The following is a 71,896-nucleotide window of genomic DNA, read 5'->3' on the forward strand; positions in this document are numbered from 1 at the left end:
AGGCTCATCCTAATAATTGATTTAGATTCATGCTCAAGCAGAAACAAAATGGGATCAATCGTCTCGGTGAATGCATTTCCAAAAGCACCAAGGGAACTCTAGGGCCCAGGTGCAGAGCTTTTCTCATCTGAGTCTGGTTTGTTAGCCAGAAGGGAGCAGGGATACCAGCCAGCATTTCACCACCCGCGGGTCAAGCCCTTGAAGTGTCTCCTGCCACTGAGGGCAGAACTTTCCAGCTTCTTTTCACAGGACACAGCTCTGGCCAGGTTGCTGGGCCTTTCTACAGTGCCCAGAACAGGGGATAAGGGGTTTGGCTGGCTCCTTGAGGTTGCATAACAAAGCAAGGGGCTGCCTGCACACCAGTAGTCTCAGGCTCACTGGGAGTTCAAAGTCCCGGAGAGGAAGGCCTCAGTCGTCTGCTGGTTTGTCTGCAGTTTCCAGTTCCTATCCCAGCTTTCTGCCCATTTCCTGCTCAGGGTTGGGGATTTTCAGGCATAAAGGAAAAGTATCTGGGGACAAGTTTTACACAGAGGGTAATCACGCCGGATCAGTGGCCTGGAAAACTCGGAAGGAAAGGCAGTGTCCAGAGAGGGCGCGGGGAAGGGCTGGGTGGAAGGGCGGTGAAGCCCGCGTTACTTTGCCCAAGGCTGCAGACAAGCTCAGAAAACAGCGCGACTGGGAAGACCAGCCAGCGGAGACAACCAGCCGGAGCGCTGGGGGAGGGGAGGCGCTGGGGAGGAGGCTCTGCGGGCCTCCAGGCGTGTGTGTGTGTGTGTGTGTGTGTGTGTGTGTGTGTGTGTGTGTGTGTGTCAGTGCGCGCGCGCGTGTTTGAGATTGACAGTGTGTGTGTGTGTGTGTGTGTGTGTGCGCGCGCGCGCGTCTGGCGCCTGGCCAGGGTGATTTCCCATAAACCACATGCCCTACGAGCCACCCGCTTAAAAGGCTGTGCCGAGCGCTGGCCAGCGAAGCTCGGCCGGGGGAAAGTGAAAGTTTGCCCAGGTCCTCTCGGCGGCGCCGCCGCGCTCTCTGCAGTCAGGCACAGCGGCGCGGGCCTCGGCCTGGGCGCGGACTCTGCAGCAGCCAGCGAGCTAGCGAGAGGTTTAGCGCGGCCGACAAGCCCGGCCGGCACCCAGCTGCCCCTATGACCACGCGGGGCGCCGCTGGGCGCTGCCCTCCCATGGTAAGTAGTGCGCGGCGCGGGCCGGGGCCGGGGCCGGGGCCGGGGCCGGGGCCGGGGGTGGGCGGGGGCGCGGCGGCGGGGTGCCAGGCGCTACCCCTCGGAGCCGACCTCCCCGGCGCACGGCTGCCCAAGGGTTCCCGCCCGCGGCCTCAGGCTCGGCTCCCTAACTGCCTTTGCGCATCGGCTCCCGGAGCACCGACCGGCTGAATCGCAGCCTTGCAGCTGCTCATGGTACTGTGGTGCTTCCCTGGGGAAGGAAAGCAGTTTACCCCATTGCACGGAGGGGAACACTGAGCTGCCCATAGGCAGGAGAGAGGAGTTTGCAGACGCGGGTGGAGGCCTGGTGACAGGCAGGATGCCCTGCCTGTTTCCAGGCAAAAAGTATCTGAGCGCTAAGTGTGGCGCCGCTGTTCCCATGGGCAGCTTTCTCCGGCTAAACACGTGCTTCTAGGCTCTGGTGGGTGGGGAGTGGGCGCTTCTGGTTGGGAAAAGTTCAGGGGTCATCCAGCTTTAGAATGCTAGGGCCTGTGCTGAGCAACCTGCTGGCAGAGCAAAGGAGATAGGCAAGCCATTACTTGTTCCAGCCCACAGGCAGGAGCTGCTGGGGACTTGGGTGGCTGTTTTGGGGAAACCTGGTCCCAGAGCTGCCTGGGGCTAGCTCCAAATCTCTTTTTCGTGCAAAGCCTTGTTCAATGAGTTATGAGATATGGGCTTCACGTAGGGAAGTGGAAGGAGGGTTTGGGGTTGCAGAGTTGTGGACAGAGGCTGCTCAGAGCCATAGAGGGGATACCCTGCCCCAACAGTGGCAGTAGCTGCTGCTGTTCTTAGAAAATCCAAAGTGACACTGTAAATAAACAGCAAGTGGTCGCATAATGTGTTTACTTTTGAGGAGCCCTGAAGGAGAAGGAAAAGAGAAACCCCAGAGTGGATCCACGGGGGTGGACATGCTCAACCAAGAGGCAGGAGATGGGGTTGGGAGGGGAAAGGTTAGGCAAAGAGAAGGGACTGGAGATGAGAGCAGGAGCAAAGAGGTGCAATACGCAGGAGGAAAGAAAAGGGTCCAGGTTTGGATGGGGGTTAGCTGAGAGCCCAGTGACACAAGGCCTCTCCGGAGACCTTGTTGAAGGGAAAGATGGACCATGATGGTGATAGGTGAGGATGCACGGCTGTGCTGTCCCACGTCTCTCTGAGCCTGCTGCAGAAATTCCTTCTCAGGGCTGCTCCCACAGGCAAAGGCTGAGGCTGGTGGGTAGGAGGAAGAAGGAAACCAGGAAAAGCCTCCCCAGCCAGATGCAAGCAAGAGCCTTAACCCTTGGGTTCCTATCTGGGTCCTCCTCTTGCAGCAGCTCTGAAGCCCTGGGTCTGGGGTGGCCCCCTTTGGCCATCTTCAAAGTCAGCCTCCTACATGGTGGCCCACTATTGATGCTTGAAGTGCAGCCCAAACCCAGGCATACCTTGGGTTAAGCATGGCCCTCACCTTGCTGTCAAACATCTGTATCTTAAAACACAGAGAATGGGGTTGTCTTCCTGGGCATCCTCTTCCCCAGAACCCCTTTCCTCCATTCCTTTCACACCTGGGGGTCAGAGCCTCAGCAGTGACTAGCCTGGGGCAAAATCTGGTGTGGCTGCCTGTAATAGGTCCTACGCCTGAGGTGTCTAAAGGCCTGAGCAGCCATTCCCACCCAGGGCTCCCTCCCCAACTGCAGAACCTGAAGTACCCTGCATGATAGTCCATGACTATCCTCCCCTCTTTCACAGTCTCCCTCTCAGGTCAAGCCAATCCCTCACAGGCCTTGTGCTAAATGCATTGGGACCTTCTGTCCAGGTGCCTCCTTCCTCTCCTAGTGCCCCCACCCAGGTGACCCCTTCTGTGCAGGTGGGCACTTCTGGTTGGGAAAAGTTCAGGGGTCATCCAGCTTTAGAATGCTAAGGCCTTCCTCTCCTGTCATTAACTTCTCTCTGACTTTTAAGGCAGCATTAAGGTCCTTTATCCCTGTAGCCACCATAGTAGCTCAGCCAGAGCTGTCTTTGTAAAAACTGGCAGCACTCTGGCTTTTAGATATGAATCAGCATATTGTTGGGAGCTGCTTCATGGACCCCTATGTTTTTTCAATGTGCTACTTATTTGTAGTCATTGTCCCATCATCTGGATTACTGGGACAAAGCCCAGAGCCCAGAAAAGTGCCAGCCCTCATGCCACCCTGCCAGCATTTCCCTGAATTTGGGGCCATCGGCTGCCAGGAGGCTTAGGAACTCTCAGGGAACAACTTCTACCTGGGATGGGGGGAGCCCAAGGGTCCTTCTGCCTCCAGGTGGAGAAGGGAAATCCTAAGATCAGGGACGGGGGGATCTTGGGGAGGAGGAAGAAGGGAGGAGCAAAGAAAGGCAAAAACAGTGTCAGGAGCCAGTGCTATCTGGGACTGGGCAGTTACTGAGTGAGGTCGGTGCTGAAAGAAGGGAGACTTCTCTGCCATGATAAAAGCTGGCTGGCTGGATGCACAGTCTAATGGGACTGATAGGCAGGTGCCAGCCAGGGATGGTGCAGAGCTGGCATTATTGCCTCTGATTAATCAGTTGGGCATCTTTTTGAAACATACCCTCAGGGTTCAGAAGGGTCTCTGGCATGGGATGAGTTCCCAATGAAATTGAACTTGGTCCCCTGGCTCTTCCAGGGGCAGAGTCAGATCTGTGGAGAACCAGGTGTAAGGAAGGGCTAAGCCCCAGGGGAAATGTCTCTGGCTTGCAGTCTGGAAGCTGGTACCTGAACATGAGGGCAGCTTACCATATGCTTGACTTAGTGTTAATGTTACAGAGGTAGAATAATGAGTAGAAGCAGATCTTGCCTTGGAGGGGTTTCCTGTGCTATTAGAATTTAGACTAGTAGACACACCAGCTGTGTCATCATTAGAAGTTTGATGTGTAGCTAGGGTTGTCCTGGACTCATCTGGGAAGGCTTCTCAGACAAGATGGTATTTGGATTGTTTAAAAGGGGAAACAAGATTGTGGCTTGGCTGATAATAAATATGGGCACTATGATTTTGAGGATGCTACATCCTGGAGTATGAATCAGAGCCTGTAGTGTTAGAGATTTGAGACCTTTGATTTCTGTCCACAGTAGGGTGTAGAAGTCTCTGGGGAAGGTGAAAGCTGGAGAGAAATGACATGTTCTCTGTCACAGGCATGGCTATGCCCCTGGCTGCTGCTGGTCTTTCTCCTGGTGAGCAGGAGTATTGCTGAGGAGATGTCGGAGCACTGTAGCCACATGATTGGGGATGGACACCTGCAAGTCCTACAGCACCTAGTGAGTATGTGGCCATGCCTTCTCCTTCTGGGGAAACTGAGGCAGGAGCCAAGGAACAGTCAAAGAAGAGGGACTGCAGGAAATAGGGCTGTCTAGGCCATCCCTCCTCTGCTGATCCTCTCACTGACCTTTCCTAAGGTCAAGACCTTAGGTCTCCAAGCCCTGAAACTCTCCCTGACTACCCTGAAGGCTGACTATGGTGGCAGGCTGCCTGGGTCAGTAATTGCCAGGAACAGGCACTGTGCTCCTAAAAGGACTCGAAAAGGGCTCCTAAAACCTGTTTTGGCTCAGGGAATGAATGCCTCCTTCAGAAGACAGCCCTTTCTGCCGGCTGGTCCAGATGTTATGTCTAGCTCCTGGATTCCCAGATGTGCTGCCAGCCTGTCACCAGGGCCCCAGCCCAAACTGAAGGCGAGGCTCCTGCCTAACTCCAAACCCTCCGCCCTTACTTCCCTGGCTCTTGCCCCTCAGGCTAGAATGACCTGCTCATCTGGGCTATGAAGCAGCCCCTGTCTTGGCCTAATAGGACCAACAGAACTGTCAACAATTCCAAACATGGTCCAGCCAGGCAGTGTCCCTGTATTGTCACAGCCTCTGACCTGCCCAGAAGGGAATTTACCATCCCTCTGGCCAGCCGGGCAGGGTGGGGCACCACTGTCTGAGGCCTAGACAGTGGTTCATAAAAGAGGTTACTGTGCACCCAGGGCTCCAATCCTAGACCCTGTAGGCTGGGCTTTCCATTTCTCTTACCCCTACACCACTTCTTCTGGATGCATAGCCATAGCTATGCAAGGTAAACCAAAGGCTACAGCATTCTTTAAGGCTTAGAACATAAACCCCTACTCTGGGAGTCTAATGGGGGCTTTGAGGGCGTGTAGCCCTGGCCCCTATAGATACTGAATTCCCAGAGCTTGGCAGGCTTTGCTTGAATTTCTGCCATAATAGAGTCCTCGCTACCTCCAAAAAGGTTGTATTCTATACTCTACCATATATTTCTCATATAGTCTTCCTTATAACAAACTGGCATCCACAATTTCATGGAGTGAGAGGTAAAAGGAAAAGACTTTTTGCTCTTTTAAAGCCTGCCTCTAGGCATATGGAAGACACAGCCGTTCCCCCAACTTTGACTCTGTCTTTCCAGGTGTAGCTGGGGTGGGGAGGAGGCAGATTAAATTCAAACTTTGGTCCACCCAGAAACTTTGGAGCATGGACCATGGAGGAGCCCATGTCTTATTCTAATCGGACCAGCAGAATGGTCAACAATTCTGAGACCAGCTTGGCTAAGCTGTAGATACCCTGTAAGCACTGGCTTGCTCTCTCTTACAGATTGACAGTCAGATGGAGACCTCATGCCATATTGCCTTTGAGTTTGCAGATGAGAAACAGTTGGTGAGTGGCAGTCCATGTGTCAACCTGTATACTTCTCCTGTGGACTTGGGCACCTGGGAGCATGAAGGTAGCAGAAATCCTAGAGCTGGACAGGATGAAGGTGTGAAGATCCCTGAGTGCTCAAGCCTGGGGTGCCAGCAGGCAGGGCTGAAGAGTCAGGGCTCAAGTTCTCTGCTCTTCCCTTCTAGCTGGTTCCTAAAAGAGGTTACTGTGTACCCAGCACCTTTCCAAGTTAGGCCTAACAGTAGCACTAGGTGGTCCACGTTCATTGCTTATTATCCACAGAAAGGTTAAGGGAGCATAGCTAGTAAGTGGTTGAAGCCTGATTAGAACTCAGGCACCTTATATCTAGGGCCTAGGAAAAACAGATACCCTTTTCCCAGATTCTGTGCTTTGGAAATCATGTCACCTCCGTTATCCAGACAGCCAGCAACCAGGGAAGCAGGTCAGCCCACCTTCCTAACCCACACCCAGCCAGCCACCAGATGTGGCTGGTTCTGCCTCCCAGCCAGCCTCTCTAGGCTTTGCCCAGCCTCCCCAAGTCAGTCACTGGGACAATTTCAGGAGCCTCTCCTGTCTCTCTGAGTCTGTACCCACCCCGTCCTCCACTAGGGGGAGCTTCGTGAAGCCCCAACCTGCTCCCTTCATTTCCCTCCCCAAAACCCCTCTGGGCCCCATCTCTCTAGGAGAAAGCTCAGGCTGTCTAGTCAGGTGTCTCCATACACAGGTCCATACCTATCCACCTACCCATCCCTCTTCCCTGCTCCTTATTGCCTCTGAGCCCTTGCTGGTGCCGGTCTCCCCTCAGTGAATACCACAGTGCAACCCCCTATGCCATGCCTCTTCATCGGAGTTCGCACATACCAAACCGGCATACACCTCCTTTAAAACTGAAGACCAGGTTGTGGTCCAAAGAATGGCCTCAGTATTTCATTTATTCACTCCTTCACGCACTCAGGGCATTGCTAGAAATCCACTGGACCAGGTGCAAGAAACAGAGTTAGATTAGAGTTTGTATCTACAAAGCAACTGCCATCTTTTCAGGGAGACAAGACACTGAAGATATTCTTTGGACCATGGGATAGTCTTCAGTACCAGTATTTTCTGGAGGATTGGACAGTGCCATAAGGCAAAGGACTTCTGTGAAAGCAAGCTGAATGGAAGGGAGAGAACATACATAGGGGTCTGAAGCCAACCCTCTGTATGCATATCCATCCTGATTAAAGCCTTGTATTCCAAAAATCCAAAGATCTCTCTAATCATAATCTATGTTCCCTTTGCTTTAGTTCAGTCCCCAGAGTGCTAGGTTCCAAGAGAGAATGAAAGACAACTTGAGGGCAGCATTCTCCTTATCACTAATGTGATGCACACCTTCCCCAGGGGTGAGAGGAGAGCAGGCTGCAGTTCTTCACGTACCTGTGGATGGCAGGCATCTAGCACAAGATTTGGCTCCCAGGCCCCACCTGTCAGGCCATGACCTCTTGGTTCCTGCTTTTCAGAAAGACCCTGTGTGCTACCTTAAGAAGGCATTTCTTCTGGTGAAAAACATAATGGAGGACACCATGCGCTTCAGAGATGAAACCCCCAATGCCAAGGCAATTGGCCAGCTCCAGAGACTCTCTGTGAGACTGAAGAGCTGCTTCACCAAGGATTATGAAAAGCAGGATAAGGTAAAAGGGTCCTGGACCTGGAGCACTGAGTAGGGTGATGGGTTGCCACTCTAGGGGCGGTACTAACCCTGCCCACTGCTCAGAGTACATTCACTCACCTCCCCTCATCACTCACTCACTCATTCAATCCATTCATTGATTTACTCTGCAAACCTTTACTTAGGACTTGCAAGACAGGAGGCACAGTGCTGGGCTGTGGTAGTGTCCTCAGAACAAGAAATTCATGGTTCCCATCCTTGCGGAACTTAAGGTCAAATGAGGGTGGGCAGCTGTTAAATGATGGCACACTACAAACCAGCAGAACTGTTTGTTCATTCAGCAGATCATTATTGAGTGCCTATTGTGTACAAGGTGCTGTCCTAGACACCAGGAAACAGCTGTGATCAAAACACAAAAATCCCCACAATCACGGAGATTACATTTGGGGATGGGTGGGACAGTTAATAAAACATACAAATAAAATGTGTGGATGGAGAATAGTGATACCTGCATTAGAAAGAGTAAACCAGGGGAGGGGAGACATGCAAGTGGTGAGAGAGTGAGCCACAGGCCTGGAGGGAGTAACAGGGAACTCTAAGTGAGAATGCAGAGAGACAAAGAAGATTTCCAAGTGAGAAATAGTAACTGTAATTCCAAAGATAAGTAAGAGAAAGCAATAAGGCCGGAAGAACATTCTGGAACAAGGAATGCCACACACAAGCAATGTTATGTAATGCTATGCTCAGCAGGAAGGTACACGTTCAGGTACCCAAAGGTGGTTAATACAGCCAAGGCATGGAGAAGGCAGGAACCAGACCACATGGGCTACCAAAACTGTGATTTTTTTGTCTTCCCTTCGAGGGAAGCCATCATGGACTGGCAAGCAACCTAATCTCACTTATGTTGTAAGAGTGTTCTGGTTGCTGTCTAGAGAATGGACTATAGGGAACAGGAATGGAGGCTGGGAGACCAGCAGCAGGCTCAAGTCTAGGCCAGAGATGGTGGCAGCTTGGATCAGGGTGGTTCAGTGAAGGCAAAAGTGAGCAGATGCATTCCAGTGGGCTGGGGCAGACCCGACTTCATTTATGCAAGAGGAGGTGAGAGGCAGAGGCAAGGGAAAAATCAGACTGGTTTTGTCTTGAGCACCTGGATATTTCAATGATGCCATAATGGCAATGGGCAGGGCAGGCCTGGGGGGAAGAGCTGGGTTCAGTATTGGACACATCAGACCTGAGATGCTTGGGAAATGGCCAGGTGGAGACCCTGAGCAGGCAGCTGGAGGTGTGAGTCCTGAGTGTGACTAGCAATACACAGATATGTGCAGGCGTGGCATGAAGGCTATCTGTGAAGTCACAGAGCTGTATAGTGTTGCTCCTTGTGAGCGGAGAAACAGGCCCAGGAACCCCGGCATTTAAAGGTCAAGCAGAAGAGAGTTGCCTGACAAGGAGTGGCTTGTAAAGGAGACCAGAAGAGCGTTGTGTCTCTGGGTGTCAAGATGAAGGAGGAGCCAGCTTTTCAAATGGTGTGGAGAAGTCAAGCAAGATAAGGGCTGAAAAGCATCTGTTGGATTTGGCAAAACTGTCATCATTGTTATAGGCAGATTGGGGTAAACAGAAAGAGAAGAAGTGGAGACAACACTGTGGAGAAACTTTGTTCTAAAAGGCAGCAGAAGAGATGTGGCTGGAGGGAGAGTGTGGCTGTGGGGAAAAAATTCTTCAGTGAAAGATATTAAACCTGTGGTTTTCCAACATTAAGGTACCCGAGAATCACTGGGCTGCTGGTTTAAAATGTAGAATCCCAGCCGACTCCTAGAGACTCTACTTCACTGGGTTAAGAACCTGTGCCATCCGACTGAAATAGAAGGTTCTTGGGGTCATTTGGGTAGACACCCATTCACCCACAGAACAGCCAGTGAGTGCTGAGGGTAGGCCCAGCAAGGAGGGAGCCCTTCAAACCAGAGGAGCTGGCCCAGTGTGAGTCTGCTGGGAAGATTGCAGGTCAAGGTTCAGAGCTCCCAGGCAGGGAGGACACATCCTCTGCATGAGATAGGTTGGGTGTCAGGGCTTCTGGCTGAAAATCCTTATTTCCCTTGCAAATCATGATGTGAAGTGTGAGGGACACTGGTTTGTAAAGAGAAAGGCAAGCAAGAACCAGCAAGCTCAACTTCCCTCCAGCACCCTGGGGAGAAGCTTGATGGGGTGCTGTTCTGACTTCACAGATGAGGAAATGAGTCCAAACTCAACAGTGTGTTTAGTTGTTGTCACCTAGATGGTGAGTGATGGACTAGGCTGTGTCATCTCATTCACACATTTATCTGGTAAACATTTATTACAAGCCTACTATGTGCAGTCCAGAGGGAGGCAGCGATGCCCTCAAGGACTTTACAGCCTAGGAAAGTCCATAGTTCTTCCCTGTGTTAGCTCAGTTTAAGGAAAAACTTGGTGCTTGGGAGCCATTGGCAAGTAGGCCATAGATGAAGTCGTGGGCATGCATGCCTTAGCATGGTGTGAAATTAGAGGTAGGACCAGGACTGGAATTCCAGGACTGAGGAATTCTAACATTAGAAGTTAGGAGCCTGCAAAGTACAGTGAAGCAGTAGCTGGGGAGGTGGAAGGAAACCCAAGAGTGTGAAGCTTCTCAGCTTCAGTGGGTGTGGGAGCCTGGTCCCAGGGGCAGAAGAGAAGAGAGCCACTTGGCAAACAGGCCTGGGCCATCGTCAGTGCATCCTCCAAGTTGCGCCATTGCCGGCAAAGGACCCACCCCCTGTGGCTGCTCCATTCCATTCTCCGCACCATAACAAGATGATTTTTCTAAAATTCAAGTCTCATTGTTCCACTGCCAACCTCCCCCAAAATCTTTTGGAGTTTCCCTTTGTTCTACAGATAAAATTAAAAGTTTTTGACATGGTCAACAAGGCCCTGCAAGACCAGGCTCTGGCTGAACTCCTTCCAGTTGTGTGGAAGGACTCAGTGGTGGATTCAGTGTCCAATTCAGCCAGGAACCATCTCTCTCTTGTTCATTGCTCCGTACCCAGGTAACGCAACTAAATGCCTGGCACATAAATATGTGTGGATAGATCCATGAATAAATGACATATCTCACAGCCTCAGAATGAATTCTGCTGCAAACTAGAGGCAAGGGGAGGAAGGAGACAAAGGGGGAAAAGGGGATTGATGTGAGAAAGGCCAAGTGAATTTAACAAACAAGATAGTGACACGAAACCAATGGTCATGCTCACCAAAGGGGCCCCTTCTCTCCTTCCAGGCCTGTGTCCGAACTTTCTATGAGACTCCCCTCCAGTTGATGGAAAAGATCAAGAATGTCTTCAATGAAACAAAGAATCTCCTTGAAGAAGACTGGAAGATTTTCACCAAGAACTGCAGTGACAGTTTTGCTAAGTGCTCCATCCCGGGTAAGCACTGAAGGGGCCAGCAAGTGGAAGATGACATATGGGGCTGGGAGGACCTGGCTGCTACATGTGTTTCTGTAGATGTAGAGGTGCTTGTTTCATGTACATATGTGGCTTCATATACCTCGGAGTCTTTTCTGACGTGTGTGCATGCACACCTATGTATATCTGCATGTGGAAGCTGGTGGCTGTGAGGTTAGGGAGTGGAAAGGAGGCCCTCTTTGGGGAAGTGATGTAGGCATGGAGGAATTCCTCCATCCCCGGCTCTGTGGACTGGCTAAACCTATGGGGGTTCCATGGAGAGAGCAGACACTCCATCTGGGAGTCAGGGCCCTTGCTCCGAGAGCCTTGCTGTGAATCACCAGGATACCCTGGCTCCAGAAGTCCCCAGGATGCCTTGGGTGTCCCCTCAAGGGACAAGGCTGGATTTGAAGTCCGAACATCATTCAAACTCTTCTGTTGTTGGCTCAGCTTCATACTTTGTACCCTGTGTGTCCTCATCTCAGCGTCCTGTGCCACGTCCCCTACTGCCTTCAACCTTGCTCCCCGAGACAGGGGCTGAGGCCCTGCAACTGGCCAATGGCCAAGTCCAGTCTCATTGTTTCAATCCCCAAACCGCAAGCTTTGGTCATGTTCCATGCCAGCCTGTTCCTGTTGGTGGCTGTGTCTGTGTGGCTCCTGTCTGAGTATGAAATCAGCATTTTGGGGTGCTTCTGTGTCTGTTAGTTGGGAGGCCATGGCTCAGTCTCTTGGCTGCTGTTCACCTCTGGCTTGGCCTCTAGCCAGCTGGAACCCCAGTACAAGTTGTCCTCTGGTCTTCCTCACCTCGAACCCCAGTCTGTACATCCATGCCCCATTCTTTGCTCTCTGTCCATGATACCTTGCCCTCTATGCCTTCCCTGCTTGAGTCCTGTGTCATGAGCATTTGGTGCAGTCTGTACCCTTCTCTTCAGCCCCAGGGCTGATTTAGGAGATGAGAAACTGCCAGACCCATATCCCCCTCTTGGCCCCTCTGGGAGGGCTGTGCTGGAAGCTGGTGACTCTATCTCCTCCTTGTCTTTCTCTCTCCCCCTCTCTGTGGTTCTTTCAGATGTGGTGACCAAGCCTGATTGCAACTGCCTGTACCCCAAAGCCACCCCTAGCAGTGACCTGGCTTCTGTCTCCCCTCACCAACCCCTCGCCCCCTCCAAGGTTCCTAAGGCTGGCCTGACCTGGGCTGATTCTGAGGGGACAGAGGGCAGGTCCCTCCTGCCTAGTGAGGACCCCCTTCACACAGTGGACCCAGACAATCCAAAGCATCGACCACCCAGGAGCACCTGCCAGAGCCTCGAATCACCAGAGACCCCAAGCCTCAAGGACAGTCCCACTGGAGATTTACCACAACCTCACCCCTCTGCCGGGACCCCCAGCCTTGGGGTGAAGGACATTCTTGACTCTGGACTGGGCACTAACTGGGCCTTAGAAGAGGCCTCTGGAGAGGCCATTGAGGGTCCTGCACCTCAAGGGGCAGAGTTTTCCCCCTCTAGGCCAGAAGGGGGCAGCATCCAGGCACAACTGCCCATACCCAGCAACCTCCTCTCAGCATCTTCTCCACTCCCAATAACAGAGGACCAACAGCCACCCTTGCCTAAGGTAGACCCTGTGAGATCCACCGACCAGCCCAAGCATGACACTCCTGAGAAGACAGACCATTCATCTCTTCTGCCCACAGAGGGCAAGGAGACAGGCTCTACCCAGACCTCGTCAGTCTGGCCCCAAGGCTTCAGCAATCCCGCCATCCTTTCTGCTCAACCACAGGTTCCTGGAAGCCACTCCTGGGGAAATGTGCTGCCTCTTGGGGAGCTGGAGGGCAAGAGGATCACACGGAACCGGAGGAGCCCTGCAGAGCTGGAAGGAGGACGAGCAAGTGAGGGGGCAGCCAAGCCCCCAGCCCCTTTTAACTCCGTTCCTTTGACTGACACAGGCCATGAGAGGCAGCCTGAGAGAACCTTCAACCCCCAGCTCCCTGGGTTCGTCTTCCACCTGCTGGTGCCCAGCATCATCCTGGTCTTGCTGGCCGTTGGCGGCCTCCTATTCTACAGGAGGAGGCGGAGGGTAAGGAGATCCCAGTGAAGACAGGGGCGCAGAGCTCAGGCTGGGTGTGAGTGCAGGTTGCAGGATAACCTGAGCTCCACCTGGGCTCTTCAGATGCTGAGAGGTGGGGTCTGACCTAGCACAGAGGATGGGAAGTAGAAATGAAAGTCTGGTTCAAGAATCAGGAAGGTTCAGGCAGGAAGTCAATGGGAAGGGACCAAGCAAAAAGAAGTGGGAGAGAAGATTCTTGGGCTAACAGCAGGATGACAACCAGGCAGGAGGAAAAACGAGGAGAGCGATGCTGTACGTGGGATCTTCGCAGAGCCTTAGCATGAAGACCCATAGGATGTGACCTGCATGGGAGGGTAGTAGGGGTGTCCTCAGCAAAGAGGCCTTAGGAATTTCCTCCTGCCCTTTGCCTGCTCCTGACTTTTGGGTAACTGGGGGTAGGGTGTCTTGTAACTTACTCATTAATGGCTGGGAATGGGGCCACCATCTCCCTCCCCTCTCCCAACTTCTCAGTGGACCTGCTCTTTTCTGTCCGCAGAGCCATCAAGAATCTCAGACAGTGGATTCCCTCATAAGGCACCCAGAGGGCAGGTGAGAGTTTGGGTAGGGCTGTGGGAGGCATTGGAGGTCTGGCTTGGAATCTTCTTATCTTCTAGACTAGGGTGGGGGAAGTTTCCCCAACTTGCTGTGAGAAAATGGAGCTATGGAACAGAATGGAAGTGGAGAGGGGGAAGGGCCTCTTTTCTTTCCTAGATGCCTGGGGTTTTTCCTGATTTCTTCCTAGAGTTGGGCAATTCTGAGTCTTCTAACTCTGAGAGGGGTGGAGTACGTTCTGTCTGAGGTTGAGGGTGAGCCTATGGGGACCCCTCCCTCCTCTGCTCCTGCTGAAGTCTTATGCTAGTCCTGTGCTCTGCCTGCAGCTCCCTGACCCAGGATATGGACAGACAGGTGGAATTGCCAGTGTAGAGGAAATCCTAAGGTAAAATTCTGATTTTGATCTCTCTCCATCTCTCATCTGTTGCTGAAACCACCAACTCCCGAGGCCCAGACACTTAACTCCCTCCTCTCCATCCTGTTTCCTTTTCCATCTATCCATCCATGAATGCATCACCAAGTCCAGCCAACTCTCTCCCTTTCAGAGCCTCAGGTCTCCCCCCCGCATTCCCTCTACCCATCTGAGGCCAGACAATGCTATCTCTGCAGTGGGTTTCTAGTCTTGCTGTCACCTTCGATCCCAAAGCAGCCAACATTCTCTTCCTCCAGTATGGTTTTTGTAAGATCTTTACCCCCTTAGGGAATTTTCAATAGCTCTGTATGGCCAGCCACTTCCAACCCACCATTGGCTTCCAAGCCCCTCTAGCAGCCACCTTCAGCATGCACCTCATGCCAGACTGTTCCACATTGGCAGTCCTACTCAGCCAAGGTCATTTCTACCTTCCTGCCTTTGGAATCATTCTGGCATAGAATCTGAGTCTTGGGAGGGCTCTCAGAGGTCCTTTGGGCCTTAGACCACCCGAACAGGGCCAGCAGGCCCTGCATCCCCAACATGGAATCAGCCAGCTTCTTGACACATTGTCCAGTCCCTGGCAAGCTCTTTGCCTAGACACAGCTTGTGCCTTCTTCACTTAACACAGAGAAAGGCCTTCCTGTGTGGGGCAAAACTGCCTTTCCTGCCTCTTTGTCACTGCTCCTCCTTCCTCTTCTCATGAAGCCCTCAGACATTTAAAGTCAGCCATCTATGTCCCCTTTAAGAATTCTCTATGCTAAGCATGGCCAGTCCCTCAAATATGCCTTATATGGTATGGTTTCAGACCCCTCACCATCCTGGACACACTTGTTTGTCAATATCCCTCTGAAAATGTGGTACCCAGTCCTGGACCCAGTACTCCAGATGTTGTCTGACCGGCTCAGAGTGCAGTGGGACCGTTTCCTTCCTTGATCTGGACAGTACTCTTCATATGCAGATTAAGATTACATTAGTTTTTAATAACTGCATCATATTGGTGTCATATATTGGGCTTGTGGTCTATGAAAAACCCTAATTTGATTTCTCATGAACCTCTACCCAGCCAACCTTCTCCATCCTGCACTTAACTTTTAAAACTAAGGCACAGGAGTTTATACTTACCCTTGTTCAAACCACTTTGTTGGCTTCTGCCCATCCCCCAGGCTACTGAAAGTGTTTTTGCTCCAAATTCTGTCATCTTTGTAGCCTTTTAGTTGCGTCCCCTGCGTGTTGATGAATGTCTTCTGCTGGCCTTGCCCATGTTATTGATGAAGATGTGGTCTGTTATTCTTCCCCCACCCCAGCCCACCAGGAACCCTTTTGACTGTCTCCCCAAAGCTCTGGTTGCTCCTTTAATTCATACTCCTCTGCTATTTTGTGTCTTGTGAATACTATATTGGTTTGCACATATTTGATTGCTGGGTTTATACATTTAAAGATCTTATTTTATGTGTATATGTACCTTCTGCACTGCTAAGAAGATTGTAAGCCACTTAAGGGCAGGGACTGTCTTCCATTTTTTTTTTTTTTGCACTTCTTTTTCCCATTCCAGGTTCTAGTACAGAGAGAGTCTGTCCATACTTGTTGACTGGCAGACTTCAGGACTGGTTCACTGGCCAGCTTTCTTTAACTGACCAGCTTTCTGGCTGACTAATTAACCAGCTAATTGACTCTGACTGAAGAGCTGGTTGGGTGACTAACAAACTGATTAGCTGGTAACTGCCTCATTGTCTAGTTGTTAATTGGTAAACCGACTGGCTAACGGAATAGCTGGCAGATTGCCTAGCTGATTTGCTGACTGGATATCTGGCTGACTAGCTGGGTGATCCATTCCAGTTTCTAGTCACGACACTTACCATCTTAGGGTCTTCCAATGTGGAAGCCTGTCCTACAGAGACAAGAGATCTGGCAAAGGCTCAAAATTAGATAAATTCATTTGGAAAAACAGCAAACGTATCTGGAATTCTGGAGTCCCTCTCGTCAGTAGGGTAGGAAGAGATGAGTGAGTAGGCCAACTGGGACAATAGCAGAGCTATGAGAAGGACCCTGTTAGGTAAGCAGAGGATGGAAATCCCTGGGGAATTTTGGCTCAGTGCTGTACACCCCCCATCAGGGGAGTTTTCCTCCTCCCCCCACACCGTGGTCTTGGCCCCTGCCCTGAGCCCTCTGCCTTCCATTCTCTTTTCCTTGCCTGACTACTCTCAGGCTTGTTCAGGCTTTCCACTTTCTCCCCTCAAGACTTCTCTTGGAGAGGGAACCAGGGGAAGGGCCACACTGAGGCCCACTTGGCTCACTGGATCCAGTGGGTGGCCTAAGGTGATCCTTGAGTCAGGCACCAGCAAGGTAGACTGCTGCTCTGATGAGGAAAATGAGAGCAGGAAATTCAGAGGCCCCTGTGAGGGACGGCACCTCAGTCCCAGGGAACCTGGAGGTGGGAAAGCAGGCTGGAGCATGCCCTCTTTGTCCTTCTTCCCTCCTGGGCCGTGGCAGGGACTGTGGCCTGGCTGTACCAACATGGCTCATGTCCAAATTATAGCTCCCCCTTCTCTCCCCTCTAGAGCATGGGAATGGGCTGGGAGCCAGAGCTGTGGGTCCCATCTTCCCTCCTTACCCATCACAAGCTTGACCAGTAGGGCCATGGACATGAGGGAGGGAGGCGCTACACAGGGTCCAAAGTCAAACTGTTGGATGGAGTCCAGGGGATTTCTGCTCTGGGAACAAAGTGTTCTAAGGATGCTGGGCAAGGGGACAAGGATGGGGGTGGGGAGAGGGCAGGGCCCTGACTCTCTTGCATGAGGCAAGAGGCAAGTCTCTTGGCCCATCTGGGTGGCTGAGTGGCTCAGGGGTTAACATGCCTGCAGCAGGGGCAAGTTTCCTTGTGGATCTCTGGCCTCAGTTACCTTTGCCTCAGTATCATCTGCTAGGATACTTTCTGATGAAGGGCATGAAAGTGGAAATGTAGTTCTTCTTTGCTAGAAGTAGCAGGCATCACCATTGGTTCATCTGACATCTGAGTCCATCTTGCCTGAAGAAGGTTCTGCAAACACTAATGCATCCCCACCTCCAGGCCTCTCTGCTTGGGCAATGACCCCTCCTCCTTCTTGACCCTGACCTCCACCAGGCCTCATTACCTCCCCCTGTGGTCACTGTTTCCAGGAGGAAGTAGGAGGTGAGGCCAGACTGTCCAGAGGCTTGGGTGACTGCCAGGCAAAGCCACCTCTTCCCTCTGTGGTGTCTGGAGTGGCTAGGAGGGTGAGGGAAGGGATGGGAGGAAATCCTGCCTGCAGCACTGCCAGCAGCCCACAGGAATACCACACCTCTCCAGCCCATGTCCTCAGCGACCCTCTCCACATCCCCACTCGGCTGACCAGCCTTCCCTTCTCTCCCCTACAGCTGGGCACGCAGGACTGTCTCTCCATGAGAGAAGACGTGATGGGGCCGTCTGCCACTACCCTCCCCAGCTCTTCTCTGGGAAATGTGGCCTTCCTACCATCTGAGCTCCTGCCTGCCAGGACTGGACCAGAACAGCCAGGCTAGGGTCCCTATGCCTTGACCTCAGACTTTCGACCAACTGAGAGAGGGCCAGAGGACACCCCCGACACTGCCTTTATTTATTGTGGGCCCTGGAGGCTCTGTGAGCTTAAGGAAGGCTGGTGAGCTGGCTCAGGACCTTCTCCCTCAGGGGCTGCACCCTCTGCTTCTTCTTCTCTGCCAGCACCCGGGTCAAGGACCCACCTGCCAGTGGCATGTGGGAGACCAGAGTGGGTGCTGAGGAGCCATCTGGTACCAAGAGATTTCATTGTTGACATGCAGGGACCTGTCTCCAGAGAGGAGTCTTTGATCAGGGTGGGGCATCAGCCTGATTTCCTGTAAAGGCAAGCAGCCCAAAAGATAGGAAAAAAGAGGAGGCCTCTAGCAGTGTGCACTGACAGCTTGAAGGGATCTATACCCTCTACTCACCTGAGTGCCCTCCGCTGGTTGCCAGGTGGTGAGGGGAGGCCAGCTCTTTCCTCAGGACCTGCCTACCCTGACTCATGATGCCAAGAGGAGGACCTAGCTCTGGTCTCTACACCTCCTTCCCTTCAGCCCCTGCCAGAGCTTCTCCTGGAGGCCAGGCAGAGGCTCCCCTCATGAAGGAAGCCATTGCACTGTGAAAACTGAACCTGCCTGCTGAACAGCCTGCCCCTTCCATCCCCATGAGCAAGCATCCGTCCAAACGTCCTCCCACCTCTCCAGCCTCTCCCCAGCTTCCTGCACTGAGCTGGTCTCACCTGTCGACTGAGGGAGCCCCTAAGCCCTAAACTTCTCCTGATTCAACTTTTGACTCCTCGGGTGGAGCAGGTGGAAGAACTGCCCAGGCCATCAGCCAGAGCTGGTCTTTAGGCTGTGTGTTCACCCAGGTTTCTGCATCTTGCACTTTGACATTCCCAAGTGGGAAGTGACTAGTGGAAAGGAGAAAGGGAGGGAGGTGGAGGCAGAGAAGTGCAGGGAGAGCTCTGACTGAAACCAGGATTGAAAATATGAGTATGCCCCTGAGACTGGGGAGACATCTGCACCCCAACCCCTCAGTCCAGCCTACTTTGCCTACTGCCGGGAGGCACCTGCAGCTGAACAACTTGTCCCCATCAGGAGCCCTGGAGCTGGGCTGCATTCCAGCCCCACCTGCATGGTCCCCAGCTCTCCTCTTTTGGTCCTTCTTTTTTCTGACCCTTATAGGCAGTGACACCCTCCAACTCTCACCCCACCATCTCGGGCTAGGCAAGCCAGAGCTGGAGAGGAACCAGGAGACCCAGGCAACTGCTTCCAACTCTGCTCTGAGGACCTCTGCTTCCTGGGCTGGCCCCTGCCATGGCTCTGAGACCTGGGAACCAGGTGACAGGGCTGTCAATTGCCCCTCGGTCCCTTTTTGCTGCTGTGTCCCTCCTTTCCTGCCACCCTGGGCCCTCCACTGAGAGATCCTGTCCTCCCTGGCTGCTGGGCCTGTGACTTCCTAATCCTGCCAGAGAGAGTGAGGGTCTGCTGACCCACTGCCCCTGTCCTGATGCTGATGCTAAGGGAGGGGCAGCTGAGAACTTTCTTATGGGGCTCATCCTTCTAGTCACAGGCTCCATATTCCATGCTAGAAAATATATATTTTAAAATGGAAGGAAAAAAACAGAAAAAAAGGCATTCCCCCACATCTCTCAACTTTAAACATATAGTATTTAAAAAATCAAAACAGCAAATTCAACCAATTGCAGAAGCTCTTTGCGGGCACTTAGTGACACCATGGTGGGAGGAGCTCCAGAGCTACCTCTGGGTGTCCCTCTTCTGGCTACCTGCACAGGATCCCTTACTTTCCTCTGAGAAAGCCCAGAGAGAACATTGGCTCACGAACTGTGAGATTGTGTTTTTATACTTGGAAGTGGTGAATTATTTTATATAAGGTCATTTAAATATCTATTTAAAGAATAGGAAGCTGCTTATATATTTAATAATAAAAGAAGTGCACAAACTGCCACGTGTGAGTCATGGGAAAATTTGCTTTTGGGGTTGTAGATGACAAATATAGGGGTGGGTGGGCACACATCAGCTGCTGGGTGAGCCCCAGCTCAGAAAGCTTTTTTCAAGGGACATGGGGAAGAAGAGCTCTCTCCAAGTTTCAGTCTTGTTACTAAAACCTCCTGTATTGCTGTCCCAAACACATTCATCTACATATCTGTGCAATAAGAAATTAGGCAAAAGCAGCCAAACCTCAGGCCTGGCCACTGGCCCCAGTTCCAGCCCAGCCTAGCCCAGTCCGGGAAAATGCTGGTTGGGCTCAATCCAAGGGCCCCAGGGCCCTGTGAGGAGAAGGCTCTGACCACTGAACCTTTGGTCCGTGGGCGAGGGAGCTGGCCAGGTACCCACAGGGTGCTGAGATGAATGACCAATGACTCAAGGCTGGGAAAGGGACAAAACTAGTGAGGAGCAGAGCCTGCCCTTTGCTTGAGGGACCTTAGGGCCTGATCTTCCCACTGAAAGTGGAGGGGAGACCAAGGATGTGGCCTTTCATGGGGAAAAGGGCCATGTGGCCCAAACTCACACCCCAGGTAAAGCTGAGACATCTCCCAGAGATGTGGTGGACAAAGTTTTGGATCATCTGGTGTTCTCAAAAATACTGACATCCAAGCTGTACCCAAGATCAAAATACCAGGATCTTGGGCAGGGACCAAGAATGGAAATTTGTAAGACATTTCAAATGACTCAAATGAGATCCAAGGCAAAAAGCACCCAGAGCCACACTGTTGGATATGGCCTCTGTGAAAGTTTAAATTCATTAAAATGAAATAAAAGTAAGCATTCAGCTCCTCAGCTTCACTAGTCACATGTGGCTGCCATGTTGGACAGCACAGAAATATGACATTTACATAATTACAGAAGTTCTACTGGATAGCACTGCCTACAAGGCTGGGTCCCTACACTTAGAGGACCAAAGATACAGGACCAGGACTGGCATTAAGTGGTCAGGTGTCTCAGTCAACTTATCCTATGTTTGCCGCCCCGCCCCCCCCATTCCTCACCATTTCTCTTTCTACCCAAAAGCTGCTCAGAAAGTTTTGAAGAAATATTTTTTTTCCTTCAAGGTTTTAATTTTAAAACGTCTCCTCCTCTGAGAATCCTCCCCAGACTGACTCAAGCCCCTAAGGGCCATCCAGGTTTAGCTCCTTCCTCTCCTGTGCTCTTCCAGACTTAGCACCGGTTTTCCTGTCCATCTGTCCCATCAGGCCATAGAATGTGGCAGGAACTGTGTTGTTCTTCCTCGTATCCTAGGAGTTGAGAGTACCCTGGCACACAGCAGGTGCTCAGAAAATGTGAATCATGAACACATGATTAAAGACCTGATCATGGGAAACTCTCACCAGATTTAATCAACGCCATCATCTCCTGGGCCCTCTACTGGTATTAGACAATGGATTTAATACCTAATAAGTACAATATCAGTGACCACACAGGGGAAGTATTTTCAACAGAGAGATCTTGCTGTCTTCTGATGGAGAAAGGGCTAGGTTAAAACTCTATTCAATCAGAGGGTTGTGTTCATAGAAGATATATTTCAAAGCCTTTAAGCAATGATTGCAGGGAAACAAATAAGAACAGAAAATTCTACCCCTTACCTGCCTTTCCAGAAGTCCCAGAAGTGCCAGAGTTCCTCAGCAGCCCTTTATCTGGGTTTGACTTGCTGCAGGTGCTGCTTAGGAAGCATCAGCCCTCTAGAGCACTGTTTACTGGATTTAGAGTGAGAACATAGCTCTTTGGCTTCTATGTTTTATTGTCTAGCTATGTGATCTTGACTAAGATGCTAACCTCTCTGAGCCTCAGGTTTCTCCTCCTCTGTGGAACTGCTTTCAACCAAATGTACTTAAACTGATATTCAAATAAAGTGACAAGCCCAAAAGCACTTAGTGGCTCCAAAGGGCTGCAATAAATAGTGTGCTCTGATGCTGCCCCTGCCAGGTGGTCCTAACAGTGCCCATGCCAAATAGTTTCCTTCTGAACATACACGGGGAATGAGGATGCTTCCAGGGCCTGGCTGATCTCTGTGGAAGGTGGCAGAGCTGCCTGCTCCCTGCAGGGATGAGGGGTTTTATGTGCTGGTTAGCAGGCAAGGTCAGGAACTCCTGTTCAGAGAATATAAGCAGAAGGGCCCAGCCAAACCTCTAAACCTCTATCCGGCCAGAGGCAGGAAAGTGAATCAAAAGCAACCAGGAAGAAGTCTGAGGTTAACCTCGTGCAGACTGTGGGCCATGGTAAAGAAGGGGTTGGTGAGGGTACTGGGGTCTGGGCAGGGCCTGGTAGGCATCCCGCGACCCCTTGAGCAAGGCTCTAAAGTCACTCGGGGTTGGGGAATGACTAGGCAGCTGTGGAGAAAAGAGGCCGAGCTTCCCAGCCAGTGTTCCTCCCCTGCCCCGGCGAGGTCCTCTCTGCTAGAGCAGCACTTTTGTCCCTTAGTTTTCCACTTCAGTTTCTTGGTGTGGGTGAGGGAGTAAAAGGGGTTGAGGGAGTAAGCAGGCTCTGCTGCCTTGGATGCTGGGACTGCTGAGGGCGCAGCATGGCCTATGCCAGCCTGGAAAGGCCCACAGCAAAGTGGCTGAACACAGAGAGGCTCACTCCCCCTTCAGAGGCTGTGGCCTGTCTCCAGTCTGGGACTATAGGAAAGCTCACTGGCTTACCCCCATAGTCCTGTCTAGAGCCTACACTGACTCATCTCCAAAAATGGGTGGCTGGGAGTCAGAGGAGGATATGGATGACAGCCATTGCAACACCTTGAGCTCTGTAGGGACAGTGCCGGGGCAAGCAAGGGCTGGATGGGTGGTTTTGTGCCTCACAATGGAAAAACAACTAAACATGTGCAAAAGCCTAGGAAGCTGAGGAGAAAGTGTCATTGTGTACATGCTTTGTGCAAACTTGCCAGGAAGAGCACAAGAAGAAACACTCGGAAGCTTTTGTCCACTTTCCAGAATTTTCTAAGAAGTGCTCAGAAAAGTGGCATGCCTTTTCTGTGAAAGAGAAAAGAATCTGAAGACATAGCAAAGGCCAGCAAGGCCTGTTATGAAAGAAAAACAAAAAAATCCCTCCTACAGGGGAAACAACAAAGAATTTCAGGGAACCTGAGGTAACCAAGAGGCCTCTGTCAGCTGTCTTGTCCTATCCCGAGTATCATCCCACATCAAAGAAGAGCATTCCTGCCGATTCACTGGCAGTGTCACAAATAAATTGGGAGATGTGTGGAATAATACTGCTGAGAGTGACAGGCAGCCTTATGAAGGCTCCTCAGCTGAAGGAAAAATGCAGAAAAGATATTGCTGCATGCAGAGCTAATGGAAAGCATGGCACAGGGAAAAAGGGGAGGGAAGCTGAAAAAAGCAAGAAAAAGAAGGAAAAGGAGGAAGAGGAGGAAGAAGAGGAAGAAGATGATTCTATTGGGCGCAGTGGCTACTAGGGAGACTAAAGTAGGAGGAACACTTGAGCCAGGAGTTCAAGGCCAGCCTGGATGTCATAGCAAGACTGTCTCAAGAGAAAAAATGATGATATTGAAGTGGGTTCTAGCACAATTTTTTCTTGTCTATAAAACATGTAAACCACTCTCTACACACAACTTTCTCCTTTTAAAGAAAAAAAAAATTGAACATAAGGCTGTATAAATTTGTTTTTAAACTGTTCTGTATTCTTTTCTTGTATAGTTAACTCACTACCAAATGTGTCTTTAGAAAGCCCTGTCCTGGTGGTATTGTCAGTGGCCTCTAACACTGCTTGTTAAACAATGAAGGTTATAAATTGGTGTGGAAATTTAAAGCAGGTTATGTTCATGCACAGCGCACATTAATTATATGTTGCAGATTGTCAGGGCTTTTTTCTCAATTTAAGTTGGTTCTGATATAACTTATACAAAATAGTTTTGTTAACAGAATATCACTCTATAATTGCAAAAAAGTTACAGCTGTTTCGTTGACATTCTGAATGCTTCTAAGCAAGTAAGTTTTTTAATTTAAGAAAAAAGAAAGAAGTCATACATTGGGGTGATGGAGGTAGGCTGTGTCAGGAAAGTTGTCAGGCAAGTTTCTTGCAGAAAGGCTAGATGAGAGTCCTAAATTAGACTCCAACTGCAGTGGTCCACAGACCAGACCCCTGCTCTGAGGCCCTGGACACCTCCGCTGTAGTCCCTTTGCACCTATGCCTAGTGAGGTCTACAAAGGCAGGAGACTTATCCTCATTTATTCACTCAGTTTCCCATTTCTAGACACTGAGGATGTAATTAAAATAGTGAGTGGAGGAAGCAGGTATTAGTTAAGCAATCACACAAATAAGTAACTAGTTATAAAATATGAATGAAGCTAGAAATATTCAGGTGCTATGATAATAGAGGACCCAAGCTAGGGATGTAGGTCCATGTAGAAAATGAAGGCAGAAGAAGCCATAGAAGGGTTACAGGGGTGAGAAATGGTCCATTCCTTCTCATTTTCCAAGGCTGCCAACAAGATAGAATGGAAAACTATTTACTAATTATATGGTATGTGTGAGGCACTCTATAAAAATGCAATCTCATTCCATCCTACTACATCCCTGCAAGCTAAGTCCTAATGTTCTCTTTGACAGATACAAAGCTTAGCTTAGAAAAACTTAATAACACAAGCTCAAGGTCCCAAGTTCGATCCCTGTTGCCAAAAGAAAAAAAGAAAAACTTAATAACAGACAAGTTCACAGCAGCTAACAGTGGCAAAGCCTGTATTTGAACCCAGGACTAGCTGTATTCAAAGCCCATACTCTTGTCACAATATCACACTCTTATAGGCATTTAACAGATACCTCTTGCACAAATGGACAGCTCAGGTCAATCTGGCAGTCTTGGAGAGTCTCAAAACCTTAGTATTGTCTTTTTCTTCCCTTTAGAAGGATTGTGTAGTCTGGAAATGGGCAAAAAATGCACTTGATAGACCTTCCTCTCTTGGTTCTTCTGCTAACCCTAAAAAACCAGGAAAGAAGATGAACCATCCTGGGTGGTATGCCCTTTCTAGGGCTCTGGAGGAAGGTCTCCTTTGACAGTCAGCCCCTCCTTTCAGCTTCTTTTGGCTTGGATCCTTTGTGACCCATGCCTTTTCTCTCTACACATTTGGGTGACTTTGAAGCCCTTGGTTAATTATTGGCCCAAGTAATATCTGGCACTGACCACTTCAGCTGCTATCATCTTTATTTTGCCTGATCATGACCTTCTTTGATGAAAAGGCTAAACATTTGCTCTCCTAGATCCAGCCAGATCTTCAGGGGAGGTTATCCGGGTTGGGGGTAGCAATACATGGGCAAAGGTGGATCACGATTATTGAAGGTAATATCTGCAGGTTTAGCATTCTCCAGTGATTCTGAGGAGACAGGCCTAAGGCTGGGGGCTAGAGGGATGTCTTTCCATTTTCTGATATCCTCTTCAATCTCTTTTTTCAAAGTGCTATAGTTTTCAGAGAAGAGGTCTTTGATTTCTTTTGTTAGGTTGAGTCCTAGGTATTTCTGTTTTTTGGATGCTATTGTGAAAGGAATTGTTTGCCCTATTTCTCTCTGAGTAAGTCTGTTGTTCCTGTAGAGGAAAGCTATTGAGTTTTGTGTGTTGACCTTGTAACCAGCTACTTGACTGAATTTGGATATTAAATCTAGAAGACTTTTGGTGGAGTTCTTGGGGTCTTCTATATAGAGTATCATGTCATCTGCAAATAATGACAATTTGACTCCTTCATTACCTATCTTTACTCCTTTTATTTCTTTCTCTTGTCTAATTGCCATGGCTAATGTTTCCAAAACTATATTGAACAGGAGTGGTGACAGTGGACATCCTTGTCTTGTTCCTGATTTTAGTGTGAAGGATTTCAGTTTTTGACCATTTAGTATGACATTGGTTGTTGGTTTTTCATAGATGGCTTTCATCAGATTGAGGTAGAGACTGTTTATTCTGATTTTTTGTAGGGTTTTTATCATAAATACGTGTTGGATTTTGTCAAATGCTTTTTCCGCATCTGTTGAGATGATAAGAAGGTTTTTGTCCTTGGCTCTATTGATACAGTGTATTACATTGATTGATTTTCGTATATTGAACCATCCCTGCATCCCTGGGATGAATCCCACTTGATCAGGGTGTATGATCTTCTTGATGATCTTCTGCATTCTGTTTGCCAGTATCTTATTAAGGATTTTTGCATCTATGTTCATTAGTGAGATTGGCCTATAGTTCTCTTTTCAGTTGGGTCTTTCTCTGCTTTGGGGATCAAGGTGATGCTTGCTTCCAGGAATGAATTTGGGAGTATTGCTTCCCTTTCAATTTCATTGAAGACCTTAAAGAGTTGTGGCAGCAGTTCCTCTCTAAATGTCTTGTAGAATTCAGCAGCGAAGACATCAGGGCCCGGGCTTTTCTTAGTTGATAAGTTTTTAATTACATTTTCAATTTCATTGGTTGATATTGGGTTGTCCAGAATTTTTAGGTCTTCTTCGTTCAACTTTGGTAATTCATATGTGTCTAGGAATCTGTCCATTTCTTCTGTGTTGTCCATCTTATTGGCGTATGGGTTCTGGAAGTAGGTATTGATGATCCTCTGGATTTCTCCTGGGTCTGTTGTAATTTCACCCTTTTGGTTCCTAATTGCATGGATTTGGGCCTTTTCTTTCCTTTTTCTGAGAAGGTTGGCTAAAAGTTTGTCAATTTGTTTGATTCTTTCGAAGGACCAACTCTTGGCTCCATTGATTTTTTGTACCGTTCTCTTAGTCTCCATTGCATTGTTTTCTCCTCTGACCTTTATAATTTCCTCCCTTGTATGAGCTTTGGGGTTGTCCCGCTCTTCTTCTTCTAGAAGCTTGAGGTTCAGCTTCAGGTTATTTAATTGGGCTCGCTCTGTTTTCCTAATATGAGTATTCACTGCTATGAATTTCCCTCGTAAGACTGCTTTCATTGTGTTCCATAGATTCTGATATGTTTGTTGTATTGTCATTGTCATTTAATTGAAGGAACTGTCTGATTTCTTCTTTAATTTCCTCTGTGACCCATTGGTTATTCACAAGTGTGTTGTTCAATTTCCATGTGTTTATGAAATTTTTTGAGTTTCTTTTTCTATGGATCTCCAATTTCATCGCACTATGGTCTGATAATATACAGGGGATAACTTCAATTCCTTTGCACTTACTTAAACATGTTCTATGTGTGAGTATGTGGTCTATTTTGGAGAATGACCCATGTGCAGCTGAGAAGAATGTGTATTCTGATTTTGTGAGGTGGAAGACTCTGTAAACATCTGTTAAGTTCATTTTTTCAAGAGTTCAATTGAGTTCTAGTATTTCATTACTTTTTTTTAGTCTAGTTGATCTATCTATTTGTGACAGTGGGGTGTTGAGGTCCCCCACTACAATTGTATTAGTGCATATATGACTTTTCATGTCTGTTAGTATTTGTTTTATATAGTTGGGTCCACTAGTGTTTGGTGCATAGATATTTATGATTGTCATCTCTTCCTCTTGAATTCTTCCCTTTACAAGGATGTAGTGTCCTTCTTCATCTCTCTGAATCAGTGTTGGTTTGAAATCTACTTGATCTGCCAAGAGGATAGCTACTCCTGCTTTTTTGGGGGTTCCCGTCGCATGGAGTATTATTTTCCACCCTTTAACTTTCAGTCTATGAGTTTCCTTTTGAATTAAGTGTGTTTTCTTGTATGCAGCATATTGTTGGATTTTGCTTCTTGACCCATTCTGCCAGTCTATTTTTTTTGATTGGTGAATTGAGACCATTAACATTGATGGTTATAACTGAAACGTATTGACTTTTCATTGCCATGACTTTTTCTTTTTGTTGGGTTCTCCCCCTTTACATTTAATTTCTTGTCATGCCAGATGGGTTCATTCTGCTTTGCTTCCTGGGGTTGTGATCCTCAATGTCTGTTCCTAGGATATTGTGTAAAATTCTTTGGAGTGCTGGTTTGGTATTCATGAAGTTCCTAAGGTGTTCTTTGTCATGAAAGTATCTTATTTCTCCACCCATTTTGAAAGATAGTTTTGCAGGGTACATCAATCTGGGTTGGAGGCTGTTTTCTTTTAGGGCTTGGAATATGTCACTCCAAGCTCTTTTTGCCTTGATAGTTTGTGTTGAGAAGTCTGCTGTGATTCTGATAGGCTTTCCTTTTATGTGATTTGTTTCTTTTCTCTGACTGCTTGGAGAACTTTGTTTTTCTGTTGTGTTTCTGCAATCTTAACAATTATGCCTATGTGTAGATTTTTCTTGATCAAGGGTATTTGGAGTCCTATATGCCTCACTTATCTGTATGTCAAGCTCTTTTCCCCTGCTTGGGAAGTTTTCTGCCATTATTTCTGTGAAGAGATTTTTTATGTCATCTGCACTCTCTCCTGTTTCTTCATTGAGCCCAATCAGTCTTATGTTATTCTTCTTTGTATCATCTAGCAGCTGCTGGATTGATTTCTCATGTTCCCTTACAATTTTGAAGCAATTTTTCTTTTCCTGGTCACTAATTGCAATCTTATCTTGTATATCTGAAATTCTGTCCTCACATTGGCTCATTCTGCTGTGTAGACTTTCAATGGAGTTTTTCATGTCCTGGAAATCTATTTGCATCTGTTTTATGGATTCCATTTGTTTCTTATGTTGGGATTCCATCATGTTCCTGAGCTCCTCTCTAGATTTACTAATCATGTCTTGCACTAGGGGCACAATTTCTCCTGTTATCTGAGAAATTATTTCTGATTTCATTTTTTCCAGATCCCCTTTTGTTGCCAGTTCAGTGGCTCCAGGTGGTTGAGTATCAGAGTGTTCCATCTCATTTCCCTTTGGGGTTGCTGTAGGTGATCTGGAAGTCTGGTTTTAACACTTATTTATGTGTTTTCTCATTTCGACTGGGGTGGGGGGCTGTTAGCGCCTGCACGGATTACCTCCTCTGAGCTGGGTGAGGTGGGACACGGGCCAGGAGCAGTGGTAGGGATGGTGACCCAAAAGGCCTTTCCTGTGGGCTGGGAGCAGCGGGAGGGATGGTGGCCTGGAAGCCCCTTCCTCTGGGCCAGGAGCAGTGGGACGATGGCTCAGAAGCCCCTATGTCTGGACCGGGAACAGCGGGAATCAGTACCTTGGTCTGGTGGTCTGGTGTCCTCTGCATCTTTGTAGTGTGGAACCAGATGGCTGCTTGTCTGCAGCGGGGTGATTCAGTGTCTTCCGCATGACTCGGGACCTTGGTAGGGCGTGCACAGACCTTCCTGTGTGCAGCCCCTCATTGTCTTTTCCTAGGATATTGTCTAAAATTTTTTGGAGTGCTGGTTTGGTATTCACGAAGTTCCTAAGGTGCTCTTTGTCATGAAAGTATCTTATTTCACCATCAATTTTGAAAGATAGTTTTGCATGGTACATCAGTCTGGGTTGGAGGTTGTTTTCCTTTAGGGCTTGAAATACATCACTCCAAGCTCTTTTTGCCTTGAGGGTTTGCGTTAAGAAATCTGCTGTGATTCTGATGGGCTTTCCTTTGTATGTGATTTGATTTTTTTTTCTAACTGCTTGTAGAATTTTGTTCTTCTGTTGGGTTTCTGGATTCTTAACAATTATATGCCTATGTGTAGTTTTTTTTGATCAAGGCTAGTTGGAGTCCTATATCCCTCGTTTATCTGTATGTCAAGTTCTTTTGCCCTGCTTGGGAAGTTTTCTGCCATCACTTCTGTGAATAGATTTTTAAATCATCTGCACTCTCTCCTGTTTCTTCATTGACTCCAATCAGTCTTATATTATTCTTCTTTGCCTCGTCTAGCAGCTGCTGGATTGATTTTTCATGGTCCCTTACAGTTGTAAAGCAATTTTTCTTTTCCTGGTCACTAATCACAATCTTATCTTCTATATCTGAAATTCTGTGTTCACATTGGTTCTTTCTGCTGCATAAACTTTCAATGGAGTTTTTAATATCCTGGAACTCTGTTTGCATCTGTTTTATGGATTCCATTTCTTTCCTATGTTGGGATTCCATTATGTTCCTCAGATCCTTTATTTTTTATCTGTGTCCTCTCTAGATTTATTAATCATGTCTTGCACTATGGGCACAATCTCTGCTGTTATGTTAGAAATTATTTCTGATTTCATTTTTTCCAGATCCTCTTTTGTTGCCAGTTCAGGGAGTCCAGGTGGTTGAGCATCAGAGTGTTCCATCTCGTTTCCCTTTGGGGTTGCTGTAGGTGATCTGGAAGTCTGGTTCTGAAGCTTGTTTACATGTCTTCTCATTCTATGGGGTATGGGTGGGGTGGGGTGGGGTGCGGGGGTGCTGCTGGCACCCGCGCGGCTCACCTCCTCTGTGCTGGGAGCTGTGGCATGCCTACCTGGAAGCCTCCTCCATGCTGGGAGCCATGGCACACCTACCCAGAAGCCTCCTCTCCATAAATTACTTTTATCAGATTGAGATAAAGGCCTTCTATTCCAATTTTCCATAGGGTTTTTATCTTGTGTGGTTATGGACTTTGTCAATTGCTTTTTCTATGTCTAATGAGATGATCATGTAGTTTTTGTCCTTGGTTCTGTTACTGCAGTGTGTTACACTTATTGATTTGCATATGTTGAACTATCCCTGCATCCCTGGGGTGAATCCTACCTGGTCATGGTATTTAATCTTGATGATTTGCTGCATTCTGTTTGCCAGTATCTTATTGAGGATTTTTGCATCTAGGAGATTGGATTTGCATTAAGGAGATTGGCCTATAGTTCTCTCTTTTTTTTTTTTGGTACCAGGGATTGAACTTGGGTCTTTCCGCTTGTGGGGCAAGCAGTAGAACCACTGAACTAAATCCTCAGCCCCCAACAGTTCTCTTTTTTGATTGGATCCTTCAGTGGTTTCTGTATCAGGGTATTGCATGCTTCCAGGAATTATTTTGGGAGTATTACTTTCCTTTCAATTTCATTAAAGAGTTTGAGGTGTAGTGGCATTAGATCTTCTCTAAAGTTCTTTTAGAACTCAGCAGAGTTCTTTAGAATTCAGCCTGTCAGGACTTGGGCTTTTGGTTGTTGTTCTTGTTGGTAGTTTTTAAATTACTTCTTCAATTTCATTGATTGATATTGAGTTATTTAGAATTTTTATATCTTCTTGATTCAGCTGTGGTAATTCATATGTATCTAGGAATCAGTCCATTTATTCTGAGTTTTCCATCTTATTAGAGATTCCTAAGTAGGTATTATAGGTTCCCAAGTAGGAATTGATGATTTTCTGGATTTCTGCAGGATCTGTTGTGATTTTACCCTTTTCATTGGTAATTGCATGGATTTTGGGTCTTTTCTTTTCTTTTTTCAATAACGTTGGCTAAGGGTTTGTCTATTTTCTTTAATCTTTCAAAATCAACTCTTTGATTCATTGATTCTTTGTATTATTTTCTTAGTCTTGATTGTATTAATTTTTGCTCTGATTTTTATAATTTCCTCCCTCATATGTACTTTGGGTTTGGCTTGCTCTTCTTTTTCTTTCCTTCTTTCCTTTTTTTTTTCACCAGGGATTGAACTCAGGACCTTGCACTTGCAAGGCAGGTGTGGCACCACTAAACTAAATCCCCAGGCCTGCTCTTCTTTTTCTATAAGCTTGAGGTTCAACATTAACTTATTTATTTGAGCTTGGTCTGTTTTTCTTATTTGGGAATTCACTACTATAAACTTCCCTTGTAAGACTGCTTTCACTGCATTACATAAGTTCCAGTATATCATATTGACATTATCATTTAATTGTAGAAACTGTCTAATCTCTTCTTTAATTTTATATGTGACTCTTTGGTTGTTCAGGAGGATATTATTTAATTTCCATGTGTTTATGTAGTTTTTGTGGTTTCTCTTGCCATTTATTTTCAATTTTATTGCACTATGATCTGATAATATGTATGGGACAATTTCCATTACTTTGCACTTACTTAAGTATGCTCTATGAGCTAGTATGTGGTCTATTTTGGAGAAATTCCCATATGCTGCTAAGAAAAATGTGTGTTCTGTTTTCATTGGGTGGAACACTTGGTAGATATCTACTAAGTCTATTTGTTCAAAGGCTTGGTTCAGCTCTGATATTTCTTGTCTAGTTGATCTGTCTGTTTGTGATAGTGGGATATTGAGGTTCCCCTTTACAATTGTATTCCTGCTTATCGATTTTTCATATTCATTAGCATTTTTTTAATAGTTGGATGTGCCAGTATTTGGTGCATATATATTTATGATTGTTATCCCTTCTTTTTGGATTGTCCCCTTAACAAGTATGTAGTGACCTTCTTTATTTCTTCTGATCAGTCTTAGTTTGAAATCCACTTTGTCTGCAAATAGAATAGCTACCCCTGTTTTTTTCCAGGCTCTTGTCATATAGAGTATTGTTTTCCATCCTTTGACTTTCAGAAATTTTTTGAATTTCTTTTTTGAGTTAATTATATTTCTTGTATATAGAATATTATGGATCTTGTTTCTTTCTCCCCCCCCCCCCCAGTACTGAGGATCAAACTCAGGACCTCTTGCTTGCAAGGCAGGCATGGGATCACTGAGCTCAATCCCTGACCCTGGATCTTGTTTCTTTTTTTTTTTTGGTACCAGGGATTGAACTCAGGACCTTGAGCTTGCGAGGCTGGATCTTGTTCCTTGATCCATTCTGCCAATCTGTTCTTTTGATTGGTGAGTTGAGACCATTCACATTGATGGTTATAACTGATATGTATTGACACTTATTCTTGTCATATTATGTTCTAGCTGTTGGTTCCCTTTCTTTCCCTTCTGTTTAATTGCTTGCCTTACCTGGTGGATTCATTGTTTTGGGATTCATGGAATTGTCTTTGTCTTTCTTTTTCTAGAATATCCTTCAGAACTTTTTGGAATGGTTGTTTGGTGGTCATGAATTTCTTCAGGTGTTCTTTATCATGGAAATATCTTATTTCTTCATCAATTTGGAAAGATAATTTTTCAGAGTACAACAATCTAGATTGGAGGTTGCTTTCTTTTAGGGCTTGAAATACTTCACTCTGAGCTTGCCTTAACTGAATAGTTCGTATTGAGAAATCTGCTGTGATTCTGTTGGGCTTTTCTTTGTAGGTGATTTGTTTCTTTTCTCTAACAGCTTTTAATAGTCTGTTCTTGTACTTAATTTCTGGAATCTTGACAATTATATGCCTGGGTGTAATTTTTTTTTGATCATAGCTAATCAGATGTCTGTGTGCCTCACTTATCAGTATATCAAATTCTTTTTTTATGGCCTGGGAAGTTTTCTGCTATTACTTCTGTGAACAGGTTTTTTATGACCTTTGTGCTTTCTTTGATTTTTTTATTGATTCCAATTAATCTTATGTTATTCTCCTTTGCATCATCTAGCAGCTGCTGGATTGATTTTTTTGATTGTCCCTTGCTATTTTTAAGAAGCTTTCATTTGATGATTACTAACCACAAAATTGTCTTCTAGATCTGTTATTCTATCTTTGCATTGGTTGATTCTGCTGCATATAATTTCAATAGAATTTTTAATCTCCTGGATATCTGTTTTATGGAATCCAGTTCTTTCCTATCTCGAGCATTTATGTTTTCCATCACTTTCCTAAGCCCCTCTATTTTTCTTTTTAATCTGTATGTACTCTAAATTCACTATGTCCTTCATTCTGGTCATCATCTCTTTTATTATGTGTGTAATTATTTCTGATTTTTTTTTAGATATTCATTCATCTGCCTTGTTAATTCCACTGCTATCATGTCAGAAATTTCATCGAGGTGGCTTTTGATTTCTTTCACCTGATGCCCCCTGGATTTGCCTTGGGTCAACTGGAGGTGTGAGGTTGCATCTTGTGCCCATGTTTTCTCATTTTCTACTTTTTAAATTTGTTTTCTTCATTGATGCTTGCAAATTACTTATGATAGGCAACTTTATTACTAGTAATAAAGACTTTTTTGTAAAATGACTACTTTTCAGAGATATCTTCTAGGCATAGCTGGCCTTTGGCTTTTGAGCCTGTCCAAAGATCCTGCCTCTTCAATTTATTAGGAATGAGAGGTTGCTCCCTGTTTGGCCTAGTTCCCAATTCTTTGGTTCTGGACTACGGTATTATTTATGACCCCCAGACAATCTCAGCATTAACCTACAAGGAAGAAAAACTGATTATAACAACTATGTCACCTTGCCTAAAGTAGTACAATCAGTAATAACAGTAGCATGAAGCACAGTCTAGAAAATGACAAATTGTGATAACTGTTAATTTTCCACCTTGAACTATAGGTAAAAGATTTACAGTTACATAACAAAATCTTGAACAAATCAGAAAATTATATATAGTAAATATTCACTCAATAGAGCAATTGTACCTCCAGAGGAGAAAATTTAAAAAGGAAAAGAGAAAAAATAGAGAAATAGAAGAGATTAGAAGCAAAGTTGAAGGATAAAGGAAGATTACTCAAGCTTTGGGAAACTAGTGAAGAAGCTAGGAGGGAAAAAGAGAAGGAAAAACAGAAACAAGAACAAATCATAACAAAAAAACTAAAAACAACATTCACACTCTTGAAAAAACAAAAACAAACAATCAAGAAAAAAGCAAATAAAAAAAAGCAAAGAGAAAAAAAAGATATTTCTCTGTGAGTCCAAGTCTGTGTCTATCTTCTGGGGTCAACAGTTTTGTGGTAGTGTCCAATTCAGCATGTTACTCTGCTATAACTGGTAGACAAAGGAGGCAGACAGAGCCCAGATCCATGCTAGGTGATCCTAGCAAGCCAGCAGTAGGATTAGAGTGGTAGCCAATTCTGGTGCTTTCAACTCCACAGAAATTCAGGCTGATCCTGAACTCTAGTTGTGGGGTTGGGGCCTGAATTGTTCAGTCTACAACACTCTGGGTGTCTCTTGTCAGCCTGACTACAGCTCTATGACTCTGGACATCTCCTGTAGTTGTCCCTCATCCAATCACTGTGGGATTTCAACACTGGGAGCCCTGAGACAAAGCCAACCCATGACTGCTCCAAGACCTGGATTTAGCTGGCCCTTCCCTAAAATGATATCTGGCCAGGACCCCTCTCCAGGGGACATAGTAGTCTCCTGGATTGGAGTCACTCACCAGCTGTTGTAGTGCACAGCATCCACTACTCTGTTCCACTGGTATCTTTCTTTCTGGAGGCCTCCTGGAATCACTTGCCCTCCATGTGGCTTCATAGATTCAATCCTCCTCTCTCATACCATGAGCCAGGAGCGAGGGAGAAAGTGCAGTTTGCCCCTCCTTTTCTGAGTTGTGGCCTGTCTCTTCACCTTCTCTATGGGCTGCAATTTTCCCTTCAGATCCTTCCTAGGTCCTGGGGATCTATCTCCCTCCTTCTTTTCCTCCCCAAGTTGTTATTTTCCAGTGTCTGGATTCCAAATCTTAGAGAGATTGATTTGTTGTTGCTTACCACTCCACCAGCTTCCTGGAAGTCCTGCTCTGAGTATTTTTATATAGCAACATCAGTAACAAGTACATGAGTAGAAATCTGATTTCCGGAGTTGCAACATTATATTATTTAAATGTATGGTTTTCAACAGCAAAAAGTTGCAAAGCATATAAAAGTTTAAGAACATATGCCCTATAGATAGGAACAAAAGCAATCACTGTTCTTGAAGAAGCCTAAATGACAGACTTAATGAAACTTTAAATGTGTTCAAAGACTAAAGGAAAACATGTCTAAAGAACTAAAGGAAACTATTAACATGATATGTCACCAAATAGAGAATATGAATAAGGATTAGGAAGTATTTTTAAAAGAAACAAATAGAAACTATGGAATTGAAAAGAGCAATAAGTGAAATGAGAATTCACTAAAGGAGCTCAACATCAGAAGAATAGCCAAAAGAAAGACAGTGAACTTGAAGGTAAGCCCATTGAGATTGTCCAGTAAGGAACATAAATAATGAAGAACAATGAAGAGAAATTAACAGAGCTTCAAGACCTATGGTACATCATCAAGCCTAATAATATATACATAATGGAAGTAAAAGGAGAAGAAAGGAGTAAAGAATGTTTGAATCCAGGCCTGGGGGTATATGTCTCTAATCCCAGCTATTCAGAAGGCTGAGGCAGAAGGATTCCAAGTTCAAAGACAGCCTGGACAATTTAGCAAGACCCTGTCTCAAAATTAAAGTATAAAAAGGCCTGGGGATGTAGCTTAGTAACAGAACACTTGCCTAGCATGCATGAGACCTTGGATTCAATCCTATCACACACACACACACACACACACACACACAAATATTTGAAGAAATAATGTTTGAAAACTTTACACATCCAAGAAGCTCAACATACATCAATAGGATAAACCCAAAGAGATCCAACCTAGAAATATCATAATCAAACTTTTAAAAGATAAACAGTAGAATCTTAAAAACAGCAAACTAAAAGTGATTCATCCAATACAAAAAATCTTTAATAAGATTAAGAGTTAATTTTTCATAAGAAACCAGAGAAGGTAGAAGACAGGGATGTAGCATATTCAAAGTGCTAAAAGGGGAAAAAAACAGTCAACCAAGGATTCTATCACCAGCAAACTAGTCTTCAAAAACAAATGAGGAATTAAAATACTCCTAGATGAAAAAAAACAGAGCTTGTTTCTAAACTGATCTGACCTACAAAACATACCAAGGTGAAAATACACTAGACAGTAATTTGAATCTATGTGAAAACATAAAGTTACCAAAGGTAATGTATCATAAGTGTTTTCTTTATTTAATTTAAAAGAAAATTCATAAAGCAATAATTACAGAAATATACCTGTGTAAATTGGCAAAAATGTATAAAGATGTGATTGTGATAACAGTTTAAAGAAGGAGGAGGAGTTGAACTAGATTGTTATAAATTAAGAGGTTAATGGTAATCTCTATGGCAACCACTAGGAAAACAACTCAAAAATACATAATAAAAGAAATGACCAAGGAATTAAAATGATTCACCAGAGTATTTTTTCTCTATGAAAGCCTCATAGACTGGCAGTCAGTGAAAAACGGGGAGGCTTGAGTCCTGAGGAGGGGAGAGATGCACATCCTCCTTGCCCCTCATCCCTCGTTAAACTCATACTCTAAAATAAAATATCCAGCATTCCCTAGTTTCCCGGGGACGTTCCCATGTAGAATCATGGTTCTTCCCCACAGAAACTCTGTGAAACAGGTTTTGTGTTAGAAGTGAGGACTCTGAGGCTCAGAGAGGTTAGGTGAGCCTCAGCCCAAGGACATTCAGCCAGTAAGTGTGAGAGCTAGAACTAAAATGAGATCTGACTTATTCAGGACTCTTTCCTCTGCAGCTTAGTTCAGGATTTGGCCACCAGAGATGATGGCTTCCTTTTTCTCTGTTCCTTTTTATAACTTTTGATTATGAAAAAATCAAACATATACAGATAAGGAAACAATGCTCCCCACCCCGATGTTTTTGCCATAAGATGTTCTGTTCAAAAAAATGTAACTGTTCAAGCTGCACAATGTTCCTACCAGATGTTTCAAGAATGTTCCATTAACCCCGCCCTCCTGCTTCTGTGAGCATGCTTTCCCGGTACATGGACCCACCCCCGTACCCCATACATCCCTATATAAGGTTGTTTCCATTTCTCTTCAGGGCTCAGACTTCAGAGTATGAACTTCTCTGAGTCCAATAAAAGGTTCCTTCCATCTCTCTGAGTGCTGCCCTCCAATTCTTCACCTCCAGAGACCTTCGGATAGCTATAACACTTGGCCAGAACACAGAGCTCTAACACTTGGCTGTAACACCAAGCTGTTGCACTTCACTGTAACAATACCAAAGTAAAGAGATAGTAAAATGAACTCCCACATATCCAGCACTCCACTTCAACAATTATGGCTAATCTTGACCCATCCTACCCCTCACACTAGTTATGGCTTCTCCTCCATTATTCTGAGCCAAATCCTAGGCATACCATCTGCAATGTAACAATTCTATGTCTTTAAAATACTATAAAGATGCATTTTTTAAAACAACCACAGTACTCTTTTTTTTTTTTTCCTTTTTCAGTACTGAGGATTGAGCCCAGCTTCACACTGAGCTACATCCCCAGCCCTTTTTTGAGAAAAACTTTTTTTAACTCCATAAATTGCTCAGGCTGGACTTGAACTTGTAATACTCCTGCATCAGCTTCTCAAAGTGCTGGGATAACAAGTGTGAACTACCACACTTGGTTTGTGATCATATATCAAAGTATTTTAATTTCTCTAATTGTCTTTAAAAACATATTTAGAGTTTGTTCGAATGTGGATCTAAATATCACTCATGCATTGCCATTAGTTGATTTTTCTCAAGCCTCTTTTCATCTACAGGTTTTGTTCATTTCTTTTCCCCTAATAGTTTATCTGCTAAAACAAAACAAAACTAGCTCATTAGTCCTGTACTTTCCCAGAATCTGGAAACTGCAGCACTAAGATAAACTCAAAGAGATTCACAGAGTCACTAACATGTTCTCATAAAAACTGTATTTCCTCTTTTTTAATTGGAAATTAGATCTAGAGGCTGCATCAGATTCAACTTTTTTACAAGTATATTTCATAGGAGCTGCTATATGCTCTGATCAGCAGGTATATAGGACAGGTTGGTTCCTTTTTCTCTCATGACATTTTTATCTTTATGACTTGGAAATAGCTTAAATGTCTGATACTGTGAGAATAGTTACATAATTCCACTACAGTGAAATTTTATGCAGCCATTACTGATCAGAGTTTTCACAGAGTACTGAGTGATGTGGAGAAATGTTTATCATATAGTATTGAGGAAAAAGTAGGAATTTAAAATATATAAAGTGTACCATAAACTTACACACTGAAAAAAGACTAGAAGGAACCTCTAATTAGAAGAAATAACAATTGTGTCTGTAGATACTATTTGTAATGACTGGAATTATGAGCAATTTTTCTTACCCTTTCTATAATTTTCAATTTTTAATAATGCATTTATATTACTTTTATAATGCACAAAATATTTTGTAAAACTTCTATTTCTGTATGGAAAGCTGCAATTTATTTTTTTAAGTCATTCACAGAACCACAAAATGTTACCTTGAGGCAAGATTTAAACAAACTAAGCAGCGTGACCATAGAACAAATTGCTAGTCAGTTTCTGGTTGGTGACAGTGTTTGATGTCCCTAAATGGTCATTTTGGTCACAAAACACAGTCTGCTAGTCACAGGGCATTAGCAAGAATACAGACAGTTCATTAGAAAGGCCAGGAGAGCAGACCGCTTGGTTTGATGGTCAGGCCTCAAAGAGCCTGGGTCTTCAGAATGTCCAGTCCCACTGTCCTGGACCCTCCTCCCAATCACACAGCCACAGAGACTGCATCCTATGGACACTGGGGCAATGACAAGTGCTTCTAGCAGGGCTAGCCCATTGCAGCAGCTTAACATAGAAGCAGGATTGAAGGTCCCTCTGCCAGGGCAGCAGTGCCAGACTGCAGGCTTGACTAGGACAGAGCAAGAAATGAGATTTTTCATTTCTGAGTTTGACCTTTGTCCCCTTCTTGGTCTAGGTTAACCTAGATTGATGCCATAAGCACAATAGGCATCAGATATTAATCCATAAAAAAAGATTAGATTTGAAGACCTTTGAGGCCCCGTTTGCAGCTCTAACAGTCTAACCTTTTCTGGCATAGTCATCTTCTAAAGTCTAAGGTCCAAGTGAACTACACCAAAGAGAGATATTTATGTTTCTTCAGCTATAAGTAATCATTTAAACATATGTCCCCACATATATACCATTGGGTTGCAGCAACATCACATATACAAATTCCACTCGCTGAGCTCACCCACTGGGGAGACCACAGACCAGTTTGGCAATTCTTTAATCAACCAGTCTCAGCTTTGGTGTTCTTGCATTCCTTAAAGTGAATGATTTATTTTCAATATTTTTTCTTTTTATAAAGGTAGTACAAACTGATTACAGGTAAATAGGAAAATATAGAAAGATCAATTAGAAAATTTAAATCTTAACCTCATCATTCAAAGAAAACTACTATCAACTTTCTGTTGTATTTCCTTATAGTATTTAATAGTGTGCTTCATTTTTTACATAGTTGATATAATGTATATCCAGTTTCATGTTGATTTTTAGTTAATATCATAATTATGGACATTTTCCCATATCATTACAGTTTCTGGCCAATATCTTTTGTTCTTCAACTTTCTGGGTCTTTTTTTTTATAGCTAATTAATCAATCCACAATCATATACTGAGCTTCTACCACATCCAAGACAGGTACAGTGGAGCATTCAATAGCATGTGACTATGACAACATTTGCATCCATGAGGAAATGAAAGACAAACATGTACAAAGCTTTCAGACCTGGCCAGGTAGCAAGGAACCCATGTGCATCTGAGAACTGGGAGAGAGATGATAGGCAATTCTGGTGATCGTATTTTTCAGCCAAAACTTAGGCTGACCAAAGTGACTAAGTTATTTAACCTCTTTGTGCCTCAGTTTCCTTAACTATAAATGGCACTGTGCAAGTGTTTGCTGTTTTATTATCTCAGAAACATAGAGGTATTTTAGAAGCTGCTGCTTCGTTGTCAAAATATTTGCATTTCTGGTACATTCTAACATGGGTACGAAATATTTGAAATTTGAACTATCCTCAGAGTTATAGAATGAAAAATCACTTTTAATGCAGGGGAAAGGAAATGGGGAAGGAAAGAGAGAGAGAGAGAGAGAGAGAGAGAGAGAGAGAGAGAGAGAGACAGTCTTTCTAGCTAATTATCCAGAGAGGAGAGGTATAAAATGGACTTTGGAATCTTCCTTAAAAATCCACTTTGATTTCATTCATAGTTCAAATACTGACTAAAGGCACTTCCTTCATCTGACACCTCCCACCCCCACACTCTGTATAGGCCTGCCGAGCACTCAGTGCTCTCCCGCCTAGAGAAGCACTCAGCTGACCTCTGTGGGCTTAAAGGAGAAGACAAATACAACTTCCAGACCAATTATTTCTGTCTTTATTTTTTAACCAGAAACTAACCCCTGACCAAGCCTCGTGTTCCTGGGCAAACATTTTCCACCAGCTTTTCAGCACAATGTAATTTGATATGGCAATATCAGTAGAGGTCCAAACAGAACATACTTTAAAAAGCATTTAGCTTTTTGGCTCACAATGACAGAACATCTCTCCCAGAGACTAGTCTCCTCATCCTTTGCATGGTTTGACAATGAGCAATTTTCTCATAACAATTTTTTAACTTGAGCAGCATTTTTTTAAGAAAAAAAAGAAAAAAGACTAACAAAGTCCAGCCCTTAACTCCTGCCTGGTGTTAAAACAGTGCTGCTGGGAAATGAGCCCTGATTAGAGTACCACAGCCTGGGTTCCCCTCTGAACCTCTTAATAAGGAGCTGGGAAGCTGCTCTCAGGGTGGAAGAGGTGGGAACAGACAATCCAAGGAATAATTCAAGGATTAAGAAGGGTTATGATAAGGCTGGGTTCAGCCCTTGGAAGCTGTCAACCTCCACAACACTGTTATTCCTAAGCCCCCAGCAGCTCAAGGTCACCTACAAAGGACGCAGGTAACTCCCTCACAGTCAAGGCCCAATCTACCATTCAACCTCATCTCCAGCACTTGTGTCTACATCTTGTAAAGATCCTCCTTCTTGCCATTCCTCAGCTTCTACCACTTCAGATGTCACCTTCCTGCGTCACCATATTATAGAAAGCTTTCCCCATCCTCCTGTCTGCAAATTGATCTCTTCTGTCACCCTACCTGAATTTCTCAAATACCATTTATTTCTTTCTCGTATGCCTCAAAGCTGTTTAGGTGCTGGTCTTGTTTTTCTTATACCCAATTATAATAATAACTTATTTCTATAATGCTTTTTGGATTACAAAACAATTTTGCATATATTTTATCACTCAGGCCTCACTTCTGGTTAAGTGGCTTCTTGTTTTATTTTGCTGTGGTCCTAAGGATTGAACCTAGGGCATTTGTACTTAACTATAACCCCATCCCTTTTAATTTTTATTTTGAGACAAGGTCTTGCAAAGTTGCTAAATTGCCCAGGGCTTAAACTTGTTATGCTCCTGCCTCAGCCTCTCAGACCACTGGGATTATAAGAAAGTGCCACCATACCCAGCATTGGTAGCTTTTAAAATTATTTACAAGGAAGGATCTGAACCCAAGAGTTTAAATAACTGGTGTAATGACGCACCAAGCCAGGGCTTTTATGCCAAGTCTCCTCTGTTGGACTGTCAGTTGCTAGAGGACAAGGAACTCTACCTTAATCATCTTCACAGCCCTGTCAAACTCAACTTGGGGTCTGGTTCAGAGCAAGTGTTTGATAATTTGCTCAATGAGTGAATGTATATATGATCTTGGACAATACCTTCACCTCTCATACCTCAGGTAAGATGGCTTAGACAGTGCTCCCCAACTTCCTTCATTGAAGGCTTTAATGGCATCTTCTCTTTGGATTCCCTTCTGAGGCCTGTATGTACTGTGTGTCAACTGAGCAACTGTTAGGGCATCCATGTTATTCTATGCCCCTCGATTCTCTAAACACTCACGTATTGGTTTCCTATTGTTGCTGTATTAAACTCCACAAACTTAGAAGCCTAAAACAACATAGACTTGTTCTCTTACAATTCTAGAGATCAGAAACCTGAATTCAGTTCCGCTGGGCTAAAGTCAAGGTGTAGATAGAGCTGGTTCCTCTTCTGGGGACTCTGAGGAGGGGAATCTGTTTCCTGGTCTTTTTGCCTTCTAGAGCAGTGGTGGCAAACCTATGGCAAGCGTGCTGCAGCAGGCTGTTTGTTGTCATTGAAATTTCTTTTTCTTTTCTTTTTTTGGTAGTGGAGATTGAACTCAGGACCTTGGGCTTGCGAGGCAGGTGGAGGCACCACTGAGCTAAATCCCCAGCCCTTATCATTGAAATCTCTAAAAGGTTTGCTGTTACTGTTCTACAGGTTTACTGCATTCCTTAGCATGTGGTCCTTTACTCCATTTCAAAGCACATCACTCCAATTGCTGCTTCTATCATCACATCAGCTTTTCTTCTGTGGTCAAATCTCTCTCTTAGAAGAACTCCTGTGATTACATTTAGGGCCTCCCTGCACATGATAGCATTCAGAGGTCCCAGAGATTAGGACCTGAACATCTTCGGGAGGCATTATTCAGTATACCAACGTGATCACTGTACTTACCACGTCCCTTTTCTTTGTGCATTTACCTGCCTCCCCCAGTACACTGTGAGCAATGGGAAGGCAAGGACACACCTTATTTACCTTTATATTTACATCTCCTAACATGGTTCCTCACATACAGTGGGTACTTGCTAAATAGCTATTGTATGAATAAAAAAGTCTATATTTATGAATGTCTATTGTTTCTGCCTTCAAGATTATCTCAGCACATTATAAAGAAATCTGACTTCAAAGAAAGGCCTTAAATATCAGCCTTTAATGAAATTTTTCTCAGGAACATATGAGACACCAACACATTACACACCAAAGCTTTAAAACAATGCCCTTGAGATATTTCTCCTTCTGCTCCAGACCCTTTCACTCTGTCTCTCCACTTGCCTGCCCATCTACCACCCAGACAGCCAAATTCATAATTGTTTCCAGGGAAAATGCAAGAGCATCAGGATTTAATTTTAACACCAGCCACCTTTAGCCAATGGGCAGGCTATCACCAGGAATGAAAAAGAGAAAAAGGACTAACCACTTCCTAAATTTCTCGGGTGTGTTCCTAAACCTGCCTCCCACACAGTGGGGCCTTCGAGGCACCCGTGGTCTAATGCCCAATGGTCCCATGACTGTGGTGGGACCAACCCTGCCTCACTAGAAGCAATTCAAGGGGAACTGCCTCCAGCCATGGCCCCAAAGCTGACTGTGAGGAGGCCTCTGGAAAACGGCCTCTGCTTGGCAGCGCATCTGAGATGTGAAAGATCAGGATATCCAACTGCCTCACCAGCCCAGAATATCCAGGGTGAATGGGTTGAAGTCCTTTCTACTCCCTCCTTCCAAATTAAGAGTCTGGTTAAAATCTCAACTGGTTCAGTAGTAACCTTTGGTTACAAAGTCCTGATGTCCCAGATGCTAATTTATAACTTCTGATGCTACAAATTCCTGACATGATTCAACCCTTTCCAGGTCTCCAAGCCATGCTCCTAGGCATTTTGCTTCATGGGCAAGATACCCTGAGTATATAAGAATGACAAGAGCTAAGAGCTGATTAGAGTTTCAGGGTAGAAACTTTTCTTGCTTTGCTGCATCTAATCCTCACGTCAACACTATGAGGTAAGTAGTATTGTTGTTCCTCATTTTCCCTGGAGAAACAGAGTTAAATCAAACCTGAGTTACGTACGGTCACAGAGCTAATAAAAGATAGAGTCAGAATTCAAATCCAGGGGGAAAAAATAAGAACTAAGATACATCATGTTCAGGTACAAACACCCAATGATAAATGTAAATGCATTGTATACCTAAAATGTACCAATTAATATATAAATAAATAAAATTTTCAAAAAATTCAAATCCAGGCAGTCTGGTACACCCATAGGCAAAACATCACCACTTCCTGTTGACCTGGAATATGAATTGAACAAATAAATTACAGTTGCTCTCCACCTTGCCATGTGTTCTAATTATGGGTTTCAGGCATCCTGCATCATATGCAGAGGCCTTGGGGGTCACACCAAGTTCCCCAACATTAAATCTTTATGCTTTATGTGTCCATCACCAATGTCTACCACTCCTGTGGCCTGAGGGCACTTCCATGGCCCAGTGCTCCCTCATTCTCTAGTTTCCAGAAGCATGAGGCCCTGAGATGGTTTGTTTCTTCCTCCTCAGTGGGCACCCACTGTATCTGTGAAGCTGGACTCAGACTCTGACCCTTTCAGTCTTGCCTGCCCAGGTATCCTGCTTCCTTCTACTTCCTGGAGGACAAGGGTAACTGAGAGGCAGGATTAATAGCATCCATGAGGCTAAATTAAATCCTAATTGCAAGCTTCAAGCCTCACTGGGTAATTTCTTAGACTTTTCAGTCCAGTGAGTGTCATGACCTTGTGTAAGGTGGTTTTTTAATCTGGTACAATTAGTTCCAGACAGTGTATTGTCCCAAAGATTCAAATTCTTATCCCAAGAATGTCCCCTCTTGGATTTGTTATGGAAAAACAACATTTCAAATTCAACATATCAGGTGGTAGTTCCACTATGTTTACATTTACATTTCCTCATGTTAAGAGAAAGTCCCTTTTTTTTTTTTTTTTTAGTACCGGGAATCAAACTCAGGACCTTGCACTTGCGAGGCAGGTGGCGGCACCACTGAGCTAAATCCCCGGCCCCATGTTGTCATTTTTAATGATCCAACATGTATTTAAAGAAAGCTTGCTATGAAATTCCTCTATTATGTGGCACTTGAGTCATTTCCAATTCTTCACTTTTCTACAGAGTATAAAACAGATTTTTTTGTTTATTTAATTTTGGTTTGTTTACTTCCTTGTAGATAAGTTTCCTGAACTGGAATAAATTGTCTAGAAGATATGAAAAATTTTAACAGCTTCTGATACATTAATTTTATTGTTTGTTTAAGAGATTACACAAACTTGTTCTGTCACCAGCAACATGTAAGTTTCTGTTTCCCCACAGTTCTGTTAACATGAAGTTTATCATTTGTATTTATTTCCCTTTTAATAGTTCTAGAATGATACCTTTGTTTGCATATGCTTCTTTAATTATTTCCAAGCTGTATATTTTTCAATGAAATTATTGTTCTTCCTTTTTATATGAGAATAAACTATTTACCACTTTTTGGCAACTTACAGAGTGGAATCCAAGACATTCATTACACATTTGTATCAGATCTTTCCTATTCTGAAATAAGCTTCTAATATTTTTTACTTATCTTTTATTTCTACAGCTTTGCTTTATATGTATCAACTATAAATATCAGTCATTCTATATGTACCCATATTTTTCTATGTTGTTCATAGTAATATTTTTTATTTCTTTGATAGGCAGATATTTATGAGTCCTTTAAATATGAGATGGCCATGCTATTTTTCCTTCATTTAAAAAAATACTACAATAGGTTTCACTCTAATTCATCTGTATTACTAAAGATAACATGCATTAGGGTCAGGGATTTAGCTCAGTGGTTTCGCCGCCTGCTGCGCAAGCTCAAGGACCCAAGTTCGATCCCCGGTACCAAAAAACCCCCCAAAAAACAAAGATAACATGCATTATTCTAAGGTATTCACTTCCTCTCTATTATCCCATTGCTCAAATAACAATTAGCAAACAGTGAAATCTTTCTGCATTACTATGTTCTTTTTGGATTTTTATAAATTAAGTTTATAGGGCCGGGGATTTATCTCAGTGGTGCCTCCACCTGCTTCTCAAGCGCAAGGTCCCAAGCTCAATCCCTGGTACCAAAAAATATAAATTAAGTTTATAAAATAAGACAGCTGTGCTACAAGAATTTCTGTTGAATTTCATTCATTAATTTATTCCACAAATACGGATTTAGCACCTAATATGTCCCAGGCACTGTTCTAGGCAATAAGGATAAGCTATAAACAAACAAAATCACACTCTCTTGGAGGTAAAATTCTGGTAGCAGAAAAACAATTTTAAAGATAGGTAATAGATGGGCATGTAAATAAAAAGCAAGATAGCAATGAGGGATAAGGAGGCTGACACAGAAGTAAAAGTTGAACATTTTAAAGGGGGCTTACAAGGACCTCATTGAGGAGATACCATCTTTTTTTTTTTTTTCTATTTCAGAAAACTTTTTGCAAGTTGTTTTATTTACAATACCAAGTTTTAAAAACTGACTAACATCAAATGGACAATAAACTAGGAAGAAATCACTTTACAAAAAAGAGGGAAAGCTCAAAATGTCAACTTTCTACAGAGAACCCACAGTTCCATTTTATTCAGAATATTTGCTCAGACTAGAAGAAATTCTGCCATTGGTTTGGAATCTGTACTGAAACTACACATGCAATGAGAACAATATTATGCTAGTACAACTGATTTGCTGCTGCATTTGTCTACTGTTTGTCTAATATTAATTATAAACAGAGCAGTGCAACTAGTATTTGGAACAATCCTTATAGTGTTACAGTGTCAGGCACAACGTTTCACTTCTCTTCACACCACTGGTTCTCCTTGGGTACCTGGGCTTCCTCCTCTTCCGTAAAGTCATTTTTGATATTGAAGGTCTTACGAATCTCCTCAGGAGTTTTCCCCTTGATCATATTGGCAACAGTCTTGCATGTAACATCAAGCAAACCTTTGATGTCTAGGTAGTTTGCTGCCAGAATAAGTTCAAAAAGGGTTCTTTGGTCAACTTTCAGGAATTCTTGGTCCCAAACAGGGATATCATCTGTTCGCTTTTCTTTGTTCTCGTCATCCTCAGGAGGAGGAGGGTCATCCTTGTGGTGGGTGCACCACTGAATCACCTTTTTTAATATTGCTGCATTAACATTTGGTAGAGGAACTGGGTCATCATCTCCTTCATCATCCATGCCATCTTTGAACAAGCAGTCTAGTTCCTCAGTAGGAAGGGAAGGGAACAAGTGCAAATGTCTGGAAGAAAGAGGCCTCCAGCGGAGAGAACAGAAGGCTACGGAAACATCAAGCTCATGATCAGGAAGATGCCTAGTGTGCTAGAGGCACAGCAAGAGGTCAGGGTGGCCACAGCTGGGGGTGGGGGGGAGGAGAGGCGATCCGACAGGTGAGGCAAAGAGATCTTGTAGGGTCAAGTCACACACTGCAAGGCCTTTGGCATCAGAGGAAGACGGGAAACCTTTGGGTGACTTTGCATGAAAGGAAAGCAAAGTTTGATTTAAAAACTTGCCAGGGCCCTAGGAGAGCATGGGGGCGGGGGGCGGCACAGATCTGTTACGGGGACTCTGATTGTAGTACAGGCAAGAGGTGATAGTGTCTTAGGCCAGGGTGGTGGATGTGGAAGTGGTAGATTCTGAATCTATTTTTCTTTTTTTTGGAAGGGGGAGTATTTATTCATTTGTGTGGTCATTCCCTCCTCCTCTTAGAGTTTCACCCTGTGCCCTTGTCTCAAACTTTCTCCCTCTGGATTCTGGTAGCTCGTCCTCATTAGGCCTAGCAGTGGCAAAGGCTTTGCTACGATCATTCTAGGGTCACTGCCCTATCCACTAGTCCTGTTTCCCTACCACATGTTTAGTTTACAGCTGGGTCTTATTTGCTAGGGATTGATTTAAGCATTTTATCTTGTATACTCATAAATTGACAAGGAAAATAAAAATCGTGTCTGAAACTTTCTTACAGTACAAACCTGATTTTTCTCTCTTTGCCTGTGAGTCAAGGATGTTCTTTTCTATCCACCGTGCCATCACAATCTCAGTGAGTTCACATTTCTTAAAAGCAATGTACATTTGCCTCTGAGATTTTCTCCCAAAGTGCTGACTCATATTGCAAGTTTTATCTGGTGCTTTGGGTTTCATGTTTACGCAGACTTAAATAAACTTCTTCTCAATTGCAGCCTGACCAACACCACTGAATCTATTTTTGACTTCTCAAATGTGGAAAATAAGAAAGACAGTCAGGAGGAGTTCGTTGATTTTGCCCAGATCATTGGAAGGATTGTTGTATCTGTCAACTTTTTGTCACTATAAAGAAATTCTTGAGGCAGTTTAACTTTATAAAGTAAGAGGTTTATTTATCTCACAGCTCTGGAGGCTAGGGCATGGCTCCCACATCAGCTCATTTCAAGCAAGGGCCCTCCCATTTGCATCACACCATGGTGGGTGGCAGTGGCAGGAGTCTGTGTGTGAAGAAGTGATTACATTGACAAGCAGGAAGTCAGACAGCTGCACATAGCTCTCTGTCTCAAAAATCACCCAGGGGTCATAGGAGAATGACCTCAATCCCTTCCCAAAGGCAGCATCTTCAATAAACTAGGCCCCACCTCGTAAAGGTCCTATCAGCTCAACACCAGCATGATGAGAGCCAAGTTGCCAACACATTAAATCTTGTGAGACAAGCCAAATCCATACTATAGTGGCAGTTTGGCTACCCACTTGGATGGAGCTGCCTATAGGAAGAACAGTTTTGAATCTGGAGTTGCTTCTGTTAAGCTTTAGACACTATACTCTAATGAGTGGACTTGTTATGCTGATTTTTTTCTGTTTAAAAACTAGTTTTGATAAATGTGGTTTTTGGTAATCCATTTTAAATTCTGTGGCAGAGTCCTATATTTTCCTATTCTCTAAGATTGATATAAATTATTTGGCTTTTATAATCATTTTCTTAAACCTTAAACTGACATGGCATTAAATCTATTAACTTTGAAACACATTCATTGGATTTTGTTTTTTCAATAACAATTTCGTGTACCTCTCCATCTGTTCACATCCTCTTTAGTTTTTCTGTTATGGCTCAATAATTTTCTTGGAATAAATCTTGTGGCTCAAGGAAACTCTTCAAGCAATTTATTTTTGGTTTGTGGTTATGAATGGAATTTTCTCTTTTTTGCATTTTTATTAATAAGCAGCTATATTTCACTGACAGAAATATAATTGTTCTATGTGGATTTCTTTTGGCTCACATCTTTGCTGAACTCATTTATTATTTATAGTCATTTAGGGGATGATTTTCTTGGAACATTTAAGCATATAATCATTCCACTGAGGTACTATTTTTCATCATATATTTTTATGTCTTTCCCAAATAGTTTTTTTTCCCAAATAGTTATAACCATCATTTCTAATACCCCATTAGAAAGATACCCATGAAAGAATCTCTGTTCCACCTTCAAGGAGAGGAGCCCTCATGCATCTCTAGTAAGTATGACATCAGAGTTTCAGATTAACTACATGGCTTTCTCATGTGAGAATAAAAAAATCTCTGCATCTAATTGTGAAGATCTAATAAGGAATAAATATTAAACTTTACTGTCTTTGCAACAACTATTAAAAATATGATTGCCTAAAAATTACCTTTCTTTTTCAGTCACGATTTAATTTTCTCTATTCCTTTTTTTTTTTTTAATGAAAATTAGCTAGTTAATGAAGTACCAAGGAATCTAAATGTAATGGCATTTTTATTTTCTCTTTAATTTTTATCAGGTTTTGGCATGTATTTATTATTACATTACTTGGAACCTAAAACTTGAGAATTTCTCATTATTCATTGCTAATATATGTTATCACCCTTTGTGAGTATGAAATCTGCTTTATTTGATACTATGTTTTTATATACTCATTAGAAAACTTAAAATACTTCCATCAGGTTAGCCTTTTAAAAATGTTTTTGGCTTTAATTATTTTTCTTTCTTTTTTTTTTTTCTGGTACCAGGGATCAAACTCAGGACCTTGCTCTTGTGAGGCAGGCACAGTGCCACTGGGCTAAATCCCTGGCCCTTAATTATTTTTCTTATAATTAATGAATAGTTATATTTGTTTTTAAACTCAGTCTTCAAACTTTTCTTTCTTGACATATAAGTAATACACTGATATCATCTTTCACTGTGCTTTATATTTATCTTTGTTGCATCATTCATTCTTGACTCTAATTGGTCTCTGTCAAAAAAGAGAAGCATGGGGCTGGGGATTTAGGTCAGTGGTGCTTCCACCTGCTTCACAAGTGCAAGGTCCTGAGTTCGATCCCTGGTACCAAAGAGAGAGAGAGAGAGAGAGAGAGAGAGAGAGAGAGAGAGAGAGAAACATCAAACTTTATGGTTATATTTTGTCATTGTGAAATATATTTAAAGATTTTAGTTTTTTAGGTAGAATTTGATGGACATTTGAGTGCTAGGCATATTTTTTTGCCTATAATATCTCATTTATTCAGGATAAAAAACCCAGAAAGTAGGTATTATTATTCTATATTTTGTATTCTTTGAAGCTCAAAGAGGCTCAAGTGTCTTATCAATGTTTTACACATAACAAATTATAGAACCATAATTTAAATTTTATTAACCATTATATTACCAGTTGGTTTTATTTTGAATTATTAACCTTGCCTTTCAGTAAACTTAGTGGGTTACTTTCTCTTATGGGTTTTTCTGCTCCTTAGATTTCTTTCTTTCTTTTTTTTTTTTTTGGTACCGGGGATCGAACTTGGGTCCTTGTGCTTGCACAGCAGGCGGCACGGCCACTGAGCTAAATCCCCGGCCCCTCCTTAGATTTCTTTTTCACTGGCTGTGGGATTTTACTTCTCTAGGACTATGTAGATAAGTAATATCCAGCCTTCTTCTTTGGTCTTCAAGAAAAGAAAATGAATTGGTGGATCTCATTTGTTCTCTGGCAAAGGAGGACTCATACATAAATGTGTTCCTCTCCAAATTCCTGAAATAACCTCCATGACATTGCTTCTGTAGATGCAGCCTGGTGCTCATCTGCTCCTGGTGCATCTGAGAAATTAACTGCTCACTGACATAACAGATTCTTGAGCCTCATCTCAGACTTACAGAGTCAGAAATTCTGTGGACAAGTTCCAAGAATTCTAACTATTAACAGACCCCTTCAGATAATTCTAATGCAGACTTGAATTTGAGAACCACTCCCCAAGTTTAACACAGTAAACCTCCTCTGTCAGATACATCCTTGAACAATCCCTCTATGAGTTATGTCTTTGTTTCCCTGAGTATGGGCAGAATCTGTGACTTTCATTTAACCAATACAAAATGGCATTAATAGACATTCATGTGCTACAAGACATGAATAAGACTCCACATTATGTTATGTTATGTTATATTACATTCTCTGTCTTGGAGCACTAAAGAGGGAGAGTCTCTTGATGGCCCTCAAGAAGTAAGCTGCCATGTTTTAAAAAGCCTGTGAAACAGTCACATGCCAGGAAATACGTGTGACCTCTAGAAACTCAGAGCAGGCCCTAGATGACAGCCACAAGAAAACAGGGACCTCAGTCCTTCAACCACAGGAACTCAAATCTGTATGTTGAAGAAGACTCCAAGCTCCATAAAAGAATATAGACCCAATGGAAACCTGGATTGTCACCTTGTGACAGAGCAGAGCACCAGCAAACCCATGCCTGGACTCTTGATCTGCAGAAACAGTGAGATAATAATTGTACTTAGTCTTAAACTGCTAAATCTGTTGCAATTTTATACATGGCAACAGAAAACTAATATACATCCTACCATTGTTTGGATCTGGAATGCTTCTCAAAGGTCCATGTGATAAAAGCTTGGACCTCAGCTCAGCACTATTGGAGGGTAGTAAAGCCTTTTCAGAGATAGGAGCATAACCTTGAAGGGGACTTGGAGATTCTGGTCTTTTCCTTTCTCACTTCTGCTTCCCACCCTCATGAGGTAAGCAGCCTGCTCCACCACACATTCCTACCATGATATACCACCTTACTATAGAGTCAAAAGCAATGGGGCTAACCAGCCATGGACTAAAACCTCCAAAAACTGAGAGCCAAAATAAACCTTTTCTCTTTTTAAGTTGACTATCTCAGGTATTTCGTTATAGTAATAGGAGTCTGATTAACTCAACTCCCTTACAATCTTAACATTCAATTTTTTCATAGAATTATTTATAGACTTGGAGGGGACAGGCTGCAAGTAATTATCTATTTATTTATATTTAACTGTATCTTTAAAAATGTTTAATACCACTATGCATCCATTGTAAAAATAAAAGACCAACAATACCAAGAATTGGCAAGAATGTAGAGCAATTGGAATTTTCATGTTGGGAATGGAAAATAGTACAATCACTTTGAATAATTAACATTTCTTTCAAAGTTATTATATACCTACCATACAATCTAGCAGTTGCACTCCTATTTATCTAAAAAAACGAAAGCCTATTTCCACTCAAAGACTTGTAAGGAAATGTTAATAAGAGCATTATTCATGGAGTACAAATCTGTAAACAACCCAAATGTATCAACAGTTGACTGGATGAACAAAATGTGGAACATTCATAATAATAGGACACTATTCGGAAATCAACCATTGATACACATAACACAAACGAATATCAAAATCATTATGCAAAATGTAGAAGCCATATACAAAACAGGGAATGTTGTATGATCCATTTATACAAAATGCAAACTAATCTCTCATGATAGAAAGCAGATCAGTGGTTGCTGGGGGCCAGGACAAAGAGGGATGGAGGATAAAGGGCACATGGAATCTTTTGATGACAATATAAATGTTCTGTATCTTGATTGTGGTGTTCATTTCACAAATATATACACTTTTAAAAACTCACTGCATTATGCATTTTAAATTGATATGGTTTAAACTCTACATAAGTTATTCTTCAATAAAATTTTTAAAATAGATAACACATCCACATACTACACAATTCAAAAGGCACAAAAGATGCAAAATAAGTCTGCCCAATCCCAGAGACAACCACTGTTATCAGTTTGCTGTATATATATATATCTCTAGAGATATTTTTACTTAATATAAACTGCTGGTCTTTATAATCAGTACATTAAAAAGAAACTTCCTCTACTAAGCCAATCTCTACTTGAGGGGGACTAGACATTTCCAATCTTTTTACAACAGTGAGCGCAAAATTGCTGACCTGAGGACTACGTGTATTTTTTTTTTACCTTTTAAAATATTGCTATATTATCCTCCACAGAAGTTATAGCAATGCGTATTTCCACCAGCAATGACAGTGTCTATTTTTCCACACCATTGCTGACACAGCACATTATAAAACTGCTCAAAAAGTATATATCATCATAATTTTATTTTGTGTTTCTCACTATGAGTGAGATTGAACAGCTTTTCACTTTTTTTTTCAATATTAGGGATTGAAACCAGGGCCTATACTGTGAGATACACCCCCAGGCTTTTTTTTATTTTTTTATTTTTAGACAAGGGTTTTGCTAAGTCACTAAGTTGCCCAGGCTGGGCTCAAACTCATGATCCTCCTGCCTCAGCCTCCCAGAGCACTGGGATTATAGGCATGTGCCAGTATGCTGGCTAACTTTTCATATTTCTAAGAGTCATTTATATCTCTAGTTGCTTTAATAGTTCTTTTAATGAACTATTCATATCTGCCTATTTTCAAGAGGATTGTTTTATAATAGTTCCTTATGATCTTTGCTCAGATTTCTAGGAAGCCAAGACTGAAGCAAAACTTGTATGCTAGTACTGCAAATCCTGGACAGCAAAACTGAAGGGAAAAATGGAATGAGGCCAAAAAGGAGGGAAAGCAAGCACAAAGTGGCACATTTGCAAGCTGAGCGCAATTCCATTAGCAAACAGCTCAATTAAGTGAACACCAGGGGTGAGGGTGGAGGTGACGGGTGTTCAGAACAATTCACCCCTGAACATGCTGAATTGGTATATCAACTATTTCAGGCTGAAAACACTGGAGAAGCTGAAGCTGCAGAAAGAGCTGACCTGCCTTTTCATGCTGTAAAGTTGCTTGAGATAAGTCCCTCCCTTATACCCAGGCAAGAGAGTAGTCCTTATCGCCACAGACTGGGAATTGGTTGCTTCAGTGGACCCAAATAAATAAATCACTACAGTAACCCTGATTGTCCTCTAACCTTTCACCTCCCCATGTCTTCTACTGACCACCCTAGAACTTACTTCTCCTATTCCAGATCTCTTAGTCCTACAATTTCCTCATATCTAGTGTTCTTTGTCTACAAGGTGGAAGAGCTTTCTGCTTTGGCCATTTCTTTGGCCTTTCACTCCCCCGTGAAAGCCTCCATGCATAGGCAATATTAATAAAACTTGTATGGCTTCTTCCTGTTAATCTGCTTGTGACTGTAGTTCCTAAACCCAGCAGAAGATCCCACCTAAGAACTTAGATGGGTGGAGAGGATGTTAGTCTTTCCTACGGTGGGAATGGGGAAGAAAGGCTGTCATGTGAAGTCTTTTATCAATATGTGCCTGACAGGGCATTAACTTCCCTATTCTTCTGGGTTGCATCATCCTGTTCAGGTAGAGAGGAAGGCAGGTCTCATGTCCAGTGGCATTGTGTTTCATCTGAGTCTAAAAGAGAAGAGTATCATGACTTCCACGTCTGGTCAGCAATGAAGTCATGGCCTTTGCCCAGACTGCATTCTGGTGGAGGACAAGACAGGAAGTGTTCTTAGGGATGAGCCAATGGAGATAGCAGCTAGGGGATGCCAGGGAGCCAGTCACTGAGGTCCTGGAGGATCAGGTAGAGAAAATCATTTTTGAAAGTAACAATACATATAGATACAGATATAAAATTGCATGGTTATATATAAAATTATTTTTTTGCTGTGTAACCCCCATATTAGTTTATTTGAGTTTAATCATTTGTATGATTTTTCTTTGTGCCATTCAGAAATGTTTGATTTTTATGTGACTGAATATCAGTGCTTTCCATTATGGCTTCCCAGCCTTTTCTCTCTCTGAGATTATGAAATAAACACCCCCATGTTTTCTTCTCATGTTTATGGGATTTCATTTTTCAAAGTTTATAAATATCTCTGATATATCTAGATTTTTATTTTGGCGTAAAGACATATAGTATGGTTCTGATTTTATTTTTCAAATGGCCATAAAGTTTTCCCTGAAAGGCCATCTTTATCATATATTAGATTTACTTATTTCTGAAGACTTCTTATCCTGATTTCACATGCAAGGTCTGAGGTTTACTAGGTATAAGAAATGATTTATGAGATGAGTCATGCAGTTAAAGCTGTGCTTTATCCCACACTATTGTCCATTCTATTGTGGGAAAAAGTGGCCAAGTAACAGGCAGATAAAACATTATTAATAATGCACTTTGTAATACTATGTCCAAAGTTTCATCTCCTTAATTTCACCAAGATGTTGCTAGTTATGGAGACATCCACCCATCTTGACATATTGTGGTTTGAATTACAGTTTCTTTCCCTGGAGAGTGTTATAAAAATATAATTTATTTTTAGATGTGCTATTTTTACTTGCCATGGTCTGTGGGATCTCCTCAAAGGTATTTAAAGTGAAAAAAAAATCAAGTAAGACAGAATGAATGGGAAAACAAAAAAAATATGTTTAAAAGAAATGTGGCTTAAAAAACCCCTTTGCTCTAAAGAATCAATCACTTCCTTAATGGTTGTATATCTACCCAACCATCCTCTCCATCACCAATGTAGCTTTTACCTCTTTCTGGCATAACCCAATAAAATTTAATGGCATTTAACTGATTATGGGCCACCCCTCCTTGCTACACTGTGTATTTCTTTTTTCGGTGGGGGGGGGGTACCAGGGATCGAACTCAAGACCTTGCACTTGCAAGGCAGGCACAGTGCCACTGAGCTAAATCCCTAGCCCTATAGTGTGTATTTCTTAGGGACATAGTCTGGGAGTCCATAAATAAGTTCAATCCCAAGACTTAACCTAGAACATGAAACAGTAGTGTCTTAAAAACAAATTTCTGGAATTAATGACATAAAGAACAAGATAGTGAATCCACAAAAAATCATCTTGATCGACTCAAATCACCTTTCCTTGAAAGACTTCTCACACCATCATTTCTCCCTCCAACCTCCTCTGAGCTCTGGGATCCCACTGTTGAGACTTCCCCCTTGCGTGTGTGTGTGTCTTCTTTATAAACATGTGAACTCTTTGAAGACACAGACTCAATCATTTTTAAATCACTAGCACTTAATATCTAGTAAACATTTTCAGAATGAAAGAATAAATGAAGTGCAATTGCTAAAGTAGACTATGTCAAAAGGTCTGAAAAATTTTAAGGGATAACTAATGTATCTGGTGTTTTTGTCTAGACAAGAGACTGATTCCTCTTCTCAAAAGAGAAAATTTGGTTAAGTAGAAAGAGCATGTGCTTCAGAGAGAGAAGACCTGAGTTCCAACTCCAACTTGCCATTTCCTTTGACCAGGTCATTTCTCTTCTCTGAGCTTTAGTTCCCTGTGCTGTAAACTGAAAACAAGTAGGACTGTAGATAATATTTGGCAAGTTTTATCACAATACACAGACATGTAGGCTGTAACTGTACTGTTACTATTATTATTTACAATTATTATTATTAAGAGGTATAGGAAGAATACAGTTGAACTACCGTTATATTTGGAATAGAGGTAGTTTTAGAGGAGATGGATTGTTTCAGCATGGAATAAAGTAGGGTAGAGATATTCAGTAATCATCATGTTGACAGTAGCTATCAAGTACTGAAATGCTCTGCTAGGCACTTCATAAATATCATTTTCTTAAATCTTCACAAGAAAACTTAGCATCAGTGATCACTCTAATTGTCAAAATTAGGACACTGAATCTTGGAGAACTATCTCTGAGTTTCAAGGTCACAGAGTTAGTAATTTGTTAAGCTGAGTTCAAACCTAAATCCATCTGATTTCAGAGCTTGCTCCAGGTTTAACTCTTTTTCTGAATAACGTAGGAGCTGAGATATTCTGGGATTAAAACATATTAGAGAGCTCTCGAGAACCTAGATAGTGATTTAAGCTGTGCTAAAACACTGGGTAAAATTATAAAGCTACATATGCTTGTTTGTCACCTCCCTGTACTCATCTCTCCTACTGTCATAAATATGTCTTAGCATTTTAAACAACGGAGTAAATGCCCTGCAGTAGGTATAGGGAACTGGTCTTTGGAGTAAAGGTCTCCACATACACCCATCTTTTGAGCAGGATGAAGTTACCAGTGGCTTTAGGGAAAACTGCCTTTGAGGGGATTTTCTTGGTCCTGGTTTATCACATGAATAGAAAATTTCAGGGTGGGGGATTTAGCTCAGTGGTGCCACCGCCTGCCTCGAAAAAACGCAAGATCCTGAGTTCGATCCCCGGTACAAAAAAAATTTTTTTCATTGGTTTGCCTTCCCCAAGCCCATATTAGATGTTTACCTTAGCATACCAAACATTCTCAAAGCATGTGGGGGATTGAGGCGCACCCCAGGCGTGGCCGCCTTAAAGTTTCATCTGCCTGCAGGCTCTTTAATCCCTTCTCTAGTACACAGACTGATCTTACTAAAAAGACTTTCTTCACCGTCACAAAATTTAGAAGCTGATTCTTAATTCTTATGCATTGTTTACCAATGTTACATGAGTCTTCTCCAGACAGATGGTCTTATGTATGCTCTGACCTCCTCAGTTCCCAGCAAATTGCAGAACACTTAATAGGTACTCAGTAAGTATGGGCTCAATTGAGAGGATAATTAAGCCAATATGTCACCTCTAGGTGATCTAGATGAGTCCAGCAACACCTCTTGCCCTCAGTATGATCTGGCATCTCTATTCAGGGAGGGCTGAAGGGTTGTGGAGCAGGAAGAACTCAGTTTGTATATATGCCTCCCACACAGAGAGTCCTGCTGGAAATAAACATAACTTTCTCTGTTCTCCCCCCACTGCAGGAGGGGCATATGGCACAAACTGGCTTCTCTGCAAGAGCTTTTCTAAAAGATACCATGTATTTACTCAGCAAATATTTACTGAGCAAAATAGGAGGAGGAAGGGCATTCCAGGGAGAGGGAACAGTTTGAATACAGCTAAAAAGGAAAGAAAACCAGGGATCTATATGAAGTACAGTGAATAGTAAAATTCAGGAGATCAAATCTGAGGAGTAGGAGAGAAATTATCAAGTAGAGCTTTGGTTGCATGGTGAAGGAGTTTGAGTTAAATTCAGTGGGCAAGAGAGAACAAAATTTTGAGCAAGTGATAACATAATTTAAAACAGCACCTGGCCCATGGTATTTTGCAATTCTTGCAATCACCCTGTAAGTTGAATGTTATTATTATATCAATTTTACAGATAATGTCAGAGGTTCAAAGAGGTTAAGTACATTATGCCCAAGGTCAAAGAGCCACAAGTAGCAGAGTCAAGATTTAATGTTAGGTTGGTCTGATTCTAAAGCTGACTCTTTAGGCAGAGAAGTGTAAGGAAGCTATTAGAAAGTTATTAGAAAGTCCTGACAAGTGGTGATGAACCAGGAAAGAGACAGGAAGGAAGGATAAGAGAAAATGGATGTACAACTAAATTGTGCATGCAAAGTAGACATGAAATGGTAACTGGCAAAATTTTGTATAGAGAAAGTAGTCAAAGATTCAAGGTTCTGACCATGGATGACCAACAGAAAGGAAGAACCATACCAAAACTCAAGAACAGGAAGCAAGGTACATTCAAAAAGGGTTCTAAAGTGCTGGGGATGTAGCTCAGTGGCACTGAGCCTGCCTGGCCAGGTCAAGGTCCTGAGTTCAATCCCTGGTGGGGAGGGTGTAATGGTGCACATCTGTCATCCCATCTACTCTGGAGGCTGAGGCAGGAGGATCACAGATTTGAGGTCGGCGTAAGCAATTTAGCAAGAATCTGTTTCAAAATAAAAAGGCCTGGGGATGTAACTCAGTTTTTGAGAACTTGTCTAGCATGTGCAAGACCCTGGATTCAATCCCCAATGGCATAACCAAGAAGAGATAATCTCCAAATATGCGGAAAACCCATTATATTCCTTTTACTCTCTTAATCACTTATAATTCCTCATTTTTAAAATTTTCATTTTTATTGTGGTGAAATATAATAACATAAAATTTACCATTTTAGGCATTTTAAGGATCTTTTGTTTTTTAATTAGCATGAAGTTCACATCTAGTTTCTCCTCCAATATATAAAAAACTTGGAAATATCATCTTAACAAGTGAAAAATCTAAACAAACAGAAAAATCAACAACTCTTGTTGGGTCCATTAGATCAGTGGAGTCACAGAACAAAAGTGCTGCCCCCTGACTGGAAAAACACATACATAGAATCACAATTTACCACAGCAGAAATCTTTTCAGGAACCAAGGTAGGAAAACTGAAACTGTAAGTGATGACTTATAATCTATATGTATCTTTATACTTAAAATGAGCTTCTTGTATACAAGATATAATTGGTTCTTTTTTCATTCATTCTGATAATCTATGTTTAATTGACATGTAAAGTGAATGGGCTGGGGATTTAGCTCAGTGGTTCTGCCGCCTGCCTTGCAACTGCAAGGTCCTGAGTTTGATACCGAAAAAAAAAAGTCATTATTGATATATCTACTATCTACCATAGTTGCCATTATTTTTTATTCATCACCTTTTGTTTCTGCTTTTGTCTTCCATTCTTTTTCTACCTTTTGTGGCTTTCATTGACCATTTCCTGTGATTCCATTTTCTCTTTTTTGTTAGCATGTCAATTATACTTTTTTAAAAAACATTTTTCATTTTTTTCAGTGCAGACTAGCCTGAGAGATATAAACTCCAGAGGATCCAAGTCAGGGGCAGGGATGGGCATAGGGTGAAAGGTAGCAACTGGTTTTTGTGACTTAGCTCTAGGAGCTCTTTGCGATTCTCACAGACCATGTAAGAAAAACCTCCTCGTCCTTCTAGGAGGAAAGTAATGAATTTAAAAGACAAATTCCAGAGCATTCTGTTCTTTTTTTTTTTTTTTTTTTTTGTACTGGGTATCAAATTCAGGACCTTGCGCTTTTGAGGCACGCAGCAGAACCACTGAGCTAAATCCCGGGCCAGAGCATTCTGTTCTTAACAAGGCTTGCCCTCAAGGGAATCTATTTTCCCAGAGCTTAATCTAACAGTTATATCAAGGCCTAGCCAACTGAAAAAGGGAATAGTCAACTCTAGCTCTCTACCTGTCCCATATAAGGTGAGTGTGGAGAGGGAGACTGAGAAGCAGTTGGAGGCTCACAATTCAAGATCTAAAAACAGTAAAAACCTTGGTTTGTGGGCATAATTCATTCCAAAAACATGCTTGTAATCCAAAGCACTTGTATATCAATGCAAATTTCCCCGTAAGAAATACTGGACATTCAGATGATTCCTTCCACAACCCCAAAAATACTCATATAAAAATTACAATATTGTAATATAATACAAAATAATAAAGAATATACCAAATACAAAGAAAAATAAATTAATGGGCACTTACCTTTCAAAACCTTTGTGGCTGGTGTGAGGGAGACAAGAGAGAGGAGGGTTATTCTTCAGGAAAACTTTCACTATCACTAAGGGAATCATTGTTATCTATTGGCTCAAGGAAATTTTTTCTTTTCATGCAACTCTAAGAAGGAAACCATCCAATGACACTTACTTTTCTCTCCTTTTGAGGATTTGTAGAAATGTGGCATTGCATTGTCATTAAACAGATTCATCACTCATACTGCTACACCCTTACTCAGGTGGCGCTTTTCTACAAAATTTTGCACTGTTTCTCACATTTTACACATCTCTCTAATCTCAACTGAAGTGTGGGATTCCTCCACCTTTTTCTTCTCCTCCTCTGCAGAGGCGAGGTCCATAACTTCTTGCTCTTGAGAAACAATCACCCACAATCTTGTGGGGGGGGGAGAGAAGAGAGAGGGAGAGAGAGCAGGGGGATGGAGGAAGGGGGAAGAGGGAAGAGGGAAGAGAGACGAGGATGGGGGATGGGAAGAAGGAGAAAGGCTCAGTTGTGATCATGTGACATTCAGTATCAAATACTACTCAGGCAAGGCTGTATCACTCAGGCCAGCAATGTAGCTCAGTGGTGCAGCACCTGCCTGGCAAGTGCAAGGTCCTGAGTCCAATCCTTGGTATTGCAAAAAACAAAAAAACATCGAAGTATCATGTACCACTCATATTGCAAGACATTGGTCATTTATCAAGTTAAAATTTATTAGAAATGTTTGCTCATCTGGCAGAACATTGTAGAACAAGTTATTCCCAACCCATGATTTTACTATAAATGGAGAGATTATTCCACGGTTATGGAATACTCAATACTATCAACACGTAAGTTCCTCACAACTTTATTTATATATCCAACATGACCCCAGTGAAAATTCCAGGAGGTGATTTTTTATATACTGATAAACTGATTCTAAAGTTGATACAGAAAGACAAAAGACCCAGAATAGCCAGGGGTAATGGGGGGTGGGGTGGTAATGGTGATGAATTGACAAAACACAATTTTTTAAATAATGAAAGTATTCTGCATGATACTATGATACATGTCATTATATATTTGTGAAAACCCTTAGAATGTACACTACCAGGAGTGAACCCTAATTTAAACAAGACATGTTAATGTAGGTTTGTTGATTGGAACAAACATACTGCTCCAGTGAGGAATGTTTGTAGTGGGGGAGACCAGGCCTGTGAGAAGGCAGTGGGTATATGAAAAATGTCCTTATGATCTGTCCAGCTTTTTTGTGAACCAAAAACCACTCTAAAAACAAACCTGTTTTTTAAGTTGAATTGATATTTGTAAATGTGAGTGCAAATCTATAAATTATAACATATGCAGATATTTGTGTAACCAAACCATAATCAGAATACAGAACGGTTCTATCACTCCCCAAACTCTTTCCCTCTGCAATTACACCTCCTCCCTACTCCTAACCCTTGCCAAACACATCTATTTCACTAGATAATGTCATATAATGGAATCAGACAATATGTAACTTCTAAGACTGGATTCTTTCACTCAGCATAATGCCTTTGGGATACACCAAAGTTATTTCATGTATCAATAATTTTTTCCTCTTAACCCATTGTGTGGATAAACCATAGTTTCTCCATTTACTTACTGAAGGATATCTGAATTGCTTTAACTTTTGACAGTTATGATTACAACTGCATAAATATTCTTGTGCGTGTTCTCGTGTGAATATAAATTTTCATTTCTCTAGAGTAATTACCAACAAGTGAAACTGCTGGGTCATATGGTAATTTATGTTTCATTTTATAAGAAGCTGTCCAACTTCTTCAGTGGCTGTAAAATTTTTCATTTCCACCAGCAAAGTATGAGAGTTTTGAGAACATCTTCACCAGCACTGGGTATTGTCATTATTTTAGCCATTCTAATATGTACATTGTGGTATTTCACTAAAGTTTTAATTTGTATTTTTCTAATGGCTAATGATATTGAACATCCTTTTTTACTTTGCATTATTCTTTTTAGTAGAATGTTTAAGTCCTAACATTTCTGATTAGGTTGTTTCCTTTTTTGTCAAGTTTTGGAAGTTCTCAAATCCTTGTTGGATATATGATTTCTAAGTATTTTCTCTCAGTCTATACCTTGTGTTTTCTTTTTTATTTATGGTGCTGGGGATTAAATGCAGGGCCTTGTGCATGCTAAGCAAGCACTCTACCACTAAGCTACATCCCAGACCTGTCTTTCCATTGTATTGTATACTGTACAACAGTATTTGAACTTTGATGAAGTTCAATATATCCGTATTTTTCTTCTATGGATAGTGCTTTTCTTGTGTTTTGGAACTCTTTGCCTATTTCCAGTTCATTAATATTTTCCCCTCCTTCTCTCTCTCTTTCTCCTTATACTCCTCCTCTTTTTCTCTTTCTCCTCCTCTTCTCCTCCTCCTCCTCTTCTTCTTCTCCTCCTCCTTCTCCTCCTCCTTTTTGTAGTTTTATGTTTTAATCTTCAATCCATGATCCATTCTGAGCCAATTTTTGTATAAAGAGTGCAGTTTGGGTAGAAGTTTGTTTTTCTGCTTGTAGAGGTCCAATGGCTCCAACAAAATTTGTTGAAGACTAGCCTTTCTCCAGTGAACTGTCTCTGTATCTTTGTAAAATATCAACAGGCCCTATTGTGTATCTATTTCCAGACTCTCAATTGTGTTTCATTGAGCCATGTCTCTCTTGTTGTCAATATCACACTGTTTTGATTACTGTAGCTTTGTAATAAGTCTTAAAATCAGGTAGTGGGATTTGTTCAACTTATTCTTTTCAAAATTGTTTTCAGATCCCTTGTTGCCTTTGCTACCTTGTGCATACCATGTTGTTTCTCCTCTGTGATGCTTGTTTGCTGTCTCAGCCTCAGAGCCAGATGATTATGGACTGAAACCTTTCTGAATTAAAACACTCTTTCTGGCCATACCACTGCTCCCAGCACAGAGGAAGGGGCTTCCAGGCCGCTGTTCCACCACTTTTAGCACAGAAGAAGGGGCTTCTGGGCCACCATACTACCATTCCCAGTGCAGAGGAGGTAAGCTGTGCGGGTGCCAACAGCACCCACCCCCATCAAAATGAGAAGACACGTAAACAAGTCTCAAAACCAGACTTCTAGATCACCTACAGCAACCCCAAAGGGAAATGAGATGGAACATTCTGATACTCAACCACCTGGACTCCCTGAACTGGCCACAAAAGATGATTTGGAAAAAATGAAATCAGAAATAATTTCTCAGATAACAGCAGAGATTGTGCTCATAGTGCAAGGCATGATTAATAAATCTAGAGAGGAGTTGAGGAACGTGATGGAATACCAACATAGGAAACAAATGGAATCCATAAAACAGATGCAAACAGATTTCCAGGAGATTAAAAGCTCCATTGAAAGTCTACACAGTAGAATGAGCCAATGTGAGGACAGAATTTCAGATATACAAGATAAGATTCAATTAGTGACCAGGAAAAGAAAAATTGCTTCGGAATTATAAGGGAACACGAGAAATCAATTCAACAGCTGCTACACAATGCAAAGAAGAATAACATAAGAATGATTGGAGTCAATGAAGAAACAGGAGAGAATACAGATGACATAAAAAAATTATTCACAGAAGTAATGGCAGAAAACTTCCCAAGCAGGGAAAAAGAACTTGACATACAGATAAGTGGGGCATATAGGACTCCAACTATCCTTGATCAAAACAAAATCTACTTAGGCATATAATTGTTAAGAGTCCAGAAACGCAACAGAAGAACAAAGTTCTACAAGCAGTTAGAGAAAAGAAACAAATCACATACAAAGGAAAGCCCTTCAGAATCACAGCAGAATTCTCAGTGCAAATCCTCAAGGAAAGAATAGCTTGGAGTGATGTATTCCAAGCCCTAAAGGAAAACAACCTCCAACACAGATTGATGTACCCTGCAAAACTATATTTAAAAATTGATGGTGAAATAAGACACTTTCATGACAAAGAGCACCTTAGGAACTTCATGAATACCAAACCAGCACTCCAAAAAATTTTAGACAATATCCTAGGAACAGACAATGAGGATCACAATGCCAGAAAGCACAGCAGAATGAATCCATTGGGTGCAACAAGAAATTAAATGCAAAGGGGGAGAATCCAACAAAAAGAAAAAGCCATGACAATGATAAGTCAATATGTATGATATATGACCATCAATGTTAATGGTCTCAATTCACCAATCAAAAGAAATAGACTGGCAGAATGGCTCAAGAAGCAAGATCCAACAATATGCTGCATAAAAGAAAAACACTTAATTCATAAAGAAACTCATAGACTGAAAGTTAAAGGGTGGAAAACAATACCCCATGGGACGGGAACCCAAAAAAAAGCAGGGGTAGCTATCGTCTTTGCAGATCAAGTGGATTTCAAACTAACACTGAGTAAGAGAGACAAAGAAGGACACTACATCCTTGTAAAGGGAACAATACAACAAGAAGAGATGACAATCATAAATAAATATGCACCGAACACTAGTGCACCTAACTATATAAAACAAATACTAACGGACATGAAAAGTCATATATTCACTAATAAAATAGTAGTGGGGGACCTCAATACCCCACTGTCACAAATAGATAGATCAACTAGACAAAAAATAAATAATGAAATACTAGAACTCAATCAAACTCTTGAACAAATGAACTTAACAGATGTTTACAGAGTCTTCCACCCCACAAAATCAGAATACACATTCTTTTCAGCTGCACACAGGTCATTCTCCAAAATAGACCACATACTCACTCATAGAACATGTTTAAGTAAGTGCAAAGGAATTGAAGTTATCCCCTGTATACTATCAGATGATAATGTGATGAAACTGGAGATCAATAGCAAAAGAAACTGCAAGAATTTCATAAACACACGGAAATTGAACAACACACTTCTGAATAACCAATGGGTCACAGAGGAAATTAAAGAAGAAATCAGGCAGTTCCTACAATTAAATGACAATGACAATACAACATATCGGAATCTGTGGGACACAATGAAAACAGTCTTACGAGGGAAATTCATAGCAGTGAATACTCATATTAGGAAAACAGAGCGAACCCAATTAAATAACCTGATGCTGAACCTCAAGCTTCTAGAAAAAGAAGAGCAGGACAAACCCAAAGCTCATACAAGGGAGGAAATTATAAAGATCAGAGCAGAAATAAATTCAATGGAGACTAAGAGAACGATACAAAAAATTAATGAAGCCAACAGTTGGTTCTTCGAAAGAATAAATGAAATTGACAAACTCTTAGCCAACCTTCTCAGAAAAAGGAAAGAAAAGGGCCAAATCCATGCAATTAGGAATGAAAAGGGTGAAATTACAATGGACCCAGCAGAAATCCAGAGGATCATCAATACCTACTTCGAGAATCTACATGCCAATAAGATGGACAACACAGAAGAAATGGACAGATTCCTAGATATGTATGAATTACCAAAGTTGAACAAAGAAGACCTAAAAATTTTAAACAATGGAATATCAATCAATGAAATTGAAAATGTAATTAAAAACTTATCAACTAAGAAAAGCCCAGGTCTTGATGGTTTCACTGCTGAATTCTACAAGACATTTAGAGAGAAACTACTGCCACTACTGTTCAAACTCTTCAATGAAATTGAAAGGGAAGCAATACTCCCAAATTCATTCCTGGAAGCAAGCATCACCTTGATCCCCAACCCAGAGAAATATCCAACCGAAAAAGAGAACTATAGGCCAATCTCACTAATGAACATAGATGCAAAAAACCCTTAATAAGATACTGGCAAATAGAATGCAGAAGATCATCAAGAAGATCATACATCCTGACCAAGTGGGGTTCATCCCAGGGATGCAGGGATGGTTCAACATACGCAAATCAATCAATGTAATACACTATATAGAGCAAAAGACAAAAACTATATGATTATCTCCATAGATGCAGAAAAAGCATATGACAAAATCCAACATACATTTATGATAAAAACCCTACAAAATATTATAATAGATGGTCTCTACCTCCATCTGATAAAAGCCATCTATGAAAAACCAACAGCCAATATCATACTAAATGGTCAAAAACTGAAATCTTTCACACTAAAATCAGGAACAAGACGAGGATGTCCACTATCACCACTCTTGTTCAGTATAATTTTAGAAACATTAGCCATGGCAATTAGACAAGAGAAAGAAATAAAAGGAATAAAGATAGGAAATGAAGAAGTCAAATTGTCATTATTTGGAGATGACATGATACTTTATATAGAAGACCCCAGGAATTCCACCAAAAGTCTTCTAGACTTAATAACCAAATTCAGGGGCTGGGGATTTAGCTCAGTGGTTCCAGCACTTGCCTTGCAAGCACAAGGTCCTGAGTTCAATCCCCAGTACCAAAACAAAACAAAGCAAAGCAAAACAAAAAAACCAAATTCAGTAGAGTAGCTGAATACAAGGTCAACACACAAAAATCAATAGCTTTCCTCTACACGAACAACAGACTCACTGAGAGAGAAATAGGGCAAACAATTTCTTTCACAATAGCATCCAAAAAACTGAAATACCTAGGAATCAACCTAACAAAAGAAATCAGACCTCTTCTCTAAAAACTATAGCACTCCAAAAAGAGAGATTGAAGATGATATCAGAAAATGGAAAGACATCCCCTGCTCCTGGGTAGGAAGAATCAACATAGTGAAAATGGCCATATTTCCAAAACTGTAATATAGATTCAGTGCAATCCCAGTTGAAATCCCAGCAGCATACTTCCTGGACCTTGAGAAAACAATCCAAAAATTCGTTTGGAACAAGAAGAGACCCAGAATAGCAAAAGCAATTCTAGGCAACAGAGACATGTCAGGGGGTATCACAATCCCCAACTTGAAACTACACTACAAAGCTACTGTGATAAAAAGCAGCATGGTACTGGCAAAGAAACAGACCTGAGGACCAGTGGAACATTTTAGAAGATTCCAAAGCAACTCCAGACACACTCAGCCATCTCTTCTTCGATAAAGGAGCCAAACACCCTCACTGGAGGAAAGATAGCCTCTTTAATAAATGGTGCTGGAAAAATTGGGTTTCAACTTGTCAAAGATTAAAACTAGCCCTATATCTCTCACCATGCACTAAACTAAAATTGAAATGGATTAAAGATCTAAATATTAAAATAGAAACACTGAATCGGCTGGAACAGAGATTAGGTAGAATTCTTGAAGACATTGGTGTAGGAAAAGATTTTATGAACCAAACCTCAGTTGCCCATGAACTAGCACAAACAATTAACAAGTGGGATCTCTTCTTATTAAAAAGCTTCTGCACAGCAAGAGAAACCACCAGCACCAGCAGTGTGAAGAGACAACCCACAATGTAGGAAAAAAACTTCACCTGCTGTTCCTCAGACAAAGGTCTACTATCTTGAGTCTATAAAGAACTTAAAAAAATCAGACCTCCCAAATTTAAAGACCCAACCCAAAAATGGGCATCTGAAATGTACAGACATTTCTCACACAAAGAAGTAGAAATACCAAATAAGCATATGAAAATATGTTCACCATCACTGGTCATTCAAGAGATGCAAATGAAAACAAGGCTGAGATTCCACCTCACTCCAGAAAGAATGGCTGCTATCATGAACTCAACCAATAACAAATGCTGGCGGGGCTGTGGAGAAAGAGGAACCCTGCTCCACTGCTGGTGGGAGTGTAGACTGGTGCAACCACTGTGAAAATCAGTATAGAGTTACCTCAAAGAACTAGAACTGGAAGTCCCATTTGACCCTGCTATTCCACTGCTGGGGATCTTCCCCAAAGAATTAAAAGAATCATACCACAGTGATCTATGTGCACCCATGTTCAGAGCAGCACAGTTTGTAATAGCTAAAACTTGGAAGCAGCCCAAATGCCCATTAACTGGAGACTGGATAAAGAAAATGTGGTGTTTTTTTATAAAATGGAGTACTACTTAGCCGTCAAAAATGAGAAATTAGAGACATTTATAGCTAAATGGATGCACATTGAGGCGATACTCTTAAGTGAAATAAATAGGACACACATGTATAAATACTGAATACTTTCTCTAGTATGAGAAACTGAAAGTATAAATAAGGACTAAAAGGTGTAATAGATAATGTGAAATAGGAAGAAAAGGGGCAAAGGGGAAGGGGAAGTGGGAGGGGTAGGGGAAAGGATAGAAGGGAATGGAATTAATGTGAGAAAGTGAAAAAAGGAAACAAAGTCTTTGTAAATAGGGAGGGATGGAGGGGTTGAAGAGAGGACAGGGGAAGGGCGAAAAATAAGAACCAAGAGAGATTATGTAAAGGTGTAGATTTCCAATGATGAATGTCATTATATTGTATACCTAAAATGTACCAATAAAATAAAATTTAAAAGTTGTTTTCACTATTTTAGCTTTGCCTTTCTGCATAAATTTTGAATTAACTTGTGTAGGTCTACCAAGGGTTATTAGAATTGAGTTGTTTTTTCATCATTTTGAAGAGAAACCTATGTTCTATTGAGTCTTTCAGTCCCTTAATCTGCTATATCCCTTTGTTTAGGGTTTTTTTGATACCTTTCATCAATGTTTTATAATTTTCAGCATACAGATCCTGGACAATGCTTTGTGAGATTTATATCTAAATACTTCATTTTTTAGCTATTTTAAATGGTATGGGATTTTAAAATTTTGTTTTCCAACTTCTAACATCTAGAAGTGGCTGATTTTTATGTGCTGACTTTATATCCTACAACCAGCTAAATTTGCTTCTTAGTAGTTATAGTTGTGTGTGTGTGTGTGAATTCTTCGACTTTTCTACAGACAATCGTGTCATCTGCAAATAAAAGTTTTATTTCTTCCTTTCCAACCTTTATACCCTTTGCTTTTATCATAAATAGATGTCAAATTTTGTCAAATGTATTCTATGTGGATTCATGTGGGGTTTTTTAATGGCAAATATGGGAATCACACTGATTGACTTTCAAACACAGTGGTACTTCAATTAATGAACTTAATTCTTTCCATGATTCTAGCCACAAACAAAATTGGACTAGAACCAAATCAAATTTCCTCATAAGGTCAACACTGAACCTAACCATTGAATTTGATTTGGTTCTCATCCAATTTGGTTTGCAACCAGAATCATGGAAAGAATTAAGTTCATGAACCGAGGTACTACTGTATCAAACAAACCTTTGCATTCCCTGGACAAACCCATCTTATGTGTGGTATATTATTCCTTTTTAAATATGTCATTGGATTTGATTTTCTGATATTCTTTTTAAAAGATAATTTTTGTCTATGATACTGAGAGATATTGGTCTATAGTTTTCTTTTCTCATAGTGCCTTTTTGGGTTTTTTGGCATTGGTATAATATCCTATTAATATGTCAATCCTTTATTTTAAAAAGGATTCAACTTTCTAAATAACAAGGATTCTGCAAACATCCTATAGATGATACTTTCTGGCTTCTGGGTTGGTAGGATTTGCTGGTCTGCAAATTGGATACGACTTTATGTTTTGCTCCTGAATCCAAAATACAGACAGAAATCACATTATTCTCAGTAACAACTAACTTCTGTAATCTCACTCTTTTTTTTCCAATGTAAAAACTGGTCTTCCCAGATAACACATTTTTAATGATTGATGCAATAAATGTTTATGTTTTTCTACAGCTGCACTATCAACTTGATCACTTTTTCTTCCATTCTGTAGCCACACCCAAAACAAAATTTACTAAGCTGGTCAACCAAGACCTCTTTGCAGGTCAGAACCGTATAGATTTCCAGGGAGCTCAGGGCACCTGATTTCTCTTTTTTTTTGTATTATTCAATGAATTTATTTTTATTATAATTATTAGCTCACGTTAATTGTACAAAATAGGTCTCATTGTGACATTTCCAAACATACATATAATACGCTTTGCTAATAACCATCATCCTTACTACCTTCTTTTACATAGCCCCAGTTCTATTTTTATGGCATCATTTTTTTTCCTACATTATCTATATGAAAGAAAATATGTGTCTTTCTGAGACTAACTTCTTTCACTTAAAATGATTTCTTTTTCTCCAGAAAGTACTAACAGTGCAGGTCACCCAGGCCTCCAGGCAAACATGGCATTCAGCCACATAGACTGCCCACCTGAGGCCCATGCTCATTCAGGTAAAGGCAAGTCCAAGCTGTCAGCTGTGGCAGAGGAAATCCCTTCTCCAAGTGGTGGGAGAAACAGATAAGAAGTTACTCATTTGTCTTGTTTAATTTCTAAAAAGAGAAAAAAAATTATGTTTTTTTCCCCTAAGAATTAAGTGGATATGGTCCCAGTGTAAAGGGATGAATATGGAATAAAGTGGGAAATAAATAATAAATAAGTACATCAAAATAGTTAAAACTTATGTAGTACTCTCTATATGACAAGTACTGCTCCAAGAGCTTTACATACATCAGCTGATTTAATTCTGAGAAAAACCACAATAGAGTGGGTCCCATTGTTATCTTGAGTTTACTAGGAAATTATTATAAGCAGAGCTACAGAATAATATGGATATATCGTATGCACAGTTTTTTAAAATCCACTTACGTTGTGGAGATGATGCTCCCTACTCTAGGCTTGGAGTGTGAGAGTGAGCAGAGAAAGAGAACATTTTCACTTTTGTTGCACATACATCTGTTTGTTGAGTTTTTTTAAATGAATGATTATTTTTATAGTTAAATTTTGGGCTGGGGATTTAGCTCAGTGGTTCCGGCGCCTGCCTTGCAAGTGCAAGGTCCCAAGTTGGATCCCCGGTACCAAAAAAAAAACCAAAACCCAAAAATTTTAGCCGGGGGTTTAGCTCAGTGGTTGCCTCACAAGCTCAAGGTCCTGAGTTTGATCCCTGGTACCAAAAAAAAAAAAAAAAAAGACTACAGTTAAAATTTTCTTAAAATTACTTACCAAAAAGTAACACACGCTCATTGTAGAATTATCAGAAAATGAAGACAAGCAAAAATGAGAAAATAAATGATCTGTAATCTCATCATGAGGAGGAAACAAGCATTTTGGTATTTACCTTTCAGTTCTTTTTTTCTTTGTATAAATATGTAATTTTATGCTCACCAAAAGATTGAGTTGCACTGTGATGCTGTTTTAAAAGCTGCTTTTTATTTCAGCTAGCAAAATTATTACTCTATGTCATAAATATTCTTCTGCCTGGCTGTACAGTATTGCCTTTTGTATGGCTCTACCAAACTTTTAGTCATTTACTGCTGAATTTTTCTTTTGCTTTTGGAAGTGTAACAGGATGATTAATTAAACATTTAATGTGGCAGAATAATCTGATTGAGAAACTAGCCATATCTGGTTTTCTTGGCTGTGGACTCTTCAGAAAAGAATGTGAAGAATTTTCCCCACATCCTCCCAAGAGAGTGGCTAAGGCTTCAAGGCTGGGAGGTCAAAGGGGTTTAGAGGTGGATTTCTAGTTGGGAGGTGGGAGTCAGCTTACCTGTGAGCAATGGCTTCCAGTGGGGAAAGAGAGTCCCTGAGGGTCCACAAATGTGGA

The 71,896-nt window shown here is 42.3% G+C and overlaps 1 protein-coding gene and 1 pseudogene across 7 annotated transcripts; one reads left to right on the forward strand and one right to left on the reverse strand.

Moving 5' to 3' along the window:
- Window positions 1–816: 816 nt before the first annotated feature.
- Csf1 (colony stimulating factor 1) lies at window positions 817–45,272 on the forward strand. Of its 7 annotated transcripts, XR_015452030.1 has the most exons (10): window positions 839–1,180; window positions 4,359–4,481; window positions 5,808–5,870; window positions 7,370–7,540; window positions 10,784–10,931; window positions 12,019–13,022; window positions 13,549–13,601; window positions 13,931–13,989; window positions 43,611–43,757; window positions 44,965–45,272. XR_015452030.1 is itself a non-coding variant. In XM_004853660.4 (9 exons), the coding sequence occupies exons 1-8, from the start codon at window positions 1,142–1,144 to the stop codon at window positions 13,974–13,976; spliced, it is 1,647 nt and encodes a 548-aa protein (XP_004853717.1). In that variant the 5' UTR covers window positions 817–1,141; the 3' UTR covers window positions 13,977–13,989; window positions 17,410–19,516. The 7 variants fall into 7 exon arrangements, 6 of the variants coding, with proteins under 6 accessions (XP_004853717.1, XP_004853719.1, XP_021121280.1 ...); XM_004853660.4 differs by lacking the exons at window positions 43,611–43,757; window positions 44,965–45,272 and adding an exon at window positions 17,410–19,516 and having other exon boundaries at window positions 817–1,180; XM_004853662.3 differs by lacking the exons at window positions 43,611–43,757; window positions 44,965–45,272 and adding an exon at window positions 17,410–19,516 and having other exon boundaries at window positions 822–1,180; window positions 12,892–13,022.
- Window positions 45,273–46,603: 1,331 nt separating this feature from the next.
- On the reverse strand, window positions 46,604–46,990 carry LOC101710592 (S-phase kinase-associated protein 1 pseudogene; annotated as a pseudogene).
- Window positions 46,991–71,896: the final 24,906 nt, after the last annotated feature.

The sequence above is a fragment of the Heterocephalus glaber genome, unplaced genomic scaffold (assembly GCF_053883595.1).
Source record: "Heterocephalus glaber isolate CG9 unplaced genomic scaffold, H.glaber_assembly_v1.0 deba00001442, whole genome shotgun sequence".
NCBI classification, from domain to species: domain Eukaryota; kingdom Metazoa; phylum Chordata; class Mammalia; order Rodentia; family Bathyergidae; genus Heterocephalus; species Heterocephalus glaber.

What these genes read in the sequence shown, in the direction of transcription:
- Csf1 (XM_004853660.4), top strand. Translation starts at nt 1,142, where the DNA reads ATGACCACGCGGGGCGCCGCTGGGCGCTGCCCTCCCATG. An exon ending in TGCTAAGTGCTCCATCCCGG is followed by an intron (nt 10,932 to 12,018) that starts GTAAGCACTGAA and finishes TGGTTCTTTCAG; the next exon opens with ATGTGGTGACCAAGCCTGAT. An exon ending in TCTACAGGAGGAGGCGGAGG is followed by an intron (nt 13,023 to 13,548) that starts GTAAGGAGATCC and finishes TTCTGTCCGCAG; the next exon opens with AGCCATCAAGAATCTCAGAC.